This window comes from Aedes aegypti, chromosome 1 (genome assembly GCF_002204515.2).
Source record: "Aedes aegypti strain LVP_AGWG chromosome 1, AaegL5.0 Primary Assembly, whole genome shotgun sequence".
Classification (NCBI taxonomy): domain Eukaryota; kingdom Metazoa; phylum Arthropoda; class Insecta; order Diptera; family Culicidae; genus Aedes; species Aedes aegypti.
Genome location: NC_035107.1, coordinates 6,937,338 through 7,009,426, shown reverse-complemented (window position 1 = coordinate 7,009,426; position 72,089 = coordinate 6,937,338). Strand labels below are relative to the sequence as shown.

The following is a 72,089-nucleotide window of genomic DNA, read 5'->3' as shown; positions in this document are numbered from 1 at the left end:
CGAGTCAATCAGATTACTGCTATATGCAAGCAATGGAGCAGAGCTCAGTTCACACGTTGCAATCTCAATATTGAAGAAAACAGAAAGAACAGCCTAAAATCAAAAGAAGGAAAATTCTCTTATGAAAATTTGAACAAGTGCGAAGCAAATAATATTTAAATTAGTATAACTACAAAAAACTGCCCATTGTTTTGAAGAAGGTAAAATTCCCAATTAAAATATAAACTAAATTGTTTCCAACAGTAACTCAAAAGATTAGCCTATGATCAGAAGAAGGAAAGACTTCTAATGAAATCATTGAAAAAATTGGAACCCTATCATACCGTTGGTAGCCTCGGATGAAACAACCATGAGCTTTGAGTCTTGACGCAATGAGTGGAAATCACAACTTCGTCCTTAATTAACAGGTCAATTTTATCATTCTTTTGAAGCACTTACATGGTGTCAATTATATATAGTCAATAAATTAATTAGCTGATCAAGTATTGGGCAACACTTAAGAATCTTACACATAAGTGGTGTAGTAATTTGATTTTTTTCTGTTTTTGATTCGGCCAAACGACATTCGGCCAAATGGCCGGACACCCAAAGTAATTATGTTTATTTAAAAATCTTGCTAACAAATGGAAGCAAAATTATGTAATTTATGTGCGGTTATGCTAAATTAATGTAATATGCCGAAAACTACGATGAAATTTTAAAATTCTCATAAGAAAAACACCGCTAGCGCATGACGACTCATCATAGTAGCATGTCTGAAAGGATTCCACCCCATTCTCCGAATTCCATCACCCCGAGTGAAATGAACTGGCATTCGGCTCTCTGAGATGCCCAACGCCGAAGGGGTTGTGAAGAAGAAAATGGGGTCGTGACGGACTTTGGTTTCAGGTTGGCCGATTGCGCTGCAGAATCGTTAACCGTTCTGTGGCGTAGTTGGTTAACGCTCCCAGTCTAGCGTATTGGGAGTCGTGGGATCGAAGCCCACCAGAAAGATTCTATTATTTTTCACAATCTTACATCTCAATTTGTCCAAATTAACTTTTGTGTCTACGACCTTCAGGTATTTTCAAAAACACCGTCGGCTGGTTAAGCCGTAATAGACATGACAACCCTAGTTGAGCTAGCTTGTTCGCTGACTATACTGCAGCTGACGGATTTCACGCCAACTCGACAAAGGGATTGGCAGCACCCCTTCAGAATTCAATGAAACTTTCTGGGTGTGAAGACTATGTGAAACTAAGATACTTTACATACTTTGTTTTTTCAAAATCGATCTAGACTAACATTTGGAAAGGGTCAAATTTTTTTTTTTTTTTTACTTTTTTTATAAACCCGTATAACTCGAAAACGGTAAGACCTACAAAAAAGTGTTGTATGGGGGACTGTCGTGAAATTTCCTGACGTTTTAGAGAAAAATATTGAAAAAACAAAAACACATTTTCTACACTGAAAAAAAAAAATCAAAACTTTAAAGTCGATTTAAAAAAAACGGCCATTTCAGATTTTGATCATCCTTAAGCAAAAAGTTTCGTAATAAAATTTACTAAAAGTCGTCCATACATTGCAAATTGGGCAAATTTTAGGAAAAAAAGTTTTTCTAACATCGAATTTTTTAAGTCCCAAAGTTTTTTTTTTACTTTTTTTATAAACCCGTTTAACTCGAAAACGGTAAGACCTACAAAAAAGTGTTGTATGGGGGGCTGTCGTGAAATTTCCTGACGTTTTAGAAAAAAAAGGTTGAAAAAATAAAAACACATTTTCTACACTGAAAAAAAAATATGATTCAAAACTTAAGAGTCGATTTAAAAAAAATGGCCATTTCAGATTTTGATCATCCTTAAGCAAAAAGTTTCGTAATTAAATTTACTAAAAGTCGTCCATACATTGCAAATTAGGCATATCTAAGGGAAAAAAGTTTTACTAACAACGAATTTTTCAAGTCCAAAACTGAATTTTTTTTTCAAAGATTTCGTTCTAAACCGTCAAATATGATCGTGTTTTCAAGTGATAAATGAGTTTGAATCAGAAATAAATTGTATTTTTTATTGAGAATAGTTAAAAAACGGAATTATGCAGTGATTATGTTTTTTAAATGAAGGCAATCTATGGATTTCGCCTCTGCCTATGAGAAAATCAACTCCGTCTAACAATCCGACGGATTTTTATGGTTCGAAAGATTGCAAACATTGAAAAGGAACAACCTGATCCATACCCCATTAAATTTTCTTCTAGAAAATACTACCAAACGTACCTCCGTTACAAGCCAGATGAATAAGAAATAATGTTTGTATTGTTATCTACCTAAAATGTCCGTTAACGACCTGAGTTACTCAACAATCACCGCGTGAGTGTATAGAAAGATAGGTATTTAACTTATAATTGTCGTTCTACCTATGCATATAACTATTTAAGCTTGATGTCAATAAAACTCTTTTCATTTTATCTAAGTCATTTGTGAAAAGAAGTTGAAGATGAATTAACAAGATTTATCGCGTATAAACAATCCTAAGTGCAGGCGTAGCCAGTTGCGAAACTTGTCACCAACAATGATCGAACACATACGTGCTATGGGATATAGTCATCAGCTTGATGAAACTATGCATATTTGTGAGTCATGTCGCTTAGTGATCAGGCTCCACAGAAGTCTGCCTAAGAAAAAACGACGTTCGGGTGGAGGCGAAGTGAATCAAAATCCACAACCACCAACAAGCGGTGAGGCCTCCAATGAAATGCTAGGTAAGATAAATTTACTTTGCAGCACATTAAACGACAATGATTGTTTACATAGAACCCATATCAATATATTAATTCGACATTATTGTATATTTCAGAAGCAGTTCCGTCCTTTTCATCTTTGTCATCCGTCCCATCAGCGGATGAATTACTAGGCCCCTACAACGTGGAAAAAATCAACAGTATTTTTGAAACTTTGAATTTATCCCCAATCTCGTCGAGAAACATGAGGAGCTTGGACTATCGAATTAAAAAGTCAGTGGAGATTACCAAAGCTGTACGTCATGACATACTAGGCATGGATGCAATGGACGTCGACAAGGTGGAGGCATTCGAGGAAATCATCAATCAGTTGAAAGAAAAATTCAACTCTCCTGGTATTGACAGAAATGACCAGTTGAAAATATTATCGGTTCTTCCTAAGTCGTGGTCGATCAACAAAATTGTCGAGGAGTTCGAGGCACCAATTTACATGGTAAGACAAGTGAAACAACTTGTGAATGAACAGGGCATTCTATGTACCACAAGGGCTCGAAGTGGGCATGGAATTAGTGAAACAGATAAACAGGTTGTTATTGATTTCATTGATAGTGATGATATTAGTAGGCCTATGCCAGGAGCCAATGACTTCGTTCCTGAGTACCGAAATGGTAGTAAAGAACAAGTTCAAAAGCGTCTATTGATGATGTCTCTTAAAGAGGCGTACATGATTTTTGAAGAAAGATGCCAAAACGTAGAAATTGGTTTTACTTTGTTTACTATGTTGAGGCCTAAACATTGTGGGGAGTTCTGTTTGATCTTTCGACCTTGACACTTGCTTTTGCCGGGGCGAGCGACGAGGGTAGGATCAAACATGTCGCGCGTTGGTCTAGTAAGTGGAAAAGTGGCGTGATCGGTGAGTTCGGTTGGAGTAACTGAAAAAGTGCCGCGATCGGCTAGTTCTGTTTGATCCTTCGACATTGACGCTTGCTCCTGGGCAGTGCGTCAAGAAAGCCCGAACAGTTTCTTTTTTTTATTCTTTTTGGGTCGCGCGCTTATTTTTTTTTCCTGAGTGCTTTTTTATAGCCGAGCAAACGAGTGAAGCCGAAAGTGGATTGTGGCTGCTCAGTCAAGGATAACGGATCAATTGGTGAGCTCGTTTCATGCTACTATTTCTAATCTATAAAATATGTATGACTGCACATTCAATCGTTACAATGGTGGGATGTAAATATGATTTTTCAACAAACTATGGATGGTTCGTCACTGTGAGTGTCGACACAAACTCTGATTCATGATTTATTTATGTTTAACATTTTTTTTCAGATCACCTCTTATATACCTTTATTTTTGTAATTAAAAAAACTTTGAATGGTTCGACACTACAAGTGTAGACTTGCGAAAGGTTCACTTTATTCAACAAACTTTGGATGGTTCGCCACTGTAAGTGTCGGCATAAGAATAAGAGTGTTCTATGATGTCCCAACCAATCGAGTTTTTTGTTTCTTTTCAAATGAGTAAAATATAATAACACATGCTTTCGTCCTGACAGCTGTAGGAATGTTACATTTAGGTATTTGTTCAACAAACTTTGAATGGTTCGTCACCTCAAGTGTCGGCATAATTTTCCTCTACATAGAAATTGTTCATATCAAATGAAAATATTATATTTACGTATAAGCATGTATATATCTCACAAATCATTGTTTATCATGGTCTAATCGCTTTTCAAAGTGAATCCTATGACCCAACGATCCTCCCCATTAACAAACATCCCTCCCAGTAACCTTTGTGGAGATGCAGAGGCAAACACGGTCTCCAAAAAGCAAAGGTTACACACTAACATTCCTTCCCCCAATCCCACCTGACTGCAAGGACGTGGCCGGCGCCGTTATTGACCCTGTATAAATAGAGGCACTGAATTATGCACACTGAAGAAGATTATGGCCAATCCCAGCCGAACTTCTAGTTGATTCTTTGTGCATTTTCACTGACTTCGGTCAATCACGGAATAGCAACCATTGATATGTGTAGTCAGTCTAAGCTAAGCTAAGCTAAGCTATGTTGAGGCCTAAACATTGTGGGCTTCTCGATAGCACAGGAATTCACAATGTATGTGTGTGCACATACCACGAAAATGTTAAATTAATGCTTAACAGAATAGGAATTGTCTCTCAGGCAGAAATTTGTGAAAAACTGTTATGCGATGTTTTAGTAAGAACGACTGATTGTTTTTTTCGAGAATGTGAAAAGTGTAATTCCAAAGAAAATATTACAGGAGAACTAATCTCGCTTTTAGAAGAAAACGACAAAGAAGATGTAGTTTTTCAGCAATGGCTCACCACCGATCGCTGTAATTTAGAAACTATAATAAAGCCTGTTGAAGAATTTGTTACATATTTTGTGGAGAAAGTTGATTAGCTAATAACTCATGATTTTATTTGCAAAGAACAGTCTTCTTTTCTATGAAACAAAAAAAAAAACTCCTCAAAACAAGGTGAAATACTGGTAATTAGCGACTTTTCTGAAAATTATAGTTTTATCATACAAAACGCTGCTCAAGGATATCACTGGAATAATTCCCAAGCAACGATACACCCATTCGAGATTTACCATGAAAAAGATAATAAATTGGAAAACGTTAGTTTTATTATAATATCAGAAGTGTTGACCCATGATACAGTAGCAGATCAGCTAAATTTTGTTAAACAAAAAATAAATTTCTCAAAAGTTATGTTTTTGTCAGATGGAGCTGCAGCTCATTATAAAAATAAAAAAAAATTGCCAGCTTTTGTAATTTCAAGAAAATATATGGATTGGAAGCAGAGCGGCACTTTTTTGCCACATCCCACGGCAAAGGCCCCTGTGACGCTATTGGTGGCACTCTCAAACGAATGGTAAAAAGAGCAAGTCTTGCAAAATACTATGGAAACACAATCGCAACTCCGCGAGAACTATTCGACTGGGCAGTGAAACAAACTGATACATGTATCACCAAATTAAATTTTTGATATATATCTAATGAACAATATGTTAAAATGTCAGAGGAATTGGTGGAATTTTTTGATAAGGTTAACCCGTATAGGCCTGAGTGAAAGCAAAAATTCTCAAATTCTCACAGCTCAGCGATTTCTTAATGGATTCATATGTTTTTTTTGTCAGTATACGTTAAATATTCAAGTGGTCGGAGTTATTCCGGTGGATCACTGGGTCAAGTCGGATGAGAAGGGTACTGTGCGTTTGTGCCCCCGAAGATAGGTAAATTTCATGTCACAGATAATTTCCAGAATCGGCTATAATGTGGCCACTACATGGCGGAATTTAAAAAAAAATTGCATCAGTGTAAACCTTTTGAGAAACGATTAAATTGGATAACTATGAGTTTTAGGGTTTAGGGTCTCGGGACGCAACAAACTCACGATAAAGTGGCCAATTTATATCTGAACATCTGTGCAAAGCTTATGGGAAGGCATTTCAGTGTACAATTATGTTTGATTTCTACTTTTCAAGAATTGAAACGGTTTAGTATCCAACAAATCTACAGTCGGTTCTTCCGAGCATTAAGTCCGAATGTCCACATCTGGTATATTTTGAACGCTGCAAAACTATTCATTTATAATGTTGAATATCAAATCTTAATGATTAATGCATATGACCATGATTGGCATTGCATATAAATAAAGGTAACTTGGTATGTCCCAAAAATAGCCCTTTTTTACCCGACTTGACCCAGTGATCCACCGGAATAACTCCGACCACAGGTATATTTCCGAGTTCCTCTTGCCACTTCTAGAAACTAGATATGAGGGCCAGTGAACTGACAAAAATTCATTTGAATCCGTTAAGAATCCACTGAGCTGTGAGGGTTTCAGAATTTTTGCTTTCACTCAGGCCTATACGGGTTAAAACTGTCCGTGGTACCCAAAAATATCATTGTTTTATGCCTATTAGTGATACACAAATTGCAGCCAAACGGTATACCAATTCAGAGGATGAACCAAAATATTCAATTTTTTCAGTAAAGCCCAAAAATAATGTAAATATTTATGTGCAGATACTACGTTTTAGGATATATAGCAATAATAAAAATAAAAACAAACCACGACTTTTTTCATAAGCAAAATATTGACCCTTTCCAGACACCTGTTAAGATTGGCTTTGACCAAATAAGAAATTAAATATTACTGTGATATCTTTCCAACCATAAAAACCCATCGGATTGCTAGACGGAGTTGATTTTCTCATAAGCGGTTTGGTGCGAGATCAATTGAATTTAATAAAAAAAAACTCTGTATAATTTCGTTTTATTTCTTTTAACTACTCCCAATTAAACAAATATGATCTATTTTGTGATTAAAACTCATTTATCACTTGAAAATATGATCATACTAGACTATTTAAAGCGAAATAAAAAAAAAATAAAAATTCATTTTGGACTTAAAAAAATCGATGTTAGAAAAACTTTTTTCTCTAAAATATGCCCAATTTGCAATGTATGGACGACTTTTAGTAAATATAATTACGAAACTTTTTGCTTAAGGATGATCAAAATCTAAAGTGGCCGTTTTTCTCAATGGATTTTAAAAGTTTTGAATCTTTTTGTTTTCAGTGCAGAAAATGTTTTTTATTTTTTCATTTTTTTTTTCTAAAACGTCAGGAAATTTCACGACAGTCCCTCATACAACACTTTTTTGTAGGTCTTACCGTTTTTGAGTTATACGGATTTATAAAAAAAAAAGTAAAAAAAAACTTTGACCCTTTCCAAATGTTAGTCTAGATCGATTTTGAAAGAACAAAATATGCAAAGTATCTTAGTTTCACAGACTTTTGACATCCAGAAAGTTTCATTGAATTCTGAAGGGGTGCTGCCAATCGCGTGTCGAGTTGGCGTGAAATCTGTCTTCACACTTTCGCACTTATGAGGCCGCACTTCACAGTCCAGTGGTGAAAAAAATACAAAATACCTGCGGCAGGCATTGCAGAATTCGTTAACAATTGATTCCGAAGCACGATCAAAGCAAGCGATGAAAAACTTCGCATCTGTGTCGGTCCATGATCGGCAATTTTTCGCAAGTTATAACAAGTTTGATAAATTGCAGCGGTGAAGGAGAGCACCAGATAGGGCAATGTTAAAACTCATTTTTTTTCACCTATTTACCTGGGAGGGAGGCACAGATACTACGCACGAAATATGACACAAAGTTATTTCGAACTGCAAGAAAACTCCAGCTTGCCAACGACAATCAAGGCATACTTGATGAAAATCGATAGTTTTCTTTTGTTGTATAACTTCGATCGTTCTGGACAAACATGGAAAGTGGGCCAAAGTTTTCTTTGCATTTCATTTTCGTATTATTGGAAAAAGTTAAATGATGCGTATTTAAATACTTTATATTCAATCAGAATAAAAGGTACTATCGTGACATTACTTTTGAATAAGCATGAATAGCTTTTCATTCGGTTTTTTATCACATTTGATAAAATTCAAAAATATGTTTTGATCAATAACGCGCTTTTATCATGTTTGTCCACTGTTTAAGATCTTTGCTCACAGTGACAGTTCATGACAGCAGTATTTCGGCTCACCTTGACGCACGTAAATTTCGTATCGGTTTCTCCCTCCCTGCTATGATAAACAATCACCGTACATCACATAGCAAAAGTGCCCAAAAGTGGTTTGGAGCTTATTTAGATGGGTTTTATCATGCACTGTTATCCCCCCGATATAGTCAGAGCTATAGCAGTAGACATGTTTGATCCTGCCCTCATCGCCCGCCCGCAGGAGCAAGCGTCAAGTTCGAAGGATCAAACACTACTCAATAAAAAAAAGGATAAGTTGGTGAGCAGTGAAATGAGGAGCGATTTTTTGAACCACCCTTATGGATACTGAAAAGGGACGAACAGAAACAAAATCCAGAATGCATTAACCAAGTGACCGAAACAAGTCGAACAGTTACTTACTCACGATATAGCAGCGTGGTTCGTTGACTCTGCTTAAAAGGGGAACGGAGATTGAAGTGTTCGTTCATCTACCCGAAAGACCAAAATTTTGTTTTCAGACCAGTTTTCCGCACATTTCTCGCTTTTTTTTGCGAAACGGCTCTCATCATCGTCGGCGTGACGAATTCATACAGTGTCAACACATTGCTTCGAGAGCATACTCGGGAGGACACGCTTTTAATTGAATGATCGATAGTCAGTCATACTTGAAACTACATCACAGGAAACTTTTCGAAATGTATTGCATGAGAAGTTGTGGACATTTTTGAATTACACTGTGGAAAATTTTTTGTCCTCAGCACCAAAATACAACTATTATTGGTTTCAAAAATATCCTTGCACGTCAAGTATTTCATTCAACTTTTATGGCCATTATCAAATTGTGATTTTCTTAAGGCTAAATAGTCCATCAATATTTTTGACAGCCATGTTGATTTTGCAGCTTGCAATTTCAAAGTGATAAAAGTCAGTCATCATAAGTAATATTGATTAAGAAAAGTATCACTACTGCAAAACCAAGTGATTTTCTTCAATTCGCCATCGTGAGACAAATTAGTCACATTCATTGATGCCCAGTACAAATTTCAATGACGGCCTACTTCGCCTTAAGTCAAACTCATACTAAATATTACTCTCAAAAATCAGTAAAAATAATTAGTTGTAAATATCAATATTCAAACGACGCTATGTTCATTTCCCTGGAGGCGACACGTTTACCAACCAGTATGATTGACCACATCAGCTACAGTCGGTTGCACGAGCAAAGAGATAAAATTTTCCCATCAATGGGCACTTGGGTTCGCATTTTGTCTTCCGGGAATTCGGCGCTCGATTGGGACAATTTGAAATTAATCTATCTTTATTAATAAAAATGGAGTGGTGTTTGTATGTCACGAAATGGCTTGAGAACAGGACAACCGATTTACACAATTCTTTCACTGTTATTTTCTTGAAGGGTTCCGACGTGTTCGTGTGACGAAAAAGTTTGGGAAAGTTTTCGGAAAATTTGGTAAAACAGGAGAGTACTAATATGTCATTTTGTATGGGAGGTTTCATGACATTTTTCAACAGCCTACTTGATGGCAAGACGAAGTATTTAAAAAATGGGTTTAGTACATGGTTAAGTACTATCCGTTCAGACCCTATAGAAGCGTTTCAAACTTTTCATTTTCATTTGTGAATGGAAAAACACCTCCAGTAATGGGAGTACACACATCCGTTGCATTTCATTTCTATAGGGTCTGAACGGATAGTACTTAACCATGTACTAAACCCATTTTTTAAATACTTCGTCTTGCCATCAAGTAGGCTGTTGAAAAATGTCATGAAACCTCCCATACAAAATGACATATTAGTACTCTCCTGTTTTACCAAATTTTCCGAAAACTCTCCCAAACTTTTTCGTCACACGAACACGTCGGAACCCTTCAAGAAAATAACAGTGAAAGAATTGTGTAAATCGGTTGTCCTGTTCTCAAGCCATTTCGTGACATACAAACACCACTCCATTTTTATTAATATAGATATATAGATATCAACCAACAATCATAAGCTTCTCTATGGAAGTTTCTTGATCAGAATGTAAAAAAAAAATCCATCATAGCCGAGGGCTTCCATATTGTTGTGTTTTAACAATAGTTCTCATTTCTTCCAAAATGGTTTCCCAGGAATTTTAAAAGACGTTATTTTGTTTGAAAATGCTTTCGAAATCCCGAATAACTTGATTTTCAATTCGACAAGAGAGTCCTTAATTAAAATTGTGCCCGCAGTTTGAAGCATACCAAAGTTTTGATCTTTTTTTTTTCAATTTGTTAGTAATAATTTGTAATCCTCTTCCAAAGCCAATTTTTTTCTGAGGTTTTAACAACATTTTAGAAAATTTCCATAAGGGCTCAGAGCCAGGGTCCAATGAAGGAGCTTTATTGTTATTTTTTTTTTGTTTCTTAGTTGAGTAAAAAAAAACATTTCTTTTTGCAGATACTGCCCAAAAAAAAATCATAGCTAGATCGCGAGTGCGTTGGAATTGCCTTCTCCTTACGGTTTTAAGGTGACTCAAGAGTTTAAGGAAGTTAAGTTGTCCAACTCTGATTAAAACAAATGTGATCAATATCGAATACTTACAACGACTGAACAGAATTTAATTCCCGGTTCCGCTTCATTACCGGAAACAGCGTAAATGAAAGATCTCCATCACCCAAACTGCAACCTCGTAAATATCGAGCTACTCTCTTCCTGTTTCCGCTTCGACTGGCAAAGCGGACCAGCAATCACCTCAGAAGCCAACCTCGGAGAATTGATGATAATGTTTGCTGTAATTAGGTGCTGCCAATAAATTTCCAACTCTTTCCGCTTCGGCGAAAGTTTGCCAAAATTCACTTATCGTTCTCCGGTTCGGTTCGGTTCTGTTCGGAAGGCTCTCTTTATGGTTCATTTCCTTCCTCCTGTTTTGGTTTGGTTTTGCTGTTTGAATCGAATCCCATGCTTTCAAACATCCAAAAACTACAAACACTTGCTGGGAGGATTACGTGTGTAAGGTTTCTCGATAATTTATGGGGTTCTCCGTTTCCCTGCTGTGAGCTTCCAAGTCATTTGTGAAACGATTGTTGTAATTATTGGAACGATTTGCTCATGAGCAGTTTTGTTGCTGTCATGGCACGAAATGACTTCGTAAGGATGTTAACAAATTATAACAAGGAAGGAGTTCGGATTCAGTTTCCATCTGGAAAAGGATGAAATCCGAAGCAGAAGTAGGGTGTGATTATTCTTTTTATGTTATCTATTTTAAGATCAATAAGGTTCAAAACCATAAATAGACACACATATGCATCAAACCACAAATCTTCACAGCCAAAAAGCCAAAAATATACAAACATTATATCATCCGAATCATTTCAAAGAAAGTAAATCAAGTGTGGCAAGGCATGGCATTGACCGTAGAGAATCGAATCCTTTCTGCAACCCGGAACGGAGCTCTTAAATAAACAAAGCAATGGGAACAGAAATGGCTTTCAGAAGAAGTAGATGCTAGTGAAAGCAAGTTAATCTAAATTAGTTCATGTTGCATAAGAATTATCTTTAAGATTATTAGGATCGTTTTAATAATGCAGATTATTTTTTTTTGTCGATTCATTCTTTGCAGTTTTTTTATTTTTGTGATCAGTTCAGTATCTTAGATCAGTGCCTTCAACTAGGAACTTTCCCAGGAATTATTAGGAATTACTACGACAATTTCTTAAAAACGATTACTTCAGATATGCCTCCAGAAATTTCTCAAGTAGTCTTCTCAATATCTTCATAGAATTTATTTCTGTGATTCTTCCGGAGATTATACCAAAAATTCATCTAACGATTCTACAAGAAATAATTTCATACATTACTATGAAGATTGCTCAAGAGTTTCCTTCAGGAATTCTCACAGGAAATTCACTTCATAAATTATTCTTATAATTTTCCAGGTAATCCTTCAGGGATTCCCTTCGAAATTTTTCCAGGGATTCGTTCTGGGCCTCCAAAAAGTACTCCGGGGATTCCTCTAAGAATTCTTCTATAAATTTCTACAGAGGGTTTATCAAAAAACTTCTTCAGAAAAGGAGTTCCAGGAAGAATATCTTTAAAAAAAAATCGGGTGGAAACCTGGAGGACTTCTTATTCTATTTGAGGAAATGCTTGGAGGAATTCCTCCTGGGATTCCATCAATTAAAATAAGGAGTCCTCCAGGTTTCCATCCGATTTTTTTTAAAGAGATTCTTCCTGGAACTCCTTTTCTGACGAGTTTTTGATAAATCCCCATCCCTGTCGTCGTAAAATTTGAGCTTTTTAGTCGTCCATTCTTAAGGGGAGGGCCTCACAATAGCCCAGAGGGCGCTTCTACTCCCAGGCATTTATGATTTCGTCTCATAGGAAACATCAAAAATATTTTAATATATAAAAATCACAAATATTCTAAACAAATTTCCCACAACTTGTACGACTTCTTTGCATGTGTTAAAAGTCGAGCACTCGACACTGAAGAAGTCTGTAAGTCGCAAACGAAATAGGCCTATCTGTCAAGCTAAGCAACACATATTAGAGTTTAAAGGTATTTGCTCGCCTTACTACTGATTTAAGTATTTTATTTTTTGTTTTTGCAAAAACTGAAGTGTTAAAGTAGTTTGTTGTTTTAAACATACTCTAATAATCCCTCCCGTAAATTTAATATAAAAAAGTGTAGCATGTGTTGATGTTATATAGAAAATGCTGAAATTATGAAGCGTATTGAACAATTGAATTTAGTATAAATTATCGAATCATTCCCCAGGTAAGGGGTTCAATAAATAACATGGAACTGCAACGCGTTGTGACCTGAACTAAGGGACAAGCACCGTCTCGGGAGTTGACTGTCTACTACTGTAAAATTTATTTATGTTTAATTTATTTAAAATTGTTCAGATTCATCCTGCTGACAAAACTTTTAAACTTTTTAAAAGACTGCTACGTGACCGGTGTTAACTGATATTACCGTCATTGCATTACTTTTTTTCTATCTTTATTAACGAGATTTTTAGCCCTGGGCTAGTTCATCTCTTGACCAACGGCTTTACTTCCCTTCGGAAGGAAGCCGTCACTGAAATTTTTGATGACTATCTCGGGGATGGGATTCGATCCCAGGTCCTCGGCGTGAGAGGCGTGTGTTGTAACCACTACACCAGGTCCGTCCCTGGTTGCATTACTTTGTTAAACATAACTTGAACTGATTATAACATAATTTTGTAATTTTGTGAGAAAGTCTAAATTCTCTAAAATTCAGGAATCGATTTGTATGAAAAATTCTCCGAAACATTTTAAGTTTCACTAAATGACAAACAAAATATGGTAGGTACTCAAAATATTGCGTTAATTCGCATTTTTAAACATTTTTCAATTCAAATATCATAACGACATCTTGCCATTTAAGTTTTCGTGACTTCAACATTTACAATCCGAATTAAAATATGATGAGTGACTGTTTTTTTTTTCTTAACGAGGTTTGTTATCAGATTTGTATTGAATTTTTTTAATTTGTGTCAATTTATTCAATGTTTAATCTTCTTGTTACGGAGATATTTCAAAATGCCTTTGATTGGCGCATTGTCATAAACCACTTAAATATCTCAAATTATAAAATTTAGCTCGCGTTCAGAATTTCTCTTCTAAATATATTGTTCTAAACATATTGTTTTTTTGATGGAAGCTGGGAGGGAGAAACCGATACAGAATTTATGTACGTCATAGTGAGCCGAGATTCTGCTGTCACGAACTGTCACTGTGAGCCCAGATCTTAAAGAATGGACAAACTTGATAAAAGCGCGTAACTGATCAAAATAAGTTTTAACATTCCAACAAAGTTGACAACAATCGGTTGAAAATCAATTCCTGCACACCCAAAACCAAAGCCACGATAGCGCCTTTCAATTTGATCGATTATAAAGTATTGAAACACGCATCTTTTCACTCTTTTCCAATCAAAATTAAAATTAAATGCACATAAAACACTGGCCCTTTTTCCAAGTTTGTCCAAAAAGATCGAAGGTACACAATAAAAGAAAACTAGCGATTTTTCCCACGCCTGCCTTGATTGCCGTTGGTGAGCGGGAGTTAACTTGCAATTTGGAAAAGTGTTGTGTCATATTTTGTGTGTAGTATCTGTGCCTCTCTCCCAGGATGGAAGTATATTGTGAAAAATTTAAGCAAATTGATGCAAAAGTTTTCGAGCATGACCATAATCTTGCTTTTATTTCTTTTGGGACAAGGCATTAGCATTCAATTAAAATAGTGCGTTATTACCCGATCATTATCGGGTCTCACAGGGCACATTATTGTTTTTTTACTTTTGTACGCTCACAGTACAATCGAAAAACTTAGAATATTCTGCATTTTTTATATAACTTAACATCAATATCAACTACATCTTTGGTACACTGAATATGCTAAATATTTGCATCAAATCGTAGTAGCCGAGGATAGTTTGACTTCGGTGACAATGGACCAAATTTCTCGTTGACGTTTTAGCGGTACCATGTTATTTACGTGCATGCTGCGTGAAAAAAAGTTAAGAGCATGTCATAATATGTATTTTATGATAAAAAGCTTATAATAATAGAGAGTAAAATATATTTCACTTGTTAAAACAATTCATATTTCGAGCACTAAGTTGTTGTGCCTGCAAAAGAGAACTTATGTTTGAAATTGCTTATACATAAGAAACTTATCTAGTAAATTCTCAAAAGTGTTTTTAATTGAAAAAAAAAAAAACAATATGTTGTTCGATGCAATATGGACCACTTTGTCATAGTTTTATAGTTTTAGGGTATAAGAAATAGTAGAATATCCCAAGTCTATTGATTTCACTGTGAGCATACAACATATCAACAAATCTAAATACCAAACTTGTCAAAAAATTGTTGAAATTGGTGTGCCCTGTGATACCTGATTCTTCAATTGCCATAAACCTGATATAATAAATATGAGCTTCGTGGCCGTACGATTAGTGTAACCAAGCATTTAGCCGCATCGAGTCGAAAAGTGTGGGTTCGATTCCCGCTTTAGTCTGGAAAACTTTTCGTCATGAATGGATTTCGACAGTATCACTGGGTGTTGTACGCAAGTCCGTTGTTTAGTGTGGTGTTTCTTTCAAAGGACAAATCGTCAACTGGAAGCATTAACACGTCGATGTCTTAAAAAAACAAATGATATAAATTTTAGCATATATATTCTAGGTTATGACTTTCAGTCTGTTATGCTCAAAAACGAATTTTATGTTTTCATCCGACACACTTCAACTGAACGATCTCACCATTATAATAAATATATTGATTGGAATACACAATACGCTAATCACTTTTGATCTAGATTACATCACTCATTCCCGCAAGAGCAGACGACAAAATTAAACGACCATACACCCCACTCATCACTCGATTTACATTAGTTTATGTCATAGAGCAAAAGCAAATTAGTTTCCTACAGGGCGTTAAGATGCATTGATCTTCGTGAAACATGGTTAAATTACTCCATTATTAAATTAGTTTTTAATGATTTTTTACAGGGCGGTGATATCTATTTCATCTACGTAGCCTAAGGTTAAATTACTGCAGGGTGTTGATTAAATTTGGAATTTTCAATTAATGTCCTACAGGACGTTGAGATGTACCTGAAATACATAGGTTAAGGTCAAATTACTACATGGCGTTGATATTACTCAGAATGTGCAATTGATGTTCTACGAGGCGTTAGGATGATCTACATAAGATAAGATCAATTATTTCAGGGCGTTAATACAGCTTGCAATTTACGATTAATGCCCTGAGATGTACCTAATCAATGTAGAATGACGTCAAGTTACTCCATTGATACAGCTTAGAGTTTTCAATTTATACCCTACAGGGCGTTGAATTACACCTGATCGACATATGATAAGGTCAAATGAATCCAAGGCGTACCCTTCATGGCGCTAAAATACACCTGATCTACGTAGACAAGGTCAAAACACCAGGACGTCGATATATCTTGACAATACCGATTGATATCATACAGGGTGCCAAGAAGTACGTGATCTACATAGTATAAGGTCAAATTACTCCAGGACGTAGATACAGTTGGGAATATTCCATTGATGTCGAACAGGGCGTTAAGATGCAGCTGATCTACGTGAGATTTGCTCTTGATGTCATACAGGGCGTTAAGATAACCTGATTTACATTGTATAAAGTCAAATTACTGCAGGACGTTGATACAGCTAGGAAATTTCTATTAATTCTCAATAGAGCGTAAATACGCTCCAGATCTCACAAAGATCAATGTGTAAAAAAGTCAAATTACTCCAGGAAGTTGTTAAAGTTTGATCGATTGATGTTATACAAATCGTTAAGGTATCTCTTTACTACATGAAATAAGGACAAATTACTCCAGAGCGTTTCTTAAGCTTGGAAATTTTGATTGATGTCGTAAAGGCCGTTGAGATGTACCTGATCTACATAGAATGAGGTACAATTTCTTCAGCCTGTTCGAACAGCTTGTAATTTACAACTGATGTCTACAGGTCGTTAATATGCACCTGATCGACATAGGATTAGGCCATATTATTCCAGGGCGTTGGATTTTTATGGATGTCTTACAGGACGTTAAAATGCATCTACATAAGAAAAAGTCAAATTTCTGCATGGCGTTGATAAACCTTGTAATTTCCAATTGATGTTCTACAGAACGTTAAGGTGCAAAAGAAAAGAAAAATTATTCCTGGGCGTTGATACAGCTTAGAATTTTCCATTGCTTACAGGACGTAAAGATGCAACTGATCTATATAAGACAAGAACAAGTTGCTCCAGGCGATACAGCTTGGAATTTTTATCGCTACGGTCCAATTAGTCTAGGGCGTTTATAAATCTTGCCAATCTTTTCTGATGTCCCACAGGGCATTAAGTTGCACCTGATTTACATGGAACAAGGTCAAATAATTTCAAAGCGTTTTTTTAGAGAGATTTAGCACTGCGTCCAATTGGTTGAACTTTTGTGGCAATTTCAAGACGTTGATACATTTTAGAATTGTCAATGGAACGTAAAGACGCACATGCTCATCAGAAGAGGTCAAATTACTCCAGGACGTTAAAAAGCTTGAATTTTCAATTGATGTTCTAAAGAGGTGAACCCGCCTAAGGCTGAAAGCTTCTATAATAAAGAAAATCAAATCGAGATCAATTGATGTCCTACGGCCCAGGCTACGTAGGCAACGGATATTGTATGTACCATGTACATTGGAAAACGTAAAATTACTCCAGGGCGTTGATAAAGCTTGACATTTTCAATTGATATCCTACAGGGCGTTATCATGCACCTGATTGGATTAGGTCAAATTACTCCAGGGCGTTGATATAGCTTGGAATTTTTAAATGATGATCTACAGGGCGTTACGATGCAGCTGAACTATATGAGACAAGTTAAAATTATTCCAGGGCGTCGAAGCTTGGAATTTTTAGTCGATGCAGGGCATTAAAGTGCAACTAATTTACGTTAAAACTAGGGCGTTTATAGATCTTGCCAATCTCTTCTAATGTCCCACAGGGCGATAAGTTGTAGGTCAAATCACTCCAGGGCGCTGATACAGCTTGAAGTATTCAATTGATGTCTTACAAAGTGGCGTAGGGACGCACTTGGTCTACATAAGATGAAGTCAAATTACTCCAGGGCGTTGGGAAAGCCTGTAATTTTCAAATGATATGCTACAGGACGTCAAGATACACCTGATTTAAATAAGATAAGGAGTAATTTAATCCTGAGCGTAGATACAGCTCGTTAATTTTCGATTGATTTTCTACAGGGCGTTTCTATATGAAATAATGTACAATTACTCCAGAACGTTAGTACAGGTCGGAAATATCGATTGATGTCTTATGGGGCGGTAAATTGTTGTTGATCTTGCAAAGCTGTGGATGAAAAGTTCTAAAAAAAATCTGAAAAAGCTTCTTAGTCGTCGACTAAGCGCGACCAAGCAGGAAGGATTTCTGGAGCAATCCCTGGAGAAACCTCTCTCTTGAGGAATCCTAGGTGAAATTTCAGGAAAAATTCTTGCTATGGAGCCTATGGAGATTTGAAGATTTCCGGAAGAAATCCCTAGAACATAAAACATGCTTTTCGGCTACGCAGGCTTTATTTTTTTCCACGTTTTTTTTATAATAAAGACAGTGAACGCATATTTCATTGAAATATACAGTCGATACTCTATAAGCTTATTTCTGAAACAATTTCTATAGGAAACCATCAGAGATATTCTTGGGCCTTGGAGGTTCCCCTGAAAAAAAACTGGAGAAATATCTGCGGGAATCCTTGCAAAGATTTCCCTAGAGTAATCCCCGGAAAAGTCGCTGGAGAAACTCCTGTAGGAAGGATTATCTAAATTAATTACTGAAAGACTAATGTAGGCATCTTTGAAGGAATCCCTAAAGAATCCTTGGAGGTATCTCAGAAAGATTTTGCTGGTGGAATCCCTATAAAAATCCCGGGAAAACCCCATGTATAGATTTTTCCGAAGAAGACCTTTGAATTATCCTTAGATGAATCTATTGAGATTTTTTTTGTAGAAATCCCAGGTGATCCATGAAGAGGATTGTTAGGATAATTTATAATAAAATTCCTGCAAAGAATTCATGGGAGAATCTCTGGGAGAATTCATTCAGCAATTTTCCTTTTAGTATCTCTGGTAGAATTCCTGGATGAAATGCTCTTGGAAGCCATTGATAAATTCGTGAGTTGTAGAGCACCTGAAGGAATTCCTAGTTAAATCTCTGGAGCAAGTCATGCAAGAATCACGGAAAAAATCATCGGAATATTTCCTGGACAAATATCGAGATGATTACTTGGGGATATCTTTGTATGTATCCGTTAAAGAATCCTCTGAGGAGGCTCTGGAGAAATCATTAGAGAAATATTTTGAATAATGCTTTAAAAAAATATCCAAATGTAACTCCTAGAACAATTTCTGGAGAATGTGAAGATATCTTTGCAAGAATCTCTGTAGAGATTTACCTAGAGGAGCCCTTGGAAAATTCTCTGAAAGATTTTCTATAGAAACCTGTGAAGGAGAAATCTCCGTAAAAACTCTGGAGTATTCCTGTTACAAATCCTTGAGGAATCCTTGGAGAAATTCCTGGTAGAAAGATTTTACTGGAGGAATCTATAAAGGAATCACTGGAGGCATTCCAGCAGGAACTTCTTGCGAATCCTCTAGATAAAGGAATCCCTGTAGAAATATCCCTTCCAAAAATTCATCAAAGGATTACTTCAAGGATTTTTTCAGAAAAATATAGACAGAGTTTTCTCCAGCAAAATCTCAGCAGTAATTATGGCAGAATTTTTTCCAAGGATAGTTCAGGAATTATCTCCAAGGATTCCTTCTGAGATTTTTCTAGAAATTACTTCAAGAATTTCTCCAGATATTACTCCGGAAAACCCATTTCATTGTTTCTCCGAAAGTGGTCCGAGCGTTTTTTTTTAAGGAATTCCTCCAGAGATTTTCCTGGGTTTTTCCAGAGATTTTCCTTGTGGGCTTCGTAGCCGTGTGGTTAGTGTCATCGAGGCATTTAGCCGCATCGTGCTAAGGAGTGTGGGTTCGATTCCCACTTCAGGCCGAAAACTTTTCGAGAGGAATGTCTTCCGACTGTGCCACTGGGCGTTGCATGCTAGTCCGTTGTCTAGTGTGGTGCTTCCTTCAAAGGGCAAACAGCCCACTGGAAGCATTAACGTGTAGTGACTTTTAAAAAAAAAAAACTCCGGCAAGAATGTTTTCAGGGATTTTCCAGAAATTTAAACAGAGACTCCTCCAGGATTCTACCCCATTACCCCGAATGCCTGAGAGAATCCCTAAAAGAATTCTTGGTATTATTTCTGATGATTCTGGAGGAAGTCATGATGGAATCTCTGGAAGAATTTCTAGAGGAATTCTTGGAAAAGTCCCCGAAGGTATATTTTTAGGCCTAGAACAATTCTTTAGATAAACTTCTAGGTTAATTCCTGGAGCATTTGTTAAAATAGTTGTGAAGTTGTGAGAATCAATAAATGACTAGTAAATATTTTGCTAAAGCTATTTCTAGGGTAATTTCTGGAGAAAACTTTTGAGGAATCCCTTTTGGAATTCTTGAAGTAATTACTTGTAGAATCCCAGAAGAAATTCCTGATGGAATCTCTACAGGAATTTTTGATAGAATCTCTGGAGCAAACCGTTGAGAATCCCTGAGGAAATCTCCAAAATATATCCTGGATGAATTTTGAGAGGACTTCCTGTGGAATACACTGAATGCATCCTCGAAGAAATTTCTGGACAAATGTCTGAAGTAGTTCTAATAGAAGCTTTTTCTTCTTCTTGGCATCACGTACTCACTGGGATAGATACTGCTTCTCAGCTTAATGTTCTTATGAGCACTTCCACAATAGGGTCCTAAAATTTCTAATAAAATCTTGCTTTTATTTAACAAAACGAAAGAGCATGTTCTTGCAACCACTTTAGCAATTTTTCGTTTTAAAATAACGATTATATCACGTCTAAAATTCAATTTTTATAATAGGTTCAAATTTGAACCTTGACACTTTAGATCATGCTTGACATTCACTGAGTCGGCAAAAACGCCACAGGGGCTCATCTTTTTAACACTGGGGTTGTTCCTATTTGACATTTCGGAAGGGATACGGAAAACAAAATACAAAAGCATTCAAATATTGAGTAAACATGTGTTTCTGGCCTAAACTTAATCGTTTGGTACTAACATTAAAACAGGGCTTTAGGACCCTATTATTAACTGAGAAATTTCATTATCAAAGTTGCCATTTTCGCATTCGTATATCGTGTGACAGGTACGCTGATACTTTATGCCCAGGGAAGTCAAGGAAATTTCCATCACGAAAAGATCCTGGACCGACCGGAAATCGAACCCAGACACCTTCATGGCTTTGCTTTGTAGCCGCGGTCTCTAACCACTCAGCTAAGGAAGGCCCTTTAACCCGTAGGCTACGGGGCTGACAAACAAAATTGAAATTGCTCGTTTTTGGGCATAACTTCAAATTTTTTAATGAAATCTTAAGGATTGCTTCACTATTAGTAGTAGTTTCATAAGTGATGGGAAGGTATAGCTCCGGAGTATTGTGGACAAAGTTATTCCAGAACATCTCTGGGTCAGGTAAGGTAAAAATCACATAAACTTCTTTTTAGAACTCATTTATAATTTGGAAACGAAATGTTTTCATACAAAATGTGAACAGACCCGTTATTTGAAATAAGTTACGAAGGCCCAGGATATTTTTAAAATTTAAAATTAACCTGCAGTAAGGCTAAGGCCTCCAGAACATTCTGGAATTTTGCCATATTCAACACAGGTTCATAAGTTAATTTTTAGCGATTGATAACTACGTTTGTTGGTTTACGGGACTCAGTCAGCCTAAACAGACGTGTCCACAAATTATTATAAGAAATAGGATATTGGAGGTCATCCAAATCATTCTGGAATTCAGGTCCTTATGATCTACCAAATCTACTACAATCTATACTAACCCAATTCTCTTGAAACTTTTTCGTTCCTATCCATAAAGATTCATATGGTTCAAAGAGTGTACTGCTATGAATATTGATAATCTCAAGGTCTCCAGAACATACTGAAGTTGTGGGCATCAATTTCTATACGAAATTTAAGTTATTACTCAAATAAATTGTTTTAACATATCCATACTTCATCACAAATCTCCGTTATAGTTAAAAATAGCTGTTTCCGAGTTTATTGCTGGTACTATGAACTTTAAATTAATCTGATGACAATATTAACAATATCTACTAAATCTACAGGTACTGTTTTTCATTTGTTTTCAACATCTGATATCGCAGAATCTCTAACGGCATCTTCAAAGCTTTGGAAATGTGATTCGGATGTTTCCTCTTCTTTCTGGCGTTACGTCCCAATCGAGATAGAACCGGTTGACGATCTCTTTGTTATGCAAATCATAGATAAATTGAAAGATCCCAGTAAATAACTGTGAAAGAAAAGATCCCAGTAAATAACTGTGAAAGTTCTCATAAGAACAGGTTCTGCTAAGGACCAGATTCTGTCTCAATTGGGGCGTAACGCCAGAAAGATGTCAGCCCCGTAGCCTACGGGTTAAAAGCAGCTGTCCTAGTGTAAACCCTGGAGAAATCCACGGTGAAATCCTTGAAGACATCTTTGCAAGGATTACAGTAGATGTTTTCTGGAGGAATTCTTGGAGAAATCTCTGGAAGAGTTTCTGGAAAAATCTCTGAAGAAACATCGTGACGAATCGCTGACTAGGAATACACCCGGCGAAATGTTTCAATGAACGCAAAATCCGTACATTCTGCAGAAAGCATTCAGTGACTGAATGGCAAATGCGTTCTCTCATCTCTCCCATTTAAGAGCTCTCTCCGCTCCGTGAATCTTTTGATTTTCGGTGTATCTGAATCGTTTGCGATTCGTCGGGTTTGCGCTCACGCTAGTAGCGTTCGGCAGTCACTGAACATTCGGTGGCAGCAGATACTTTGCAGATGTTTTATCGGTAGCGTTCGTGTGAGTGAATGAATTTTCCCATGCTTGAATGGAAAAATCTTTGGAGTAAATCACAATGCGATTTTCTTGGCGATCCCTGATAGAACTCTGAAAGGAAAATCTTGAAGTAACTTCTTGTAGAATCCCTGGCGGAATTCTTGAAGAAATCTCCCGATCAATTCCCGGAGGAATCTCGTATGCATGCTTGGAGGAATTCCTGCAGAAATCACTGTAAAAATAACAGGAATTAAAACGACGAATTTTTGTAAGGATTTTTGTGGTGGAATTCTTGGGCGAATGCTTGGAAAAAAATCTGGAGAAAGCTCTAAACGCATATCTTAAGAAAACTTTTGAAGAATCTTTTAAGAAATCACTGAAGTAATCTCTGGAATAATTGCTTGAAAAGTTTCGTGAGAAATCCTTGAAGAAATTTCTGGAGGAATCCCAATAAAGATTATACTAGAGAAGCCTATGTAGGTATCATTGGAAAAACCAAAATCGAAGTTGGAGGGACACAACCATGGACCAAGTAAATTGGCGTTACATCTTTAACGAGGTTTTATGAAACTAATTGATGTTACACTAAGTAAATAAAATAGATAATAATCAATTTTTAAGATCAGATCCGTCGATAAGTTTCTCGAATCAGAATCTTAGATCTGTTAGAATTTTTAATTATCATCCTCTCAGAACAATTTAGGGACTGTCCATTAATAACATAAGACAATTTTAAGGATTTTTCAACATTCATTTTGAGAGTGATGTAAAGTGACTAACAAGTTTGCTACACAGAAATAAAACTCGCGATCATCAGAGTGCTGATTTACTCGCATCTGTCGTGCTCGCGCGAGTAAACAAAGCTAGTATGATTCGTGTTCGGAGCTGTTCAAAGTCAATTGCCCTTGGGAAAAAAGCTATATTCCCTCCAAAATTTTTGGTTTTAAAAAACAAACTGGTCAATTTTCAGTTCGGTGTCGATTTGATGGATATACAATTGATTCGTTCGAAATCATTCATTGTTCGGTTACTCGCGATCGCAATTTTTTTGCAATGTATTCCCGAGAAGGAGAGTGTGAGCTTACTCACATCATGCCAGTTCACGAATCTGAGTTTTGCGCTGATTTACACTCGTGAGGTGCTTCGTGATGCAAGCATTTCTTCCACGGGTGATCAATTAGTTACAAAGATCGAACGATGATCACAAACATTCACCAGTCGATGATGTCCCTGAGCTCGCAGCTCAAAATTCATCTCTCGAATTCGGACCAAAGAAAATCAGTTGGTTTTTCACTGACACACCTGAAATAGTATCAGCATACTTTATGCATGTTAGAGCATACAGTGATACTTTTTCAAGTCAATATAAACTAACAAGGCTGAGTATTATCACTTTGAAATGCAATCTAGAAAATCATCATTGTTGCCAAAACGAATGACGGGCTAGTTAGCCTTAAGATTCCAACTTTTCAGATGCAACCCTAAAAAATAAATTTTACATGAAAAAATATAAAAATTTCTAGTTATTTTTAGAAAATTAAATATTTTTTTCAGAGTTTTACATTTTTTTTTTGAAATCTCAAGCTTTTTTTTCATAAAAAGAGATTGAAAATCGGTTGAGCTGTTCAAAAGTTATGATTTTTTTTAAATAAAAAATCTAGTGTGCTGAGACCTACAATGTGTGCTGATGAAAAATGACTGATTTTTTATTTTCAAAAAAATATATCTCAAAAACTAAGAAACATACATCGCTGACAATTTGACAGTAAACGTAAAATTTTCAGAACTTTCAAGAAAAAATGAGAACAGCAATAGCCCCTTTTGTCCCGAGGCCTTCAAAACACGAAAAAACGGAAATTATAATTTTTTTCATGTAAACAAAATACCAAATTTTCACGGAATTCGGTGACCCACTAGATTGGTTTTCATGGAATGGCTAAATAAGCATATATCAAATCAACTTGTCGGATAAATTTCTCCAATCTCAGATATTAGAAATTCTCAGATAAGTTTCTCACTTCACTTTCTTATATCAGTTCATCATATCTTCTTCTCAGTTCAGTTCAGTTTCAGTTCAGTTTCAGTTCAGTTTCGGTACTTCTTCTTCTTCTTCTTTCTGGCGTTACGTCCCCACTGGGACAGAGCCTGCTTCTCAGCTTAGTGTTCTTATGAGCACTTCCACAGTTATTAACTGAGAGCTTACTATGCCAATGACCATTTTTGCATGCGTATATCGTGTGGCAGGTACGAAGATACTCTATGCCCTGGGAGGTCGAGAAAATTTCCAACCCGAAAAGATCCTCGACCGGTGGGATTCGAACCCATGACCCTCAGCTTGGTCTTGCTGAATAGCTGCGCGTTTACCGCTACGGCTATCTGGGCCCCGGTACTTGTTCATTATTAATATGGAATGATACTATTTACGTCCACGGTATTACAGTTTCATTATTCTTCACCATTCCAATAGCATCACATATTTCTTATTTACTTTATGTTTGCACTTCTCTTGATACAAACCAGCAATCAAGTGGTGACCCAGTTGTCACTTCCACATCGATTGACATTGATTGGAGGGATTAAATTCTGCCATGCTAGCAGAATGCAGATCATCAGAATGTGACTTTTCATCGTTAGGTTCCCTCCCTGAGAAACTCTGTAGGTACTTTTTGCCTTGGCATCTAAACTAGTGCAAGATTGGCATCGTTGTCATGGTTTCTGTCCACAGTCAACTCCGATTCCGATTATGCATACAAGAGCTTGGAAGTGGGGTGAGAGTTAATCCTTCTTATGTCTGATGACAGAGGGATCTGAATTGTTGGATCATGTTTTCTAAAGGTTTGATACATCGGATTTGCTACTCGGCTCATCTGGAAATATGCGTTGATGTTGCTTACGGTTATTGCATTGAAATTAGAAAAGTTCATGCCTAGCAATGTTAGATTAGTCAAGTTCAGCTTGATTAGATAGATCATACTCAGTAGCTAGGAAATATTGTGAAAGTTTTTCATTACTGAAAGCTAACCGATCTTAAAATTATTTCTTGACCCAATAAAAAAAACGCTCGCTGGTTCTGAGCAAATCGTTCATTACTCAAAATATCTGATCATAAATGCACCAAAATTTGAAACCAAAAGCCTCACAAATAGGTCCAACAAGCTATCCTGATTGGCCACATCTGCAGCGGCGCCCACTTCCAAAAACGCTAAGCAAATTTATCAACTCACACATATGCAGTCTTGTCTGTCAAAATCAATCAATGATGAGCACGTGAGCATATCGTTACCATTCCCGGTTAAGCTGGCATTCATTCAAGGGTTCTGACTATATGCTCACCAACCGTAGTCAAACAACCCCCTCAGTACCCCTTTCCCCACAAGACCACCACACCCAAAGTGTGGCGATGATTCGAATTTATTCTACCCACCGGAAACCTCACTTGCTACTGTATTATGAAAATATAATTGCCTGCACTGGCCTGTCCGGAGTAGACTTTGGACTGCAATCGGTAGATGTATTGAACGGGTTTTCCACTTCAAACTCCACCCAGAGATGGGGCTGCTGTGCAATCTGTGAACATTCGTCGGAACTCCATCAAGGCTGAGTGAAACCGTTTGCAATATGTTCTCGCAGTTGAATAATTCAAATCCAACCAGGTCCGAGTAGGCTCCAACTGGCAAGGTAGCAACAGGAACATAAAACCGTTGCTCGACTCTAAACCTCGCTTGCTGTGATTGCCCGATCAACAACGGGGATAACTCGCCGCTTGCTGTGACGATCCGTGGACTAGTGATAATGACTTAGCGAGTGAGAGACAGAAATGAGCAATTTATTTGCCAAAGTGACATAATCACGACGGAAAACATGCAAATATTTGTGCCCTTCTTCTGCTGCCAGTCAATGGCCGCCATTGCTGCTCGTCACAATTTTAAGCAGCACACATATGGGCTCCTCATACCCGTGCAAAAGGACGGACGAACGAAATTCATACCGTTTGCCAGTCTGCCAACAACTGACGGAAGCAGAGACAACTTCTGGAAACTGAAAGGGGCATTGGAATGAAAGTTAAATTAAAATAAACACGTCTCGGAAACGGTGCTTTGTGTCGAGAGGCGAGCAGAAGGCTGCAAGACGACGAGAATGTCATAAATTTTCAAAGCACACATAAGCGACAGACGGGGAAATGAAATGATGAACATGGCAAGCATTTGAAAGTCGAGTGTTTAGTACAATGATCGCTTGTGTAGATTATAGATGAGATATTTGAGATAAATATATTCACACTATTGTGATGGAGCGAATTGAACTTTTATCATACTGTCGATCTTTCTGAAGCTAATGTCTCCTAAATTGTCTCTTATTTAACTGCACAAAACAAGACAATTGATTGTAAACAATACTGTAGGTGATTTACGATACTATTAGGATACGAGTAAAAGATCCAGAGGACAGGAAGCTTGACTGCCCATAAATTCTGCACGTAGCCTTCAGAGGGACCATCAGTCAAGTAACGTTCCCATCCACTGGCAACAGTGTATTCAAAATATCCTCTCACACGTGCGATTTATCCTCACAAGATGTCCATGTTTTATCAGATTGCAGCAATGGTTTATGATCCAAACCGTTGGTGGTGCACCCCCAGTAGATGTAGTAAGGCCATTGCCTTAAAACTTCCCCGGAAAGCTTCCCATATAGGAAAAGTCTACCGACTGTTGGTTTCCAAGCTCTGCTGGTGCAAAATCAATTAGAGCGAGGAAAAACTTTTACGATCGTAGCAAGCGTGGCAAATATCGTAAATGTCAAAGCAATGGCGATTGAAGGCTGCAACTGTTGTTACTGCTCGTTTTACGATTGGAAAGTGTGAGAAAGTTGTCGGATTTTTTTTCTTCTTTACAATGCAAGAGAAAAGTTGTCGATGATTTGAATGTCGGAAGCGATTGCATTGCGATCAACGCATAAAAGTAGCAATTCGAAGGTGATTAGGCGAGTTATATGGAGTTGTGCTTTTATGGCTGTGCTGTCGTGAAACGTGTTTCCGATGGTTGTGCATTGGGAAGGAGACGCCGATACTTTAAACGTAGCTAATACGGACAATTTTCCCTGACTAGATATTTCGTATCTCGATATCGAGTTGGAGAACCATAGTAAAGTAGGTTTTCCTGGCTACTTCGATGATCTCTTGGATCGCAGTTGCACTGGTTTTGTGCAGAGATGCATTTGAACCCGTTCTGTTCATGTTCTGTTCAGAGATTGTGCTCACGAGAGCCGTAATCAAGTTCAAACAATTAACGTTGTTTGAATACAAATCTATCAGTCATTGTTTTCTATTCAAATTCTATCAGTCATTGTTTCCTCCGCCGGGTGTTGCAAATACTGGCCAATTTGGCTAGTTATTATTCCTTGTATCATGTATATAAATAATTTGCTATTTTTAATACCATTTCTGTTTCAGGATGATACATCTATAACACCAAAATTCAATTGAAACTCTAGAAATAACTCCATTTTTCCGAATGGTTATCTTAGGATTCATCCATAAAAAATATTCTTATATTTATCCCCTCTTCATTTTTGGTTCGAAAAACTACTCCAGGAATATCTCAATATTTTCTCCTCCTCTTAATTTTTTGCATAATTGCAACTTAAATATAATTCGGAAAAAATACTAAATTCCTGTCGTAAAATTCAAGAATTAAACCGTAGAATATTGGAAACTTGTTAACAATGTACCTCACAGAAAAACTAAATCCTTGCAGGATTTACTACAAAAATTTTTGTTCTTTTTTCTTTGTCTTTTATCATATAAAAAAACTGGTGTTAAAACGGATGGAATTTTTGCTAGTATTTGAGAATTAAATCTTAGATAATATTTCATATGAACTCCGAAGTTTCATGATACTATTGCGAATATATTGATGCAGAAAGAACCCATTTTTCCTACCTTTAGAAATTCGAAACATGCTTTTTTGAAGGGTCTATTGCTGTAGAAGTTTAACGCGAAAATATTGCTGGTATTTTTTAAGAAAATTACCGAAGATGAAATGTGGTAAAATACGTAATGTGAGATTTGAATGATTTAAAATCTTAGTGGAAACTTTTGCATTGCTTTGAAAATTTGTTGAAGAATTTCTTATGGACTTTCAGAAATCAGAAACCATACAAATAAGAATTCTGTATTTTTTTAACTCCTATAATTCACTTTGTTTTAGATCTTTTTAAATGATGCTTTTTGGGGTATAGAAAGTGCACGTGAAGGAAGGAGAACAACAGAATGTTGAAGAAGGTATAAATAGATAAGTAATGGTATAATGGAAGATCATTTATAATCTTTTCTCTAGAGATAAATTACAGAATAGTTAAAACCTCTCTAATCAATTTACAAATAAAACAAATTTCTCAAGAAGTACCTTCACAATCTACTTTAGAAATTATCCTTCAAATCTATCGTTCCTTGATTTCTGTTTTTTTCTAGAATTCTGTCAGAAAGCCTGTAGAAATTTAACCCTCGTATGGCACAAAATACAGATAGCTTTACCGCTATGCTAATTTAGGAAGCAAAAGATTTCCTGGGGGTTTTCAACAAATTTCCTCTGAAGATTCGAATGCAAGAGAATTCTCGAAAATAATTTTCTTTCTAATTATTGAATAATCCAAAAAATCAAAATTTAAAAAAAACAGGAGCATTTTTTACGTAAACTGTGTTTTTTTTTTAAGAAACACTTTGGATGTACTTCGCGGAAGAATTTGTAATACAATTTGTGGGAAAACTATTTGAAGAAATTTACAGCTGAATTTCTAGTAAAACTTCCAGCGAAATATCTCAGTACAGTTAAACCTCCATGAGTCGGTGTTCCTTTACTCGATATCGACTCATGGAACCATACTAAAAATCAAATTTCATGGTTACTATGATGGCCCCCTCAAACGCCTTTCCATAGCATTGCTGTTCTATGACTCGATATTTCCATGAGTCGATGGTCCCTTCAATATCGACTCATGGAGGGTTGACTGTATTAGATTTGACAGAATCAATGATTTTTTGGAGAATTTGCGAGGGAAAACTGAAACTTTTGTAGGATTTATAACCATTTTTTAGGTAAATCCGGGAACATATTCCGGAATTAATTTGCCTATAAGAAGTAGACATAGAAGGAATGATAATATTGTTTTACTAATTTCCAAGAGATTTGTAAAAGTTCTGAAGCCACCCTTAAATATTCATTGAAAAATTTAATTATACTAAGAGTCTATAAAAAAATATCCAAAAGGTTTTTTAAAAATTTTGCTAGAAATCTTTAGGAAATTAATCAAATAATTCATGAAATAATAGGTTTTCTTGAAAAATTATTGAGCATTTTGCACCTTATTAGACTACTGTGCAGAAAATTTTTGCACAGTGAACATTTTCACACCTCACACATACACTTGCTTAACAGTTTGACAACTGCTTCGATACCAACATTTTTCGTGTTTGTTTTGAATTTTCTTTGTGTCAACCATTATTATCACATAAATTAGTCATAAGTGTTTGCAAAAACTAGTGCGATAAGTTAGGATTTCTTTGAAAAATAAAGTGAAATGCTTGCAACTTATACCTGGTAAGTGTTTCGTTTGAAATTCGATGTGTATGAGTAATCAAAGATATAGTTTTAGCCATCATTTTCAAATTTCGGAATGCAAACCAATCGCCAAGAACGCCACCGGAAGAATGTTCTAGTGAGTTGCGCACAAACTACCCTTCCAGAAGACCATGGTTATCCTACAGTTTAGTTCATTCTTCAACGGAGTACTTGAGAGAACCGATAGACAACGATGAAGACTGAAAGTTGTTCCACTAGTAGGAATGCCGAGCCACTCATGAACTACGAACTGAATCTGCCAACGGGAAAAGAAACTGATTCCTAGCTGTCAGACTATTATCAGCTATCCCTGACATGGAATACAGACGCTCAAGGTATGCAGATGCAAACTCGCTCCCTTCCCTGTCATATTTCCCCCAAAGTTCCCTAAGTTTCGATATTCCCTAAGGTTGCTCGTAAACTCGGCTAGTACCGCAAGGTTGTAGATATAGAAGTTGATACGCGGGAGGCTAAGGACAACAAGAAAGGTTCTATTTTATTCCTGCAGGTACGCGAGGTACCAATGGTACAACATGCACAGTTTTAAACAAATTTGAATCGTCATAACTTTCTGAATCATACGCCTACTGGTATAGGTGAGTGTGTAAATTGTATCTGGCTAATGAACAATTGCATTAGAATCTAAAAATTTGTACAATAGTCAATATTATTTTAAGCAATAAATTTATCCATTCGAAAATACTTGAAAATTTTAATCAAAATCAAAGAAATAATTTCTTGCTGGTGAGTAATGGAAGAAAATGTCTTCTCTTCAAAGAAATTGTTTGTCGTAATTCGCCTACAGGTTTAATTTCTGCCATTCATTTGAAGAAAACTTGGTCATGCCGAAATTCTTTGAAGGTTAAGTCTATTTTTTGACAAAAATTCCCGCTATGTATTGTCTGAGAAATTCCTTTCGTAAAGTTGTTCTTCAATTATTTTTTTCAGACATTATTCGAGTTCAAGTTGTAAGGATTTCTTTAGTGAATTCTCATAAGGGAAATCATCATCACCAGACTCTTCGAGCAGCAAATACGCAAATATACATACAGCAAATACGCTGATTCATGCTTAACAACAATATTTGAACTATTTAGAAAAAAATGGGAATCAAATGTCCAAAATGTCAAATTGACGTTTTTTCTTTTTTGTTTTTGCAACGGAGATGGCGAAAAATTGCGCTTATCACATACAACAAGAAGCTAGTTCAAACAATAATCAATCGATCGACAGTCGGACGGTTAAGCTTTCGGTTGTTGTGTGATTCGCCGAAATCAGAACCGCCACGCTGTTGCTGTGTAAGACAAGCGAGGTTTTCTCTAAATAACTTTACTTCTGAAGAGATTTTTGTCCATAACAAGAGTCATGTACATTGATTCAGAAGATTTTGCTTCATGTTAAATTGTTTTTATTTTTTTTTTATTGTTCATTAACATCAAAAATTCGGGGGGGGGGGGGGGGGGGGGGGGCTGGATGACTCTGGAGGGGGCCAGCCCCCCCTGGCCCCCCTGGCCCCCCTGTTCCTACGCCAATGTCAATAGCTATCGAATACCAAAATGAAGTATTTTTAATTGTTTTAAACATTTTTTGCTAATACCAAAGTGAGGTTTTGACAAATGAACAATACCTACTTATGGTATGATACCAAAATATGGTATGCATAAGTTATTGCAAGTTATTTTTTCCTTCTTGGTTATCCATGCTTGAGACCAATGCAGCACAAAAATGCACGCAGGATTGTAATTATTCATCTCGGAGTGCCAACGTCTGCAAAACCTCATGCACGACACAGCCATGGTGGAACATAAGAAATCGGTGAGTACAATCTGTGCAGTCAAGCAGAAGCTGCCACCGATGTCACCTGGTTCCAAAAAAAAAGAAGACGAAGTGCAATGGTCCAAGAACGCTCTGCTGGCAGTGTGGTGGAATGTATTTTGTCCGCGACTGCACTTACACAAAGCACGTTTGTCGTTTGACTGCAAGCAAACCGGCTAAAAAGAGGGATATTGTGGCAGCTACACATCGAAGGCGACACTCAAGAAGAAGAATGTTAACGGCATTTTCTCCATCAATCAGGTTAGCTGCACTTCTAGAGGGCAGTTCCTAACGGTGGATATCAACGGGCCCAAAGTCACTCTGCAGTTTCACATCGCATCCGACATCACCATCGTTTCGAAGAAGCAGTGGAAGAAGAATCTGGGCTCGCCAACGCTGACTCTCACGACAGGGGACTGCCCAGACTGCATCGGGTGACGCTCTTTATCTATTTGATGCGCTCCGATATCCAATCAAGCTCGGAGGAGTCACCAAAACTGCAACTTTCAACGTGACTAACTGTTCGGTCTGGACAGGATTGAGCTGTTCAAGCTGTGGGACACCCCAACTATCTGCAATCTGCAACCAGGTCCACAAATCCGCTCAAATCCAAGCGTATCCCGAAGTGTTCAAGCTAGGCCTCGGGCACTGCTTGAAGATGAAGATCCGACTCTATCTCCAGCCCAATGCCAATCCAGTTTTCAAGCCAAAGCGCCCGGTTTCTTTCGTGTCCATGTAGAAGATTGATGCGGAGCTGGACATACTTCAATCGCTTGATACCCAGCGATGATCACGCCAGTAGATTTCTCGCAGTGTACGGCTCCAAAGGCTTATTGTACCGAACTAAATAAACCGGCTGATCTAGAAGGAATGCACACGTTATTGGACGACATCTTCGTTTAAATTAAAACCGAGGAGGAGCTCCACAAGATTCTCAACGCCTTCAAGCATACGAGTTCGTATTTAGGGAAGAACAGTGCAACACCGCCCAAAGATGTCACAACTCTACGTTCTTTCCTTGGTGCGGTAAATTTCTATGCAAAGTTTGTTCGGAACATGCATCAACTAAGGCGGCCACGACGTACTGCTCAAGAAGAATGCCAATTTCGTTTGGAAAAGTGTGTGCCAGAAATCGATCAAACGTTTAAAAGGGGTACTCCAGTCAGATTTGCTTCTACATTGGAAATCATCGTTGCTGCCGACGCCTTGCAGTTCGGAATCAATGCTTGCCTTTTAAACAGGTTCCCCGATGGCTCGGTCAAAGCTGTCGTACACATTTCCCGCTCACTCATTTCCGCGGAGGCAAAATATGGACAGATCGAGAAGGGTCTTGCGCTGGTGTTTGTCGTAATGAAATTTCATTGCATGCTGCTTGGTCGCAAGTTCACCCTCCAGACGGATCATCAGCCACTCCTGTAGATATTCTGACAGAAAGAAATTCTGGTTCACACGGCCAACTGACTTCAACGTTGGGCCGTAACGCCTCTGTGCTACTGGATATGCCGATGTTCTGTCCCGTCTCATCGACTGTTACGTTAACCCTGAGAAGGATTTTATCATTGCTTCGATTAAACTGAAAGACGACATCGAGATTCCATTCCAGGAAGCCATCAGTTCGCTGCCAGTAACATTCAAGCCGGTGCGCGACGCTACCCTCCAAGTGTCCAAGTGTCCAACAAGTCATCCAGTACAACCAGCGTGGATGGCTCTCCAAACCAGGCTTCATTCGTGCTCTTGATCTACGCTCAGTTTCTCTCTTTCTGCTGACGAACGCTGTAGAAAAATGAATTTCTCTCATCCGAACTAAAAGGAACTACCAGAAAGAGGAAGCATTTCAACATCGCTGAGCATTTCAAGGAAGTGAAAACCCCGAGCGGAAATAAAGTTGCTATGAAATGTCGGATTCCAGATTGTGAGGTTATCTTAACCTACGTCGCCACCTTCAATTTGGAACGGCATCTGGTTGGCAAACATCGAAAGATCGCTTTGGAACTAGGCCTGATCAAAGAAACTCCTAAGAAACTACTGAAGCTCGTAGTGCTAGTGGATGTTCAAGAATTCCTTCGAAATTGCGTTGAGATTGTCACAGTTTGTCACCTTCCATTTAACATTTATGCAAAGAAATGCTTCCGGGGATTGATGATCGCTTCAAAACTCCCGATTCCTGCCTTGATACCTTCTAATGTGTCATTATTATGTTCATAAGACGAAAAGATTTTCATCGATTTGATTAAAAATGCAGTGGGTGGGAAATTAGTGTCATTGAAACTTGACCTGGTGACTCGACATGGACGTTCAATGATTGGCGTAAATCTTCAATTGATCAACAATGGAGAATTGATCACACGAACGCTGGGTCTCATTGAAACGACCGACCGTCACACTGCCAAGTATATTGAAAAGGAAATACTCCAGCTATTGGACAAATTTACTACCAATATCACGCAATTGTATTCAACAACAACAGACTGTGGCAGCAATGTTTTGAAGTTCGTTAAATTGATGATCAAGGGGCAGGAGTTGTAATTTTACCAAGATCCGGAAGAAGCGATCACAACCGTTGAACCTGGGGAGGAAGACTTCGACTCGGACGAGATTCTAGAGGACACTGCAGATGAGTTGCTTGTTGAACTGGATTCAATACTCAGATCAGTTAAATGTGATGCGCATGCATTGAATGTAGTGGTTGTCGGAAGACGGCATCAAATCAACAGTTTCTCAGGCACGAGAACTTATAAAGATCTTAAGGAGTGAGCCGAATAAGCAAAGTTTCAAAGCGAACAAAAAACAACTTCCCTTCTTCGATTGTACCACCAGATAGGGTTTCACCTACTTGATGATTGATTGTATTCTCGAAAGCCAACAGTTCATCATAGACATGCTTCCCGAAAAGCTGAACCTTAAATTCGATAAGGTATTTTGGGATAGCTGCTGTGCAATTCGAGATATACTGAAACTGGTCTAAATTGTGACTAAGAAAGCACAAAATAATGCTATCCTTTATGGAGATTTTTTCATAATGTGGAAATAGCTTTCTCTTGAGTTGCAAGAACTTGACCATGAACTTGCACAAGGACTTGCTGCAGCTATGGATAAAAGGGAATCGAGTTGCTTTGATAACGATGCTTTTTGGGCTGCTGCATTATTGGATAGAAGGATCAATTATAACGGAACTCCGTTTTTCACAGAAGATCAGCATAAACGTGTCATGATATGTATAAATGTAATTATCAAGTGCAATAGTTAATTAAAATTGAAATATTACTTTCATAGGAATATCTCCTTAAAACGTGGGTAGCTATGAACGCAATAAAGACACCTGAGGAACCCTCACGCTCAACCACCGTTGCAGCGTAATGCAAAACCAAAGTCATTGTCCAGTACAGTCGATATAACTAATCAGCTCCGTAAGTTCAGTGTAATGGAACGTCTTCCAGTGGACACAAATGTCTTACATTGGTGGGAAGAGAATAAGCACGATTACCCTGATCTATATCGTTTGGCTTCTGTAGCTCTTGCTGAACCGTGCACACAGGTAAGCGTGAAAAGATCCTTTAGTGGATTTGGTCAAATATTGGCACCAGCTCGTACTCGACTAGGAAAAGAGAAGCTGGAAATGGTTTTATTCATCAAACTCATAGCAGACCTCTTCAAAACATATGATGTTAACATTCAAGATTTTACTGATAATCAGAATTGATTATTGAACATGTGATTGAATTTATAACACGGCAGAGTTGAATTGGCATTGCAATAATGAAACGGGTCTGAGTTTAATAAAAACGGTCGATTGAAATAAACTTTCTGAACTTTTAATTACAAATCAAAAATTAAGAAACCCCAGAACATTCAGGCAAATGATGTAGGTGGATGATTTCGATGATTTATATGTAGTGGTGTAATCGTGTACTGAATTGACTATTTAACAATTGACTTTAGCTAACCGAAACATCATATGTGGCTGTACTCTTCGGCAAGAAGAAATATGCTATTAGCGTGAAGTACAGTTAGACCACTGGTATTGGCGCCAGTCATATGAACATAATCAAAAATGTTGTGTCTTGGTGTGATATTTTTACGACTTGAACTAGTGCTACAATTTATTGTATAATGCAAGATAGGTACCGTAAAACGGGGTAACTTTGATAATGCGGGTAACTTTGATAGTGCGAGACCCACAACATATTAAACGAAATAACGAAATTTCTGTTAATTAGTTAAGCAAAACGAATGCAAAAGTAAAGAGTATTAGTATGACACTTCATGTCAAAGCTATTTTCATTGGAATCAAATGCATTTGAGGCTTTTTATACGAATATTAAAAATTGACACAATTTTAGCATTTTCGAAAGGCTTACAAACATTCTGTTCTACGATCACTATTTGATGTAGTTTTGAATAGTTGGCCACTTATCTTTGACAGCCAAGTTATCATAGAACTTGAATACGGTCTCAAATCTCTTAGCGAATAGCATTTTCACAAACTGGGGCCATTTTTGTAATCTAAGTCAGAAATTTCCATATAACGTTAAACGCCTAGAGGTATGCAATGCCTTACAAATGTTTGTTATTCATTCAATTTTGTTCGATTCATACTCCATTATCAAAGTTACCCCAAAACAGAAAACCAACTTGCGATTATATGAAAAATTATATATCCATTCATAATAAATCTTTTGGAAATCTATCGACTGCAATCGATAGCTAGGATGCCAGTACTTGTTTTAAAAATATAAATTATTATTCTTTGAAACAACATGCATAAATATTCAAGTTTTCTTCGAAAAAAACTATCAAAGTTACCCCGTTTTACGGTACAACAAAATATGCTAAGATTGCGATGATTTCAATTAATCTTAGTGTTGAAGTCTTTGTATGTCACATATTCGATATACGCTACATGATCAAAAATACAATGGTAATTGATTGTCTCTGCTAGAACCAACTCTACCTAACTCGATATTCCATATCTCGATATCGAGTAAGAGAACCGTAATGAATGTTGGTTTTCATAGCTACCTCGATGGTAGCTTGAATCGCAGTTGGACTGATTTTGCGTTCCATGAGTCGATACCTTCCTAATTCAGTGGTCCCTTCAATATCGAGTTATGGAGCGTTGACTGTATTATGTTTCTTCAAGCCGACATGTTGATTTTGCAAATGAATACCATGTTATATCATAATATGAAAGATGAAATTGTAAGTTAAGAAGTAAACTTTCAACAACAAACTTTTTTTGCTAACTATTCGATCATTAAGGCATAACTTACTTACAATTTTTAAGATTTTGCCAGTCAAACCGGCTGAAATCTTAGATTTATTCCGTATAGGCCTGAGTGAAAGCAAAAATTCTGAAACCCTCACCGCTCAGCGAATTCTAATTGGATTCAAATGATTTTTTGTCAGTACACTGGCTCACATATCTAGTTTCCAGAAGTGGCCAGAGGAACTCGGAAATATTCCAGTGGCTGGAGTTATTCCGGTGGGTTACTGGGTCAAGTCGGGTAAAAAAAGGGCTATTTTTGGGACATGCAAAGTTACCTTTATTTATTTGCAATGGCAATTGTGGTAGGTTGACAGTATGCTGAGCAGGCCATACTTTTTATAGAATACATTATTATTCAAGTTGTCAGTCAAAAAGTACCACATTGGCGACGAGCAAGAACCCACGGTGGAATCGGAATCCAGATAGGACAGGAACTCAAGTTGATTCTCAAGTCATCGATTAACGGTAACTATAAAATACTTGAATTTCCGACGGATAACATCTGATCGGATCAGGTATGGGTAATACGAAAAGTCTCGCCTAGAAATAGGGAGAAGCCTTAACAGCGGATGAAAATCCGACTGGAGAAGGCAAGAGAAATGTCTCGCCTAATGGTAGGGAGACGCCTTAACGGTGAAAAGCCGGAGAAGGCAAAAATGTCTCGCCCCAAAAAGGGTTACGCCGAAAAGGCGGATGAAAATCTGACCAGAGCAGGCAATAAGAACGTTTCGCCTCATGTGAGGGAGACGCCTAAGCGACAGATGACAAATCAGTTGAAGAAGGCAAATTATTTCATCTCATAGGAAAGAGACCTATGAAGAAAAGCAATTTATAAAAAAAAAAATGCTCACCTTGGAAAGGAAAAAGTCGTTATGACAGTTTTGAGCTGTCAGGTTATGTAAAGGGAACAGTTGAAGCTACAATCTTTTGTGACCAGCGGTAAAATCATATGTTCACTATATTGTGATCTCAACAGGAAACATTCGAAACCGCTGGTACGATCCATTATATAAAAAAAAATAAAAAAAATATATATTGTAGAAAATAAATGGAAAATGAAAATGCATAATTATTTAGGAAGCGCTTCAAAAGTAGTCAAGTTGGACAATATTTCTGAAGAAACAGCAATTCAAATATTGACGAAAAGTCACGAAGAATCAAATTGCAAGCAATCAATGCGAAGAAATCTGTAAATAGACTAAAATAAAATAAAATATTTGAGGCCAATTTCTGTATGAAAGATTTAATGGCAGCAGACTTCATGAAATTATTAAACTCAGATGTTTAAATAAATAACAGTTGTTCCCTCAGATGGAAAGCACGTCTTTCGGCGATAAAAGGAGATGTGGTAGGTTGACAGTATGCTGAGCAGGCCATACTTTTTATAGAGTGCATTATTATTCAAGTTGTCAGTCAAGAAGTACCACAGCAATCATTCTAATTTGCAAAAATAATTAAGATCTGATATTCAACATTATAAATGAATAGCTGTGCACCGTTTGAAATATACCGGATGTGGCCATTCGGACGTAATGTCCGGAAGAATCGACTGTAGATTTGTTGGATACTTAACCGTTTCAATTCTCGAAGAGTAGTAATCAAACATAATTATGCACTAAAATGCGTTCCCATGAGCTTGGCACTGATGTTCAGATACAAATTGGCCACTTTTTTTGAAAGTTTGCGCCGTCCCGGGACCCGAAAATAATCATTTGTAGGATTAATCAAATGCAAAACTCATAGTTATTCAAGTCAATCGTTTCTCAAAAGGTTTACACTGATGCAATTTTCTTAAAATTTCGTCATGTAGTGGCCACATTATAATCGATTGCGGAAATTATCTGTGACTTGAAATTTGCCTACCTCCAGGGGCACAAACGCACAGTACCCTTCTCACCCGACCTGACCCAGTGATCCACCGGAATAATTTCGACCACATGAATATTTCCGTGTTCCTCTGCCCACTTCTAGAAACTAGATATGTGAGCCAGTATACTGACAAAAAATCATTTGAATTCAATAAGAATTCGCTGAGCGGCGAGAGTTTTAGAATTTTTGCTTTCACTCAGGCCTATACGGGTTAATTTAAGTCTGATGCGGATTTCACGGTAACTCCAAGAGAAAACATTATCTAAAAAAAATAAGTGTCTCCAAGATGAAATATTAGTAGCGTGATTTGATGTATTGTCAGCAACCTTGTTCTATTTGTCATGAATGGTTTTCCAAAACCCATTGGGCTCAAAACTTGTAATTATATTCTTCGCACAAATCTCGGTATCTATGGTCGAAGAACATTATCTGAAAATTTAGTTTCTCATAGACACCCACCAAATGGAAGTTTGGATATTCCCTTTCATTTCGTGTTGAAACGGAAATGTTATATCAGAGGGTCTGGAACAGTTTCTATTTTTTCTTGATTTCTAGAACAAGGAACATAGGAAACATCAATTTTTTGGTTAACTTTCTACCCAAAGTATATATGGGTAAATGACCCCTTGATAGATCATTTCCATATTAGTACCAAAAGAAAGGGAAGGGCCCAAACTTCCATTTTGTGGTTGTTTCGGGGAAACTTATTTTTCAGATAATATTTTTCTACTATAGACACCGGGATTTATGCGAAGAATATAATTGCAAATTTTGAGCTTATCCATTTTTGACGAAATGATCAAAGCTACTGACAATAAATCAAATTGCACTACTAGTTTTTCATGCATTTTTTTGCGTTTATCTGGAATAGAGAAATAAAATTAATGACGAGCGTACCTTCAAGTATGCTATATTCAATCACCCTTTTAAAAAGTCAGTCCCTTAATTCGATCCTTTAAAAAGTGTATTATTGACCTTCCACAAAGAGAATAGTCGTGCTTCCAATGCTGCTCCATGTCAATTAGTTGTCATTCCATTAAGCTGTGAATAAGCTTATATATAGTCCAACTGGTCTACCTCCCGATTGAAATTGGTTTCAAAAAGTTTCATCTAATTTTTACAAGCGTAGATTGATCTGGATATAAGTGATGTTTAGCTCCTAGACCAGCTACTTTCACCCTTAGTTCAATGTTGAGAATTAGGTAGGATGGCATGCACAAACGTTCAGGCTTCTATGTAAAACACAACATTAATATGATTTATAAATCATTTTTAGTCAATCAATCAAAGAATGAATATACATACATGCCGGCATCGCATATCACTCCAAAATCGTATTTTTCAATTTTCTCAGACTTCTTCACACTTCTTCAAAATCTTAATCTCTGTCAGATTATCAAAACCTTCAAGCTGAATGATTGCTTTGATCAGTACAATCAATTGAATTTTAGAACTGACCCGATTTTTTAAACCCCTCTTTGCGAAAAACTTTTCGTTGTCATCGTTTTATTTTTAAATTTTTTTTTCCATATCCTTTTCTATTGTTTCTTAATTATTATGATTAGGTAAAAAATAGCTAATAAAAGACTCTGATAAATTGTGTACATTTTGGAAGGGAGTCAAAAATGATTTTGGAAAAGGGCTGACAAACCGGATCTTTTATGTATTTGTTATATTGACTTTTAAATTGTTTGCCGTTTTTCATGGATAGTACGATCAAAATTATTTCATGTATTGTTCGCGCGCTTGCAATCGCACGAAAGTTGATCGATTACACCTGACTATTTTAAGCATAATACCCGACAATACCTAAAGCACTGTGATTAATCGCAGCTAAGATCATATTTTCACGCATTTTGGGTAGTAAAATTAACAAGTGTCAACATTTTCTTAATAATCATGAAATTATGAATAAAATGCGTGAAATTAGACAGGCACATATTGTTGCTTTATTTCACTGCGAAGAACAAGGCTCTGCAGGTTAATGTATCATGAGCATATGATGTGATATCTTTCCATATTCACCTTTAAATGCAAAGCTACTAATCGATGTATTTTATTAAATATATTTGCTCCCGGTCGAAAAGAGCATATTTGGCGGATGCTCTGAAGCTTACTGAGCATTTCTTTTCATTTCTCTTTCGTGCCCAGGATGAGCAGTCTACAGAGCATCATGTCAACCAAGCTCTGTAAAATGAAAGATGATTCATTTGTAGGAGAAAGCACTCATCTCAGTTCTCTCAGCAGCAGAGCGTTAAATGAACTTTGAATAGGAGCTCACACAAGTAGGGAGACAATAATGTTGCTGGTTCATTCAGATTTCATCAGTGGCTTCTCGAGCAGCTCCACCAATGACATCAGAGAATGGTGCGGATGAAAGCTATTGCACGTAGTCACGTTTACTGGTTAAGGATCGATGACAGCATTTCTGAATTCGTTAATAGATATAACAGCTGTGCCACACATTCGAAGATTCCGTCCATGGTTCTATTACTGTAGTAAAAGAAGCAGTCGTGGCCACTAGTTCGATCTCCCTGGGAGCTAATTCACATCGATTTCGTTGACCCAATCAACTGTCTGCCCTTCCTCATAGTGGTATACGCCTTCACAAAACGGCCAGACATTCGCATCGTTCGATCCGACAACATCAGTGTAGTGAATGGGTGAGTATTTGTCTGCCGTTATACGCATAATTGTCCCATGTTCCAAAATATGCAATCGAGAAAAACGCGTTTTAAGATTTTAACACATTTAAGCCTCGTATTGACCAGGTGTGTGGTAAATTGAATTGAAATCTTTACAATAATATAAAGAATAGCGTGTTTATTAGAGTCAAGAGTTTGTATTATGGGAATAAAGTAAATTTAGCTACGAAATTCAAAGTGGGACTGTTATGCCTAGAAATACGGGGTTTTTGGTGAATTTCTACGCATAACAGTCCCACTGAGAGTAGTGACCAATTATGTGCTAAGCATTCTGCTGTGGATGACCGTTCTTACGTATAGATTGTACCGAATGTAGAGGACGTATATCATCAAGACTATGTTAAGGTTCCTAATGAAGGCTCGAGTGTCATGTGCCAAACGGAGCCACGTGTGGGGAAGAGAATAAAAACGATTTTATAGTTTGGGATGGAAAGTAAAGTTTTCTATATGTGTGATAGTGAGAAAATGTATGAGTTAGTGAAAGAAAGAGTGGATGATGTAGGAAGAATAAATAAATATAAAAAATAAATAAAATCTGTTTTAATGAATCTAGGTGAAAATTTATTAGAGTGTAAATTTGATGAGAAGGATTCTGCAAAAGACGATCCAGCACCGGTTAAGCTTCCATAAACGCGTGGGTAGAAGTCAGAAAAAGAGGGACGGAACGATAGTTGTGAATGAACGAGGAGACAAAAGATGCGCTGGTGAACGGGTAGGAAACACAATTGGGTCAGTTTTGAGAAGGAAGTTTTTGAGGGAAGACTTGTGACTTGTGAAAGTAAAAGTGAGTGTGAAAAAAAAGGAATAAAAGTAGTGCTTTTGTTTGTTTAAAGAGTTATTTGCTTGTTTTATTTATTATGTGGAATCCTACAGATGAGTAAGTAAAGGCGTGATAATTGAGTCAATCACAACGTGCTCCTGGACGGTTAGCACGGACGGAAGAAGCTCATCATATCGAACTCCAACTAGCTCAGACATCGTCCCTGTAAAGCAACAACCGGTGCAGTAGATTCTCTACCACTGGATATTCTGGTGGAAATGTTTGAGCTCCAATCTCCAACACTAGCTGTACAGCACGCCGCTCAACAAGGTCAAGCCGAGAAGGAATCACTTCCTGTTCCCCTAATCGGACCACGAATTGAGATGGAAGTGGTACCAGCAGTTCGGGAAGTCAAAGAAAGTCCCAATCAACACGAAGATGTTCCCAACCTTGGTCGCATCCAGACCAATCAACCAACACCGAGGCATGAAGAAGAAGACCAACCACCAGAAGATCCCGTTCCAGAACCACCATCAATTCGGCCACAGAAAGCTATTCGGATGCCGTCCAGATTTGAGCCGTACATGTTCAGGAAATAATAAGGGAGGAATGTTAACCACTTACAAAGCAGTCGATGGCTACCACCCTGGCTACTAGTTTTGTAAAAAGCAAAAGAATTTACTTTTATAACTTAAACCAATACAAAGCATTGGAAAATTGAGCAAACATGTATTTCTGACGTAAATTCAAGCGTTCGGTACAAAAATTGCGATAGAGTTTTAGAGCCCTATTCACATGGTTAGTCAAACGAAAGAACAACCCCCACCGAGTCCATTCTCGCACATTCCAAACCAGAGATAGAGTAATGAGCAAAACTGTATAAACGCACATTTACAAAATGGCAAACCATAAAAATAACCATAAATTGCCCCCGAAAAGCGTTGCTTCCGTTTGGACCAAGGTGCATGGAATCAGTTACGCCAGGAAGCTGGTAGTGGTTTAAAATAACGACAGTCACGTAACTGTTCCCCTTCCCGTTGCCGTTGCTTCCCCGGGAAAATTCATGGGAAAACTCCGAAAGAAAACCGGCTTGCGAAACTGGAGTCGACACGACGACGGCTACTGCGATGCGATGAGTGTTTGTGTAGCGACAAAATTACGCTCATTATCACGTTGTCTTTCTGGGGTGGTTGCTTGGATGGGATCTCGTTTTGCTTTTGCTCAGACTTTTTCGGGCTGCGAAAGCGCAACATTTATGCCGCAAACTATTTTGCTCTATGAAATTATTATCGCTCTGGTAAATGGCGCGGTTGGCATGTGTTTGCACTGGGTGCTGCGCTACTCCAAATGGGGCTATTAATGTGATGACTTCATTTGAGGAGTTTTTGGGACGACAACATAAATCTAGCGAATGGGCCGGTAGTCTTAGACTTAGAGACTATGCCTCTATCATAATCCACTGTTTATCGTTTTCAGGGAAAACTGTTTTTAGGATCCAAAATTGCATAATTACAAAGTATTTCAATTCATTTTTGATTTGTAAAGAAACACCTTCATCCACAAAAAGTACTGTATTACGCATGGAACTTTTTATAAACGAGAGAAAACTCAATGAAAACAAAAGAAAAATACTGTAATCCATCTTTCTCTGAATCAATCACGTTTCATTTGCACCCATCGCAGCAGATGACAGTTCCATGGCACGCGGTAAACAGAAAAACAATAAGGCCATTTCACTATCACTCACCACAAAGTATAGGAAAAGCGGCGGCCGGGCGATTCCTCCAGCAAGCGCAGACCATGGTGGTAGGTAAATATTCCCAATGGTCGGTGATGGTTCTTTTTTTTTGTTGATTTCGCTATCATCACTTTGATTGTGCGGGTGGGACTCCATGCCACAGAAAACAGACCGACACTCATCACTCTATTTGTGTGTTTATTTGAGTGCTGGGCTTTGTGCTTGTGTCAATTTGCTCACTTTTGCAGTATTCATATCACGCAGGCTGCGGTGGACAGATGACAGATGAGATGGATTTTTTGCGTCGGCTGGCGGAAGGACCGGTCTCATTTTTTCGATCGCATCTCTATTACCTGATGAGGGTATTTTATTTTTTGCAATAACTAAAGACAGTTCTACTTTCCAACGGGGAGCCTGTCGAATCTTTTCAATTCTAATGAATATACTCAATCTTATGGCGCCGCAGGAAATTTCGATTCCATCTATACACAAAATTCCAATAGAAAATTTACCTACTTCTAGTAACATGTCTCTCTATGATTTTGATTTTTGAACTGAACAATAGGGTAACGACTGTTTATTTCGTTTTTAACAATCAGACAACAATCTTTCGAACATTCAGTTTCTGTCACTGACCGCCGATCGGCGACACTGATGTTTGTATTCCACTCACTGATCGCACTACGCTGCATTTTCAATTTTCTCAAACTTCCAACACAAGAGGGCAGTTGTTAATTCCACCTATCGTTTGTCTGGTGAGTTGCAAGCTTGTTGGCAATCATGATGTCGCGCTACACGGTAAGTGTTCATCTGCAACAACCAGACAGCTCACCAATCCACCCCGAGGTGGATCGTGCTGAGTTGTTGAGTTGAAGGAGAGCAAAAGAAGGAAAGCACAAAAGTCTGATTTGACAGCTCTGCAGAAAGCGCGTGCGCACGGAAAGAGCGCCAGTTTGGCTCGATTTGCAATGATCGATTATTATTATTATTTTCCCGCTATTGGATATTCTATGGTTTGGTTGATCGATGTAAATGTTTGTTTAAAAAGCAGCTCCACTTATTTTGAAACATGTTGCCGTGGACATTAGTAGACAACATAATTAATTCAATTTAAATAATTTGAAGTTATAACTAGTGCATAAACAAAAGGGGAAGAACGTTTGTGCTGGTTGTGCATTACGATAAAATCTCTTAACTTAAGCAATGCTCGTTGTTGATTCTTGTGGAAGGATAAACATGTTCGGCTCAACGAAACCTATTTTAAATATCGAATAACACCACATGCAATTGAATAAGTAGGATGTGATTATAATAGACTTTTGATATTTTCAATTCTGAACCGCCGCAAAAAAAAATTGGGAATCAAAATTCTCCTGAGAGGGATGATGTGGTGGATTAATTAATATTGTCGTTCAATTATGGGAATAAATTAAAATTGTTATTGCTCCATACATACTTATTTATAATAATTATTTGTAAATATAGATACAGCAAAATTCAAGTATTAAAATATCAAATAACAAACAAAGATATGGTCGGTGTTCAGACAGACTGAACCAAATGTTTTTTTTTTTAAATTGAGTAAGAAAAATGTACCCCAAACATGTGAAATATCAAAATATTATATGTATTTGCTGTAATAATGGAACTTATCTATTTGATGATACATTTGTATCAAAATAACATGGAAGATTTAAAATTGATGGAGTTCTTTACGTATCCTTAGAGCTCCAAAATTAATCTAGTCTGGTCTGTCTAAACACCGACCATATGATCCTCGAAAACTCATGAGAATGGTATTTTACTCTTTGAACTGTTATTTAATGGATCATTAAAATAACCTAAACGGCCGCTATGGAAAGCATAGATAGCGTCACCGTTGCCTTGTGTGTTTGACAGAACAACAATGCTGTCACAATGTTAAATCCCATATACAGTGGCGCCTTTGTTTTGTTGCGGTAAGCACTTGCAAAAACTACATTCAAATGGATCATCATTAGATGTGCTTAAAAGATTTATAAATTAAATTTATTGTTGATGTTACGAGCTGTGTCTGCAGTGAAACTTTATGCTACACAAGAAATATATTTGAATCAAGATATTTTTATAGATAAATCATATGAAAAAAAATTGTTCCAGAAATTACTATAGAATTCTTTGGGAGCTTCTCCCGGGATTCTTCCTTAAATCACTCATGCATCCTTCAAATCCTCTCTGGGATTGTTCTGAAAATCTTGAAATTATTTCTGAATTTTCTTCCAGATATCGCTTTGGGATTCATCCAAAAAAAAAACGTTACCATTCCGGTATTACTTCTGAGATTCTTCTGGAGATCTTTTTGGATTTTTTTTTTTGCAGAACTCTGTATGTGATTTTAATTTTTAAATTCTTTGAAATTCTTGAAAATTGTTAAACAATACTGATGCAATTCTTTTGGAAATTTAAAAGGGTTTTATCAAAAAATGTACGACTCTACTAGAAATTCTTCGAGAATTCCTCCGAAAATAACTCCAGATTTTTTTCCGGAAATACTTCTGGTATTCTTATGAGAAAACCTCTGGTATTCTTCCGGAAATCACCTGAGATGCTTCTGGAATCCTTTTAGAATACTTTCGAGGATGCTTCCGAAATTCATCCGGAAATACGACTGGAATTCTGCTAGAATGATAAGCATTCAAGAATTCTACCGGAAGTTTTCGTGATATTCAACCGTAAATCGTTCTGGTATTTTTTTCAGAAATTACATTGAGATTCTTTTGAGAAAAATATCTAGGATTCTTAAAAATATCCTTCTGAAAAATCTTCTGAAAATGGCTTTGGAATTAAAGGAGGATTTCCGGAAGAATCTCAGGTCGATTTACAGAAGAACCACAGAGAAATCACTAAAATATTATCAGGGAGATTTCTAAAGGAATTATTTTTAGAATTCTCGTGAATATTTGAAACAATCTCAGGAGAATGGATTTTGAATGTTTTTTTACAGTGATATCCCAAAGAATCCCAGAAGTTATTTCGCAAGAATCCCTGAAGGATTCAAAGAAAAGTCACAGACATCCAGACGATTTCATGAATATTTTCCAGAATAATTACGATGTCCAGAAGAGCTCCAGAAAGATTTACGGAATAATTTCAAATGGCATTTCCGGAACCATTTGAAAGTAACTTTCAAAAGATGCTCAGAAAAAGAATTCAGTAATCAAAGAATCTCGTAGGTGTTTGATTTAAAGTCCCAGTGGCTGTCCGGTAGTTTTCTTGAAGGATTTCCATTTGAACTCAAAAGGGATTTTCAGAAAATTCCGCCAAGGATTTAAGAAAATTTCCAAGGAAAATCACTGATAAATCACGAAAAAATTTTTTGGATATATAAAATTATCTCAGGCAGAAACAATAAATCAATAAAATCGATAACAATAAATCTGTAAGAATATAAGAAGGATTTCTTGATGAGTGCTTGGAGGATTTCTAAACAATTTCAGAGGAATTTTCGGAAGATTTCCATAAATAAACATTAAAAAAATCCCCGAGAGACATCTGGAAGTTTCTGAACAGAATTTTCGAAAGTATTTCACAGGGATTTCTGGGAGAACTCCATTGGGATTTACAAAAGAATTCCAGAGGAATTTCAGAAAGAAATTTGCACGGAAGAAAGTGAAGTGAATTTTTTTTTTTTTTCATTATAGTCTTAGGCGTTTTTCCGAGAGTATTCCAGAATAAAAAGTATAATCTAAGTCATTTTTCTGAAAGAATCACGAGGGATTTTCGAAGAAGTTTCAAAGAGTTTCACGGAAGAAATACTGAAGGATTACGTGGAAAATATCAGAATTTAAATAGGGGAACATGGTCCAATTCGGACCTAGTAACAGTTTTTTGGCCATATCTTTTCAGCACGATGGACAGTATGAAAAGTATTATGTTTTCTTGAAAGCCTAATATAGCGCGCGAACTTTTCTCTCAAAGACTTTTGTGATATCTGCTACCAGGACATGACTAGACATGTTTGAACAAAATTCTCCGAAAGGTCCGAATTGGACCACCCTGTTCCAGTTCGGACCCCCCATGTTCTAATTCGGACCACCCTATAGTCTATCGTTTTTGCTATGGTAGATATAAAATATAACTCCGATTTGTTTGGCATCAAAGCTTGTTGAACTTCTTCTATAAGCGCAAGCATAACAAATAAACTCAATGCGTGAAAAATTTCAATTAAGTTCGAGTCAGAGCTGGCTCAAGTAGAATGTGAATTTCGTTCAAAAACATGGGTGAAATCCGAAACTATGGACATAGTGGTTCCCTATTTTGCCATACGTGATTACCTTAATGCTTTCAAATTTTAATTGTTTGTGTGTTGTAGAAGTTAGATTTAAGATATATCTTGATGTTAAAACATTCAAAAAGATTTTAAATGTGAAAGTTGACAAAATTTCCCATATGGCCAAATAGGGAACCACTATGACCATAACTGGTACACTTTACATAGTTCAAAATTGAGTACAGTGAACTTTCCCTAACTTGATTTTAAACTGATAATCGTGTATGAATGATATTGAGATAAAGAAGATATATTTTTAAATTTTGGATCTTTTGTTATTTAGACAAAATACATTGAAAAAAGCCATTTCTGCTTAAAATATAATAAAAGTTCAACATATTGAAACATGGCATGGAAATATCGGGTTTAAAAGGTGAACTTGTTCGGGAAACTGAAAGATAAAGCATTGAGTCTCAGGACATCAAGTTGGAGAAGTATCGAATCGACATACATTTTTTAGGGTCAAACTACGCTATACTGAAATGATTATAAAATAAAGCCAAAGTTCAAATTGATGGTCAGAAAACATTATATCGGGTAAGGGAAAGTTGATTGTATTGTTCTCAGCACCTGTAAACGTATTTTTTTTCGTATAGAATTGCCAAATAAAACTTGGAAAGCTGTATCCAAAATAGGCTGTGGTAGATGCTTTTCAAATAACTGGTTTATTGATTCCTTTTTTTGCGGTTTTACGTATTTCTTTGATTTTTTTCAAAGACTTTTACTTGACCGCAACAGAAGCAAAAACAACCATCCATCAATATTACATCTGCTGTGATTTTCTGGCAATTCCAGAATACTTTCTCGGGGTGGAGCTTATAAAATAGACTGACAGCTCGTTGAAAATCAAGAGGTCCGTATTGAACCATATCAAATTGTCCGAATTGGACCAACACACATTTTGAGATGTCCAAACTAGTTGAGCACAAACACTGCATAGGCATATCAAAACCATATGGTCAGATGAAGGCGTCAAACGAATGGTGTTAGATCCTAGCCAGACGGTGGGTAGAAAAACGGTACACACGATCTTTACAGTAACGCCAGTATTGAGAAATGATTGATGGTCCGAATTAGAACAGAGTCCGAATTGGACCAGCTTTCCTCAATAATTTCGGTTAGATTTCCAGAAGAAACCCCGAGAAATTTTGTGCGAATCCCCTAACCCAGATGAAACCCAGATTTTTAAAATAGATTCCATTCTACTGGAAAGCAATCATTAAATCATTTTCGGCAGAATTCCAGGGAAATTTTACGGAAGAATCCTGAACGGATTTCCATAATAACCCAAGATGGGTTTCCGAGATAATCCAATAGGAAGTCCCAAGGAGGTTATTGGAAGAATCACAGAGCGATCAAAGAAATAACTACATATAATAATTTCTGAAAGAATCTCAGTGGATTTTCAAGAAGTCCTGTAGCACCACAACTAATATATTAACAGCTATATATACACGTACGTACTTGAATAATGAGCAATGCTCAATACATAGTTATAAATTGCGTTGAGCTGAGTGATTTGTACGCCATCCAGTTTGGGGGCGCATCGACCGTATCGAAGTGGATTGAAAACAATTATAGGAGAGCATGTGGCAAATAAGTATGAACTGCTCAAAATCAGACTGATTTTCCATTGCTGCGCACTTCTAAAACCATTTTATTTTTATTAGTAATACTGTTTGCAATACTTTTTCACGCAACGTTTGATAATAGTAGAACGACAATGATCATCAGTTAATTTTCCCCTACAGATTTGTTTTCAATCACAATTGTTATTTCTTTCCGTGCACACACTCGGGAAATGAATCTAGCCATGAACTAATCTACGATGACGTCACGCTGCAACTTCCAGCGGGAAAAAAACCTTTACTGCGGGCCGTGTTAACAAAAAATGAACGATTTCGTTGTGCATTCATCCACTTCGTGTTCATCCGGTGAACATTCGTTGTCCGGATGTTGGTCTGGATGTCATTTAATGTAAACATTGCCCGCATTTAGAGCAGCAAAGAAAAAGAAAGTCGAGGATGAAAGAAGACCGTGGATAAGTCCATGGTGCAACATCCGCGCTACATTCGATGAATCCTGTGCAACAAAAATTGTTGGCGCTATGGACCGATGCACGAGTTCACCATTTGACGTTTGAGCGGTGCCGTATTATTTACGTGACCATAGCAATGAGTGAATTCGGCACCGCTCAAACGTCAAATTAGTGAACTCGTGCATCGGTCCATCCGTCAAATTCACTCACCAAAGCTATTTTGGTGACTTTAACATCACAGCTAAGCACATGGAAGAATGGTAGTCGAGAGCTGTCAAAATGTATGGAAAATAACGAGAAGAGGAACTAGAAGATCCGAGTCTGGAGTCTGCTTCAATTGCCTGCGGAAAGGGCACCGATCCAGGGACTGTCCCTCCGACAAGACGTGCCGCAAATGTTAACATTGAGGAAGGAATGCAGCAATTCTGGCAAATAAAGGAAGTTTCCAAGCTGTCCACCGAGGATGCTACCTGTGAAGCACACTTTCTGTCCGCATACGTAACGAAACCGGGAGATTCATCGTTAAGCTGCCCTTCAAGGAAAACTCCACCAGGCTTGACGACTGCCGTGCTCTAGCACTCAAGAGGTTTCTGATGCTGGAGAATGAAGTTCCTCCGAGAGTACGAAGCTCTTGGACATTGCCACGCGACTAGCGAAGTTATCGATCCACCGAACTAGCAAGCGTACTATTTGCCGCATCACGCGGCGCTACCACCATCCAGCTCGAGCGCGAAATGTCGAGTCGTGCTCGACGCAAGTGCTAAGTCGTCGCCATCAGATCTCTCCCTGAACGATGTACTACAAGTTGGTCCGGTGGTGCAGAACGACCTACACCACATCGCATTACGCTTCCGAAAGTTCAAGGTTGCTTTCACCGGAGACATCGCAAAAATGTACAGTCAAGTACTTCAAGCCCCATGCGATCGCCGATTCTTACGAATCTTTTGGAGGGAACATCCGGCGATGCCCCTGCGAGTCCTGGAACTCTGTACTGTGACTTACGGTACGGTGTCAGCACCGTACCAAGCAACCAGGTGTTTGGTGCAACTCGTCGAAGAAGACGGCGAGGACTTTCCCATCGCCACTCGTATCGTGAATGACGAGACGTACATGGACGATGTACTCTCCGGCGCAGACTTGTTGGAGGACGCCATCGAGGCTCAAGAACAGCTTAAGCAACTCCTTGGACGCCCCATACAAAAGTGTTAGACCATGTTAGAGGAACATCGAGTGAACGAAGTTATCAAGGTGCTTGGTTTACTCTGGGATCCATCTGCAGACTTGAGCCTCATAGCATACCGACCGAATCCATCGACGTTGCATCCTCAACGGCCCACGAAAAGGACGATGTACTCGGAGATTGCCAAGTTTTTCGAACACGAAATCAAAATACCACGACGTGTCACATTTGACAACGTGGTGGCCCATGAGCCTGCATCTACTTGTGAAACATCTTTGCTGATGGCTCAGCGAAGTTACGTCTACTCATCAGCAAGTCTGTAAGCACATTGTGAATTCACGTTATCTTCATGACCGAAACTTTAATGAGACAACAATGTTTTACGCTCTTCTTGCGATTGCTTTCGTCTCCTCTCCAAAGAGAGATTTCTGAAAAGCTCGCGCGTGAACTAATTCAGTGAGTTCCATGCCGATCTCATTACGGTTGCGGGTGGTTGCTGGATTTTATAAAAGATGGGCAAAACAAGAGTCAAAATACGCTAGTACAAAATTTCTCGCATGAATTTTAGACAGCCCCAATACGGTATTTGAAGAACAAAGGGAGTGCAAATTATTAAACCTCCAAGGCCATAGGCTTTGTTTGAGTTGCAGAATAGCTAGCGTGGGTTTTTGATTTATTTAAGTGAAGACCATCATCTCGACAAGTTCGATAGTGTTCGGTGTGAGCCAAGTCAATAGCCACTTTTAAATTATTTAAACTTGTGCTCTTCGCAAACCACAGTTAAATTTTATGAAGGCTAAAATCGCTGCGAAAACCTAAATTGTAATCGAAGGTAACAATATCTGAAACGATGTAAATTGTGAATACTAAATTATTCAATTATAGTTAGGGCCAAACGTACTTCGGTAAAAAGCGATTCAAGACTGTGTGATTTGAGACAAATAAGTTGGGTAAGGTGCATCAAGTTAAACGTCTGGCGAAAATAATACAACTTTTGTCCGTTGAACAGATTTCACCCACTGTTCAGCGTGGGTGTAAGTGCTGGGCTGGCCAATCTACGAAATCGTGAATCAGCGTTCAATCTCCGTGCAGTTAATCCGGCCCTGGGAAGCACGTAGGGGATTTTCTCACTGAACGACATCTGCTCACGCCGCCCCGCCGAGAAGCGACCGATTCACCTTCGCCCACCTCGATTCTCCACACTGCCGCTCGAGCCTACAACTTACACCGTGAAAGCTCGTGTATGAGTCTATGCTCAACTGTTCGAAGCCCCTGGATTTCGGCTACCAGCGACTCGAGGTAACGCCGGCGCTGTTCGTGAGTATAGCGTGATAACGTCGTAGCATGCCGATTGGTCGTTTGGTTGGAGCTCCGGCTGATAACACAAACGGATGGTGAGCAGTGGTTGACAACCGCTGGTAGACGTGCCACAGTGAGGTGAATCTGTCGAAGCCAGAGTTGCTTGCTGTCACTATCAACGCGCGAAATTTGCTGATTTGTACAGGCCGACTGCGATACAATTCGGATCATTTCATATCACATCAACGTCATGCTCTCTACTCCATCACCAGTGCATTGATGGCGATAGACTATGGATATCACTGATGACCCAAGTTTAGCCTTAAATTAAGCATCTAAATTGGCAATTTATCATTACGATATTCTTGATAGTGCTGCAGACGGATTGAAACTGTGTGTTGGTCACTGAAAAACATTAATAGCGTGGGTAATTACCACGTGATCACTCATTCTGCTGTGATTGTGATCTAGAGTGCGATGTCGCATCACAGCTGTTGGTTGTCAGATCCAAGTGATATTGATAGTTCGCAACTGATATTGATAGTTTTAGTCCATCAGCCATCAGCTGATATGACCGATATTGTGCAACTCTGGTCGAAGCATGCGAGCTGAGATTTGATTCGGAATTATCAAGGATCGGTCATCGTTGGAGCAAAGGCGTGGCATCTTAACGCCGTAAGGTGGCCCACCCCACCGAAACAGGTCAGAATTTTCCGTTTTTCTTTTATGAGCTCGAAGAATGAAAATGTACATAGTGTGACGTCACCTTAGTTTTAAGCTAAAATTGAATATACGCGTATAACAGAGTAGTTAAGCTTTAAAATAAGATAGTCGTTCATTATTGGATTTTTAGAGTTGATGCCTTCATTTAGGGTGATAGGGGTAAATTGATCTTGCATTTGTTTAATAATTTATTTCCCTTTTGGCTTTAGAATCGCGTTTGATTTAATGAATTTGTAAAGGTACAGCTGACCCTTCGTAATCGCTAATTGAGAGCGTCGTGTTTGAGCATTTTTGACCCGCCCTGAAGAGAGCCTTAAGCCGGGCCTCTAAATCAGCATCAGCAGCCTCTTGGAAAAGAGTGGCGCTTAAGCTGTTGCATGCTAAGAGCATAAAACATACGTTACAAGTCGAAGTTGGTCCCCTCAAAGAAATCTCCATCCCTAGAAAGGAATTGTGCGCTGTCCTCCTATTGACCCGGTTGTTGCAAAAAGTGTTACCAGCCCTGGATATGTCGTTCCGAGACATTGTGCTGTGGTGTGACAGTACGGTGATCCTAGCCTGGATTAGGAAACCTCTCCACCAACTACAAATATTCGTAAGGAACCGAACCGCTGTCATCCAAGAACACACCGGTGAGTACCGGTGGGAATATGTCCGGTCCCAGCAGAACACAGCCGACGTCCCTGAAGAATAACAGCCTTTGGTAGAGTGGACCGGATTTCCTCCAGAGAATCGTGTACATCCCCCTGAAAACATCCCAGACGAGGAGCTGCCGGAACTAAAAGCGCTGGTGGCAACGCCAGACGTGAATATGGACCTTGCATCATTTATTCCCCTGTACAGCAGCTTCCGCAAACTCCAACGCGTTATGGGATACGTTATGCGTTTCGCTGCCAATTGCCGGAAAAGGATCCCAACCGAACGTGAGCGAAGCTGCGTCGCTCAACGGTGGCCATCCTACACGTTGTACAGCAGGCACATTTCGCCGATGAAATTAAGCGAGTTATGGCAAACGAGTCCGGCAAGAGGCTTGGAAGTCTACGACCCATCTTCCACGAAGGACTGCTTCGAGTGGCTGGTCAGCTGGATCGCTCACATCTACCATTCTCATCCTACCGGATGAGGATCCGGTGGTACGGCTTCTGATCCAGCAAATGCACGTCGAGCTCCTCCACGTTGGGCAAACGGGCCTGATGAACACTTTGAGGCAACGGTATTGGCTACTAAACGCACGATCAGTAGCGTAGCTAGGGGGGTGCGGTGGGTGCGGTCCCCAAATTGTGGCAAGAATTCCATTCAATATTATGATATTGATTTTTAGTAAACTACACGTAAACAAGCAAATAAAAATTCAGTTTGAAGGTGACCTTGATCGGCAATGTTTAGGGGCCCCATGATCAATGTTATTAGTGATTAGAGTAGCCTTAATACTTATTCAAAAATCATTCTCGATAACTTGGTTTAAATTTGTAATTCAGACGGAACTACCTAAATATGAGGGGCCCATGATTGCATCTGGAACTGATTTGGAGGCAGGATCTTCAAATAACAGTGAATTTCAATTAAAATGACATTTGAAATTTGTGATTTTCATCACCCTCTGAAAAAATATTAGCCAGACTTTCTCTTCCTGATGTTTGATTACTGATTACTGTGTGAATATAAATTTTCTTTTTTTGACATTCTCTTAACATTTTTCGACTCTGTATTAAGTTAGTTTCAAATGTTACAGACTATATTCTTAAACTAGCCGATTTGCATGTCAATTATAGTTGAAAATAAAAAACAAATCAGTGACCATCTTCGGGACATGGTTTGTACACATTCAAGATTGGTAGTAAATCTCATTTTAGAAGATTAGTCTCTATTTTTAACTATAGGTCTTGAAAGTTTCTATTTAAGGCAAAATTGTCTTTGAAGTCATTTTTTTAAATTCTGCATGCAGTGAATCTTGCTTCAAGAGGTTCAAGCGATACCTTCAGAGATTAGTACGCGATTTTTTCAAAAGTTATCCAGGAATTTATTTTAAGATTCCTCGACGAAAAACTTAAGGGATTTTTCTAGTGATTTATGCAAAGATCTCTTCAGGTATACTTCTAGGATCTCCCTCGGAAATGTCTCTATTGATTCCACCACCAAGTCTCCCAAAAAATCTTCCTGCTTTGATTCAAGGGATGGTAAGAGGATATTTTCGTAATCATCCACTACAACGCTTTTCTTGACTATTTTGATTTCCCCAGTTGTAACTTTAGAAGATCTCCAAAGCTTCCAACGCATTGACATTGTCCAATCTAGTGAAAGCTTCAGCTTATATTGGCAGGACTTCATCTAAATTCGTCGAGTTTTCCTTCCATTGACGGTATTTTATGGCAAAGAACGAAAATCTCTGTAATTATTAACGATATGAATAAAAATAGGCATGATAAATATCCACAAACTTCTTGTTCATGCTAAGAATGACTCAGTATTTTTTAATGTATTAAAAAATGTTCGTTTGTAATTGAATAAGAATCTCAAGAAGTTGAAAAAAATCTGTTTTCTAAGTAAAATTAAGGGATAATTCAGAATACATTTATTAGAGAAAATCAAAAATCACTATCACCAAAAGGCATGACGTCTTCAGAGAAAATGTGTATTTTGCTCATATCTAAAACTCTTCAGAACATAGTAGGACTGAAAAATTGATATTTTCGTTAGTATTGAGGAAAAACCGATTTTTGAACATAAAGTTCTAAAGTGACCTATATCTCTAAAACTATTAGATATAGAAAAAATGATGTTCTACAAAGTTTTCATATTTTCTATAATCTGCAATATTGTAGAACATTTGTTGCGCTATCTTTTGAAATAAAAATGTTTGAAAGCGAATTTCGAAAGCTATGAAATTTGGCGCTTAGGACACTTTTGTATATAACGCGCCTTGACCAGACAAACAAATGTTCAGAAAACACCAAAACCCTATCTCTTATATTTTTCAAGTTATTAATTTATTCCACTTAATTTCGTTCCGTGGACCAATGAGCAATGTACTGGGCAGCAAGTTAGTTTGCATCAAACTGACTTGCGGGAATTGACTCGCAATAAGTCAATTTATTTTGTCATTGGAGACTTCTAAGCAAAACATCACTCATGAAATTATTCGCAAAGCAATTTCAACGGCAGAATTTTGTTTGATGAGTGCCCATTAGGATAATTATCAATTTAAATCCCTGATAGCACTACTTGTTTTACCTCTTCTAGAAAATCTAAAAAAATCTTTTCCATTGTTTATGATTGATACTGGTAACGCAGTGGTCATCAAACTGAGGCCCGCGGGCCGCATGCGGCCCTCGAGAGCGTTTTGTGCGGCCCGCGAACAAATTTTGGATAGCAATATAAAGTGGCCCGCAAGTAGTGAATTATTGATAACAACGGTTGAATTTTTATGTTCTTGCAACCGACTACTAAAATTACGGGCCATTCGTCTGCTTTTATACATGGCCAACAATTGATTGACAAGCAGGAACTAATGAGGTATGGACTGCGTTTATTTGCTCAGGAATAGCTTGAATTTTGTCTAACATCCCAAAATTCCTCAAATCTTACACTTATTTCGAGTCCAAAAAAAAGTATCGGCAGACTAAGGGCTTCAAAATAGCCTTCCAAAAAACTTCCAAAAATTTCTTCACTTCCCAGAACCGTTCAGCGTTTATGGCTTTACAAAGTATCCTTGTCTTCAAAAAAAGACCGGACACCTCAGAAATTTCTCATAAATGTATTAGTTAGGTTTTGAATTTTGACTTGTTTGAAAATATTTAAAGATTTACAAAATTGAAGGAATCATTGATATTTATGTGAATTAAGATATTTCATGTCTTCTACTTTGCCTGAAATTCAATAAATCTTCCTGTTTATAAAAACAGAAATCTTTATAGTCACGTAAAAATTCGTTCAAATGAATGTTGGCAATGTTGGCAATTGTGATGAAATGAAAAAAACATCATCTTCCACAATAATCACTCCTACTTTTATTCGGTCGAAAACCGTTTTTCATTACCTAATACGCCAGAAAAATAAAGTGGGCCTTGGAATCGAACGAATGGGATTCAATCAAAAGTTGGATCCGCCGTAAACAAGACTAAGGGTGTTCAACTCTGCCCGAATGGTCGGTGTTTCATCATCAACGAAAGTTTTCATGACTAACTTCAATCCAAAATAGTTAATAACGATGTAAGTTCCTTCTGATCCCATTTCTTAAAGAAGGAGGCGTTTGTTATATATTCGCTAGCTACGCGCCAAATAACGAATTCCATCATAGAATTGCTTGTATTGGCAATTGAACCCGCTTTCCTCATTGTTCTACAATAGCCCTGTTAGTAAGTGCGTAAACTTGACGATTTAGAGATCGCATTTTAACGTTTTTGCGTTTTTTGTTTGTGCTTTATTTTTATATTTTTCCAACAAAGCTTATAATCTGTCGACGACAAGATTGATATTTTTGTCAGCACAGAGCTCTCGAACGAAGATTCTACCATAACGAAGGAAGCTTATTTGTTCGTCATGACGCAAAGCCTATGTGACGGATTACTGCAGCAAATAGTCATCCAACGCTTGAATGACAGACGATTCTTTCTTCAGCTTCGTCGCCGACTTTTTCCATTTGACGGTAAAGATTGTCTGCCCTGATCCTCACATAACTTGCGGCCCGTGTCATGTTTTGAAACCATTGAAGTGGCCCGTTCAAGCAGTTAGGCTGAGGACCACTGTGGTAACGGTTTTGACTATTTCATCATTACTGAACCAACTTCCGCAACCACCATTCTAAAAGAACTTTGTTCCACCATTTACTTTCCCTCCATTTGCCCGACTAAACAGAGTGGTCAACCTGTTTTAAGATTTATATCAACCCGGCCACTAGCACTGGAATGCATGCATAATGAATCCCGCGCATATTTGCTTTATAGTTTTCCCCCGAACCCCGGAGAACACAGAAAACTTTTAAGCGGTTCGTCCACCGCCTTCGGAGAATCCCCCACTGTTCTAGAAAGAAGCGGAACAAAAAAAAGCTATCTCAAAGCCGTCATTCTAACAGCCACGGTTTAGTTTTTTGCTTCGCCCGAGTGCATGCTCGTCTAACGATTCGAAATCGCAGCTTGCTGTGGTATGTACATAAGATAAGTACAGTGGGGTTCCTTAGTAAACTGAAATTTGACCTATTACAGCTCCTAGCTTTTCAAGCACCTTGCAGTAGGCGACCCGACTGTAGCATGCCATGATTTTACATTTCCCTTGAATCGGTAAGTGTTTTCACGTTCATCATAAATGCTTGCTGTGAATTTTTCATGAAGGGAAACGAAAAGATGATATAACGGTTCTTAAAAAAACCGAAGGAATTGAACCTTTCTCAACCAAGAGATTGTAGATTTCAAATTATCTGAGTGACGAAGCATTAAGTCGCAAGAAACAAGTATCTGTTTCAACAGTTTCAAATCCGTTCTTCAGAAATGGTTCGAAAAGATTATCCGGCGTAGCTCGCAAACTTTTTAATTACTCCCGGAACAATCATTTGTTTCAGCAGAAGTCCTTGAAATATTTCTTTCCCACTGTGTACCAGACTTAAAGTAAATTTGTTTTTCATATGTTTCTTCTCCGTTCGGGAAAACTTTCGCTACAACACAGCGACTTTGCCCATCAATCTTCTGGCATTGAAATCTGCCTGAGAGTATTTTTTTCTCAGAGACGGCTCACTCCTGTCGAATCAGTTTCGGAAGCAATTATTGCATTTTCATTTTCGACGCGTATAAGCTCGAGGATAACCCGATCGTCTTTCAATAACTTACCGATTATTGGTGAAGTTTTGTTTATCCGATAAGTTTTCAATTCTTGGAAATGCAAATCCAATAAAATCAGTGAACATAAACTTTGAATGGCAAAAGGCAAAAGGCAAAAGGCAAAAGGCAAAAGGCAAAAGGCAAAAGGCAAAAGGCAAAAGGCAAAAGGCAAAAGGCAAAATTCAATCTAAAATACTCTAATACACATACAAATTGATCAAAACTTAGTTAAACATCAAATAGCATATCCTTTTTATTCCCCAATCAGTTCTTTTTCGTTTCCTTTCCCAGCATACGACTGCCGTAGCTTAAAATCTCATAAACATATGAACACATTTCACATAAAATCCTCGGAAAATCTACTCCTGAATCCGACTGGTATCATAACAGTTAAGCTTCCGCACATTGCAACCATTTCTTCGGCAGAAAACCCCCTCAAGAATGAAAGGAACGGGAAGACCAACAACAGTAAACACAATCCATATTTCATACAATTTGGTTTGTGCTGACTCGGCTCTCGGCCCCGAAAAGCCACAAGCTCAGCGCGAATGCAAGGTGAAAGCCATACCACATTGCAACTATAAAAATTATGACGCTAATAACTTTTCGCTTTTATTATACCTAGGTATACCTCTACTCGGGGCGCACTTTTATCCCCATGAACGCAACTTCAGTAGGCACTAAAAGCACACGAGAGGAATCCCTCGAACGTATAAAACTTCAACTCAACGAAGCTCAACCTGTTCCGGTGTAAGTCGAACGTGAAACATCAAGTTGGCGTGTTTCTTAGAACGAAAAGTGGGCCGGAAAAATGACGGAATGAGAAGACATAGTAAGCGTTGCTTCATAATCATTGTCATGGCAACCCTACTTCCCTGATCTTCTCGATATCGTTGAAACAGTCAATTGCGACAAATTGCGAGAGATTTTGTTCATCAGTCCTAGCAGCTATGATTTGCGTTTTTATTCCGAGATTGATTCCACCGAAAATGAGAACGAAAAATTAGCATTTTCAATAAACTTTCGCGCAATTAAAATCGCCATTTCATCTTCGATTTTATTGGCATGAATTAGCATGACTGATCTGAAGAACTGCCTTCAAATTAATTTTGAAATTAAAACTATCCAAGCCAAGAAAAACGATTGATAACAGGCAGAGTTTTAATTTTGATTGAAGTGGGACATTAATTCATGGATGCAAATTTGATCGTTGAGAAAAATATGAGCTCGACAGAGATTTATCCGAATCTCGAAAGAGATTTATTCGAATCTCAACAGAGATCCATTTGAATCTCGACAGAGATTCATTCGAATCACGACAGAGATTCATTCGAATCTCGACAGAGATTCATTCGAATCTCGACAGAGATTCATTCGAATCTCGACAGAGATTCATTCGAATCTCGACAGAGATTCATTCGAATCTCGACAGAGATTCATTCGAATCTCGACAGAGATTCATTCGAATCTCGACAGAGATTCATTCGAATCTCGACAGAGATTCATTCGAATCTCGACAGAGATTCATTCGAATCTCGACAGAGATTCATTCGAATCTCGACAGAGATTCATTCGAATCTCGACAGAGATTCATTCGAATCTCGACAGAGATTCATTCGAATCTCGACAGAGATTCATTCGAATCTCGACAGAGATTCATTCGAATCTCGACAGAGATTCATTCGAATCTCGACAGAGATTCATTCGAATCTCGACAGAGATTCATTCGAATCTCGACAGAGATTCATTCGAATCTCGACAGAGATTCATTCGAATCTCGACAGAGATTCATTCGAATCTCGACAGAGATTCATTCGAATCTCGACAGAGATTCATTCGAATCTCGACAGAGATTCATTCGAATCTCGACAGAGATTCATTCGAATCTCGACAGAGATTCATTCGAATCTCGACAGAGATTCATTCGAATCTCGATAGAGATTCATTCGAATCTCGATAGAGATTCATTCGAATCTCGATAGAGATTCATTCGAATCTCGATAGAGATTCATTCGAATCTCGATAGAGATTCATTCGAATCTCGAAAGAGATTCATTCGAATCTCGAAAGAGATTCATTCGAATCTCGATAGAGATTCATTCGAATCTCGATAGAGATTCATTCGAATCTCGAAAGAGATTCATTCGAATCTCGATAGAGATTCATTCGAATCTCGATAGAGATTCATTCGAATCTCGATAGAGATTCATTCGAATCTCGAAAGAGATTCATTCGAATCTCGATAGAGATTCATTCGAATCTCGATAGAGATTCATTCGAATCTCGATAGAGATTCATTCGAATCTCGATAGAGATTCATTCGAATCTCGATAGAGATTCATTCGAATCTCGAAAGAGATTCATTCGAATCTCGATAGAGATTCATTCGAATCTCGATAGAGATTCATTCGAATCTCGATAGAGATTCATTCGAATCTCGATAGAGATTCATTCGAATCTCGATAGAGATTCATTCGAATCTCGATAGAGATTCATTCGAATCTCGATAGAGATTCATTCGAATCTCGATAGAGATTCATTCGAATCTCGATAGAGATTCATTCGAATCTCGATAGAGATTCATTCGAATCTCGATAGAGATTCATTCGAATCTCGAAAGAGATTCATTCGAATCTCGAAAGAGATTCATTCGAATCTCGAAAGAGATTCATTCGAATCTCGATAGAGATTCATTCGAATCTCGATAGAGATTCATTCGAATCTCGATAGAGATTCATTCGAATCTCGATAGAGATTCATTCGAATCTCGATAGAGATTCATTCGAATCTCGATAGAGATTCATTCGAATCTCGATAGAGATTCATTCGAATCTCGATAGAGATTCATTCGAATCTCGAAAGAGATTCATTCGAATCTCGAAAGAGATTCATTCGAATCTCGATAGAGATTCATTCGAATCTCGATAGAGATTCATTCGAATCTAGATAGAGATTCATTCGAATCTCGATAGAGATTCATTCGAATCTCGATAGAGATTCATTCGAATCTCGATAGAGATTCATTCGAATCTCGATAGAGATTCATTCGAATCTCGATAGAGATTCATTCGAATCTCGATAGAGATTCATTCGAATCTCGATAGAGATTCATTCGAATCTCGAAAGAGATTCATTCGAATCTCGAAAGAGATTCATTCGAATCTCGAAAGAGATTCATTCGAATCTCGACAGAGATTCATTCGAATCTCGATAGAGATTCATTCGAATCTCGATAGAGATTCATTCGAATCTCGATAGAGATTCATTCGAATCTCGATAGAGATTCATTCGAATCTCGATAGAGATTCATTCGAATCTCGATAGAGATTCATTCGAATCTCGAAAGAGATTCATTCGAATCTCGAAAGAGATTCATTCGAATCTCGAAAGAGATTCATTCGAATCTCGACAGAGATGCATTCGAATCTCGACAGAGATTCATTCGAATATCGACAGAGATTCATTCGAATCTCGACAGAGATGCATTCGAATCTCGACAGAGATGCATTCGAATCTCGACAGAGATGCATTCGAATCTCGACAGAGATTCATTCGAATCTCGATAGAGATTCATTCGAATCTCGATAGAGATTCATTCGAATCTCGATAGAGATTCATTCGAATCTCGATAGAGATTCATTCGAATCTCGATAGAGATTCATTCGAATCTCGATAGAGATTCATTCGAATCTCGATAGAGATTCATTCGAATCTCGATAGAGATTCATTCGAATCTCGATAGAGATTCATTCGAATCTCGATAGAGATTCATTCGAATCTCGATAGAGATTCATTCGAATCTCGATAGAGATTCATTCGAATCTCGATAGAGATTCATTCGAATCTCGATAGAGATTCATTCGAATCTCGATAGAGATTCATTCGAATCTCGATAGAGATTCATTCGAATCTCGATAGAGATTCATTCGAATCTCGATAGAGATTCATTCGAATCTCGATAGAGATTCATTCGAATCTCGATAGAGATTCATTCGAATCTCGATAGAGATTCATTCGAATCTCGATAGAGATTCATTCGAATCTAGATAGAGATTCATTCGAATCTCGATAGAGATTCATTAGAATCTCGACAGAGATTCATTAGAATCTCGACAGAGATTCATTAGAATCTCGACAGAGATTCATTAGAATCTCGACAGAGATTCATTCGAATCTCGAAAGAGATTCATTCGAATCTCGACAGAGATTCACTCGAATCTCGACGGAGATTCATTCGAATCTCGATAGAGATTCATTCGAATCTCGATAGAGATTCATTCGAATCTCGATAGAGATTCATTCGAATCTCGATAGAGATTCATTCGAATCTCGACAGAGATTCATTCGAATCTCGACAGAGATTCATTCGAATCTCGACAGAGATTCATTCGAATCTCGACGGAGATTCATTCGAATCTCGACAGAGATTCATTCGAATCTCGACAGAGATTCATTCGAATCTCGACAGAGATTCATTCGAATCTCGACAGAGATTCATTCGAATCTCGACAGAGATTCATTCGAATCTCGACAGAGATTCATTCGAATCTCGACAGAGATTCATTCGAATCTCGACAGAGATTCATTCGAATCTCGACAGAGATTCATTCGAATCTCGACAGAGATTCATTCGAATCTCGACAGAGATTCATTCGAATCTCGACAGAGATTCATTCGAATCTCGACAGAGATTCATTCGAATCTCGACAGAGATTCATTCGAATCTCGACAGAGATTCATTCGAATCTCGACAGAGATTCATTCGAATCTCGACAGAGATTCATTCGAATCTCGACAGAGATTCATTCGAATCTCGACAGAGATTCATTCGAATCTCGACAGAGATTCATTCGAATCTCGACAGAGATTCATTCGAATCTCGACAGAGATTCATTCGAATCTCGACAGAGATTCATTCGAATCTCGACAGAGATTCATTCGAATCTCGACAGAGATTCATTCGAATCTCGACAGAGATTCATTCGAATCTCGACAGAGATTCATTCGAATCTCGACAGAGATTCATTCGAATCTCGACAGAGATTCATTCGAATCTCGACAGAGATTCATTCGAATCTCGACAGGGATTCATTCGAATCTCGACAGGAGATTCATTCGAATCTCGACAGAGATTCATTCGAATCTCGACAGAGATTCATTCGAATCTCGACAGAGATTCATTCGAATCTCGACAGAGATTCATTCGAATCTCGACAGAGATTCATTCGAATCTCGACAGAGATTCATTCGAATCTCGACAGAGATTCATTCGAATCTCGACAGAGATTCATTCGAATCTCGACAGAGATTCATTCGAATCTCGACAGAGATTCATTCGAATCTCGACAGAGATTCATTCGAATCTCGACAGAGATTCATTCGAATCTCGACAGAGATTCATTCGAATCTCGACAGAGATTCATTCGAATCTCGACAGGGATTCATTCGAATCTCGACAGGAGATTCATTCGAATCTCGACAGAGATTCATTCGAATCTCGACAGAGATTCATTCGAATCTCGACAGAGATTCATTCGAATCTCGACAGAGATTCATTCGAATCTCGACAGAGATTCATTCGAATCTCGACAGAGATTCATTCGAATCTCGACAGAGATTCATTCGAATCTCGACGGAGATTCATTCGAATCTCGACGGAGATTCATTCGAATCTCGACGGAGATTCTCTCGAATGTCGACGGAGATTCTTTTGAATCTCTCGAATCTCGACAGAGTTTTTCTCGAATCTCGACAGAGATTCTCTCGAATCTATGAATCTATGAAACTTTGAGCCTGGATTCATTATGCGGGTCAAAAATCCTCAGATACGTTATCTGCTGGTCCAGTAGTTATCATCTGTAGTTCATTAGTGACCAATTAGAGGTAAAAATCAAACTTTAACACAGCAAGGATTTCTTCGTCCACAGAACAGCAGAGTGGGTAGCATGTGTCGCATCCGAAGTGATTTGCACGGGTCGTGAAATATCCATGCAGTTTATCATTCCTCACACGCAGTGCACCGACCGTGGAGATGTGATGTACGAGCAAAAGACTTTTCTGAAGGGGTCATCACTTGGAACGATATGGTAAAAAGAGGTTTTTTTTGCCTTACCACCACTCGTCATCAGCATCAGGGTCGACAGTTTCATGTGATGGCATTCTGCCTAGAAAGCACAGTAGTTACCAAGAAAGATGACGAAACACTTTTTATGCCCACTGAGTATGTTACGTTTGGCTGCGTTTGTAAGACCTTCTGCTGCAGCGATCTGTATGCATACCGGCTGCTACTGCTGCTGCAGTTCATCGTTCGTGCCTGATGACATTTTTATGACTCAACTAGGATGATGGTGATGATGATGAGAGAGACTCGACCACCGACCAACCTGGGAAAAAGAAGTCACGTCTCGGGGGCACATGGGTTCATCTGATGGCCCACTTACGTTTCTCTCGTTTGGAAAATTGGGTGTCATTTGTGGGCAACCGCCCGTAGTGTCATGAAGAGTATACAACACTAGTTAAGTTTGAAAGGCTACCACTAGTTAGACGAGTTGTCCATTTAGGCTGTTACAAGGCTAAATCAAACACAAATGGATCTCACAAATTGAAAAGAATCCATAATTCCATGAATCCTTGAAACCTTGAATCAATGAATCCTTGAACTCACGAATCCATGGATCCATGAATCCGTTAATCCATAAAGCATTGAAAAAAACATTGGCAATCATAAAAAAAAAAGTTTATCCGAAGGTAAAAGCCAAAATATCAAAAATTTCGTACGAATTAAATTCTGTAAGAACTGTGAAAGTCAGATCTAAGATAAATGCTAATCTAATGGACCCACAGAAGCTGTAACATTGGAAAACCCTTTTGATGCACCGCCTGCTATGAATTATGTCCGCACGCACACACACACTCAGCCAAACACACTCCACTCGTTCTTGACCGCAAATCCAATTTCTCTTCGGGACCTGACTCCGGTCGACAGGAACGGTAACGAATCTGTCAGAATCGGTTTTCACCAGGTGTGCGGGCACCGCACCAACGTTCGACGAAAACCGAATGGCTTCGGTTGCTGAGATTGATGTACCGTAAATTAGATGAAAATTTCGTGTTGGGGAAAGCTCGCCCCGCTTGCTTCGATTCCATCGAAGGTTGAGTGTTCTCTGCCAGACCTGTTTTATTAGTTCAGCAAAACACGGTCACAGCATGTCCATTTCTCGTCGCCCCCAACGATTACATCAGCAATTTAATTTTATAGACGTCATCTTCACCAGGCAGCAGCGATAGCAAAGCTCTAAACTGAGGACGACACAATCTGAGAACTGCACCCGATGCTATCCAAAGAGCATGATTTAGTGATAAGAACATCCTTAAGAAATAAAAAGAAAATACGGTTTCTTACGGCGTCATCGTTGCCACCATTTGATAAGAAAAGCATATTTATTTATGGAGCTTCACGACAGGAGCACAATCTATTTTTGAGGAATTGCACTCTTTTCGACACGTTATTTTGGCTTGTTGCCCTGTTCCACATCTCAGAGGAGCAACGACAGAACCCTTTAAAATGTTTATGGCATTTGTGTTTTTCTTCGGTTTCTCAGAATAAAAAGGAACCAAGAGGATTATTTTCTGGGTCAAACCCCTCGTCGTATGTGATTCGATTCTTTCGTTTTTGTACGTTTGTATGCAATTGGCTTTCACATTCGACAATGATCACGTTGATAAACAAGCAGGATGACGACCCAGAGTGCCTTTATCAGGTGAATAGGGTCACATCTGGCAGCAGATGTGCAGTGCTAGATTTGCGAAAATAGGAAGGGTGGTGGATTTATTTTAAAACTTGCCGCTCACCCCACTGAGTTTAACAAACATAATATTAGGTATTTGAACAAGCCAGAAGCTTTTCGATTATCCTCAGAAGAATGAGAAAAAGAATATCTTACGATGTGAGTTTTAATAATGTCTCACTTTTTATTTATTACCGAAATATGTTATGATAGTCATAACATGATTTCTTGGAATGTTACTTTCCGGCAGCTTTACCTCTGACAAAATGTAGATATGTTTCCCGAGATAAAGTTTTTCTTTCTTCCAAAAGATACTCGATAAAGGTGTGTCGCGTAGGTTCGCACTACATAGCAGGCCATAAATAATGTCAGAAACATTGCTCCAACAATTCCAACTGTCGGCAGGTTACTATGTGTCTTGGTAAAACCACTTATTTATTCTATCGGCTGTATTTCACATTTTCGAATATGAAAAGAGGGATTAAAATATATGTGCTTTTGGAAGCAGTGAAATGTGCTCCAGGTTATTGCGACAAGCTAATGTTTATGAAAGAATATTTGAATTTACGATTTCAATGTTGTTTAAATGATTGCGATGAATGTGATGTCGTACAGTTGTGTTTAAAATAATAGTAGTGAAAGCCGATTTTCATACAAAATGCTCAACTTTGGCAGGCTATGATAGTAAAATTGAGTATATTTGTAGTTATCTGCCAAAATATCATACCGATTGCTTATAGGAAAACAAAGTTACCGCATGCCAAGGATGAGCATTTTGTATGAAAATCGGCTTTCACTACTATCATTCTGAACACAACTGTATGTTTCAAGCTGTTGCATAATCCAGCTTTTTACGCTGGCTATAAAACTGCAAGGGGTGATCCAATTTTGGCATTTCTTGACTGCACATTTTATAGCATGATCTTAGTAGGCAATATCTTTGAATTCTTGATCGACTTGTCAATAATTTTCGCTGTGTTTATTTTGTAGATAGAATTTTTGTATTCCAAATAGACTAAATCAAAAATTAATCTTTTTAAGTAATTGCATACCTTTTGACTCAACTATTCGAAACAAAGTCTTAGGCTTAGCTATGTTTTCCTTAAGGACCGTTCCTAAATGCCGTAAAATATGTAGAAAAAGGATATCTAGCCAACGGTCCATTGTTTAATTTGCTCTACAGTCTTTGCCCATATGGACAAACATAAAGGCCAACCCTTTCTCAGACATTCGCGCTAATTTCCTCTACATGGTGCGCATTATGTTATGCCCAAAAACATGGAGCCATTTGGACCCGAGTTATTTCATTTTGATAAAATGTGCAAGTGAGAAAGTTGGTTTACGTCTAGGTCTATGTGGGTTATGAATAACGCAGTGTATGATCAACATTATCTAACCTAGTATTTCCGATAAGGGCTTGCCCGGGGACTGTCCATGTTAGGATTGAGGAAGATAAAGTGGGTGGTTCTTTTCTTACTCATAATATCCAGTGAACAACGTAAAATTTCTAGCACAAGAAAAAAGACGGATTTCATATTCTTTGCACACAAGCACCAAGTTTGTCGAATGGCTTGAACAGTAAAACGTTAAGCAGAAATGAATTATCAATTATTTCAGTATTATTTTCTTAGTCCCATCGGTATCTCATATGCAACCTTCAAATTAACAGCACTCATTGTACTGACACAATTAAAATCAATTCCTCTGTTGATAAGCTTTAACCAAACCTGAAAGAATAAGACCATTAAGGTGAAGATGAATCAAAGCCAAAGTTCAAATTTTCAAGAGCACGGATATGGAGAACCAAACATCCGTTTGAGCTAAAAACCTAATCGATTGGTCATAATATATAATAAGAAACGGGAATATGTTTTCCATTTTCTTAGAATCCAGCTAACAACCAAATGACAATATTTGACGTCATCTTGTCAACATAAAAATAATCATTAATTGCAAAGCTTATTCCGACCTAGCCATAAAAAAATATAGTGTGGACAAGAAATGTCAGAAGGGGGTGAATCAAAGTTTATATCAAGCCAGCGTAAAAAGCTGGATAGACAATGATTTTATCCCTTGAGGTACAAAATCTTAGAATCCAATTTAATTAATGTGCCAAAACATCTTCTTCTTCTTTCTGGCGTTACGTCCCCACTGGGGCAAAGCCTGCTTCTCAGCTTAGTGTTCTTATAAGCACTTCCACAGCTTACTATGCCAATGACCTTTTTTGCATGTGTATATCGTGTGGCAGGTACGAAGATACTGTATGCCCTGGGAAGTCGAGAAAATTTCCAGCCCGAAAAAATCCTCGACCGATGGGATTCGAACCCACGACCCTCAGCTTGGTCATGCTGAATAGCTGCGCGTTTACCGCTACGGCTATCTGGGCTCCTAAAACATTGCCAAAACATTAAGAACACAAATTTCACAAAAAAACACAGACAAACAGACGTCACACGCTCTTCGATGTCCATCGATCACCTTATTATGATAGCCTTGATTACACTACGCGTGCAATGCACGAACGTTCGTTCAAAAAAAAATCGTTCAATATTCGCGCAAACTGTTCGAAGCTCTGCTCTGTAAGAACAAAATGTTCGTCCATATATTACACGGTGCAAGCAAAGACGTTTTAGGCGTTTAAGGTTCTACGACTTATGGTTGTATCAACCAATGTGTTGTGCTCGTTAAAATGTCACTTCAGTTGAATGCTGTTGCTGTATTCAGAGTATTTTATTTATAAACTATTTCTTTCAACTAAGTTTTCTTTACTTTCAGATATCCTAGGAGACATTCTTGGAGACCCATCTTTGCAAGCATGTTCAGGATTGTCTTCAAGAATGACATAATAATAATTTCAAGGAAATACTTTAGAAAATTCGTTGAGAAATCAAGATTTTTATGATTTCAGAAAACCCTTCAGGATATCTTTCAATCAATGTCGAAAAATCTCCAGCGTCCTGTAAGTTCGCTTTTAAGAACTATAGTTGAGATTTTTTCCAGCTTTTTACGCTAGTATGCCATACATTTTGAATAATCGCTTCCTGACATTTCTAGCCAGTTCAATCGAAGCAAGCTTCGTGCAAGTGAAAAATGTTATTGTTGACGATGTAATATCGGATTTTTCACCTTTGTTTTCAGGATCTTGATACCGTTTTGAATCATATTACGGACACTTAAGGCCTCAGTAAAATATAACTCGTCAAAAAGCATGTAAAATAAATCCTTCGGAATGATTCTTCGCGTTATCGAGCCTCCAAAACACTTAACTTTCGAATGACGGGTGAAGATTTTTATTCTGCAACATGAATTATTTTGAATAAATAGAATTGTGTTGACTTTTCATGTTTCTTATTCCGGGCGGTTCCTTACTTTTGCCTCATATTCCAGACACTTCGATTCGAATTCCAGACAGCTCATTCAAATCATAAATAGAAAAGTCAAATCATCAGTTGAAATCGTAAGACACCTAAAGAAACGTCTAACGCAGCTAAGCATCATATTTTTTATAGATATTCATGGAAAATGTTTATTAAAACGAGCCTCAAAAGTGAGATCTTTTGAACGGCAAAAAATGAAAAATTTCGTGTGAAATGTTTCCCATACAAAGTAGAGTGTCCGGAATTTAAAGCTGTTCGTAATATGAAACAAAACGGTATATGAAATTTGTTTCTCCTTTCACTAATAATTTACTAATATTTTTTTTTCAGGTAAATGAGGAGCGACGGACAGTAGCTTATCAATGCTATTAATGGCTACAAGCCGAAGTGACAGGGATGATTTAAATTGACTTTTGAAGATATTTAAGCGATTTACACACCATCAAGCACAAATTTCTAATGCAAGTGAGAGTTCTAATCTTCGACAGTTGCAGAGTGGAATCGCTCCTTTTCGAATTTTCACAAATGCATTGAAGAACTTTGTGTTGGCTGATTTATTGCATAGATTTGAAAGCCAATTGACTCAGGGATTGATTGGAGAAAATGCTTCAACAGAGTTCATTAATGGAGTAATTTTTCTAGGCCTGTTTTGAAACTGTTTACTCCTAGACACATCAATACTTCAACTTCATCTATCTACAGAAAATTTATGTCAACTTGATTTTATTAAAACCTATAGTTCAATCAAAATGTCCATGTTCGTTTGAATAATCCGCAAAAGAACCATGTGCCAGAGCGGAGTATAGTAATTCCCATGGAAAATGTGTCTATTGAATGTTGAGGGAATTATTTGTCTGTTGTAGCGTTTATCAGCTTATCATTAATATAACAACGATTACAAAGTTGACACATTGACACAAAAGTAGGTAAATTAAACAAATTTAACGTTCTTTTGCAATTTTTCTTCGTTGTATGAAAGACATGTGGGATATTGATTATGCAGTGAGTTGCTGTATCAATCAAATGTACTGTGTCGA

At 37.8% G+C, this 72,089-nt stretch overlaps 1 long non-coding RNA gene across 1 annotated transcript; it reads right to left on the bottom strand.

Annotated features, from left to right (window-relative positions):
- Nucleotides 1–40,220: 40,220 nt before the first annotated feature.
- On the bottom strand, nucleotides 40,221–40,730 carry LOC110674352. Its single transcript, XR_002498783.1, has 2 exons — nucleotides 40,632–40,730; nucleotides 40,221–40,558 (listed from the first exon to the last, which is right to left on the bottom strand). It is a non-coding gene; the product is annotated as an uncharacterized LOC110674352 (long non-coding RNA).
- Between the last annotated feature and the right edge of the window lie 31,359 nt (nucleotides 40,731–72,089).